Genomic DNA, 70,685 nt, shown 5'->3' with positions numbered 1-70,685 from the left:
TGTGCATCGGCGTTCTGATTTGTAAGGGAGAGGGAGAAGGTACATGAGAGCCACCTGGTTTTTAAAAGAATGTCCTTAAAATACCTGGGCCTGAGCACGTGGTGTGTGGTTATGCCGTCTTAGTGCCTTTGCTCTGCAAATATCTAACCCTTTTCCTGAGACACTTAAAGTAGTTTGCTTCTATTGGCAAATCGGATCTTAAAAATTACATTGAAAGTTATTAAAAAAAAAAAAGAATAACAATAATAAAAATGAATCCAAGTTGTGCATCGGCGTTACAAGGTGACAGAGGACCGTTTTCACTTACTTTCTCCCTGGCCAGGCTGCCCTTTCCATCAGTCTCACACGCAGGGCGCGCGGGCGACCGGCTCAGGCAGTTTTACGAGGCGGCTGACCCGGGTTTCTCTAATTACTGTAACCTCATCCCCAGCCCCGAGCCTGGTGCTCAGCCTTGGAACTGGGTCCTTCCCAGGGCGGGAGAAGGATGGGTTACACTTCCAGCGCCAGGCAGACAGCGGGGAGGGACGGAGGCTTATCCGGGGAGAAAACCAGAGTTTGCTGGTAGGGGCTGAAAAAAAACCAGAAAAGAACAGAATAAGGCGGTGGGAAACTTTGGGTGAGGAGATCGCAGTCAACAGAGGAGCTTTATGGTCCCGTTGAATCCTTCATCTTCCACTGCGTAGGTCTTGTGTCACCTTAGCCCCCAGGGCCAGCTCTGAGCTTGCCCCTTCTTCTGGAGATTTTTGTGCTGTTGAGAGAAAGAAACTCAGCCCCAAGTCCTTCTCTCACCAGCACAAGAGTCAGGAGGTGCCCAACGTGGTGCTGGAGCAAGTCCTTGTGTCCAGCCCTGCTCCAGCAGCTGGGAAGCTGCAAGAAGATACCTGCAACCCTGGATTTTCTCCAACACCGGAGCTTTCCTGAGCAGCCCACCCTTTGCTGCCTCACTTAAACACCCACGTATTTTGACCCACTCCAGGTAGCCCCCAGGTCCCAGCAAGGAAGGCCCTGGACCTGCTGTGTGATGGCTCCTCAGTGGTCTTTTAACAGCAGGATGGACTTTCATGATCAATCCTGGAAATTTCCAGACAGTTTTAATGGCAGGGATGAGCTCTTTCCGCAGGATGGTGGGAAAAGCACAAATTCCAGTAAAAGCTAAAGGGGGGATGAGTTCACAACTCCTTCCTCAAAATGCAGCGTGTTTCTAAACTAATTAATTAATGCATTATCCATCATTTCTTGTTGATTATGGCAGGTCAAGTTGGGAGCTTCCGGATCTCCTGGAGGGTAAAATCCAGGCCATCAGTGACTCAGATGGAGTGAACTATCCCTGGTACGGAAACACGACGGAAACCTGCACCATCGTGGGTCCCACAAAGAAGGAGTCCAAGTTCAACATCAGCATGAATGACAACTTTTACCCGAGCGTGACGTGGGCCGTGCCCGTCAGCGAGAGCAACGTGGCCAAACTCACAAGCATTCACCGGGATCAAAGCTTCACCACCTGGCTGGTTGCAACCAACACGGCCACCAACGAAATGGTGACCTTGCAGACTATCAAATGGCGCATGAGGCTGGGCATCGAGGTGAACCCCAGCAGACCCTTGGGGCAGCGTGCCAAGCTGCAGGAGCCCTCTGCTCAAGAGCAGCCCCAGGTCCTTAGCAAGAATGAGCCAATACCACCCAGTGCCCTTGTCAAACCCAATGCCAATGATGCTCAGGTACTCATGTGGAGGCCAAAGGATGGACCACCCCTTGTGGTGATACCCCCAAAACATCGATAATAGAAACCTGGCGTCCCGGCACCAAAAGGGAGAAAAAAAAACAAACAACACCAAGCCGAAGCAAAACAATCACTTAGGTATTAGGATACACACGTATAATCTGAGCAAAATCAAAATGCACTTTTAATTCATTCAACAAATGCAACCATTCTACCTTCTCCCATTGGGACGGATTTCACTGTGCTAAAGCTAAAGAGGAGACCTTGGATTGGGGTCTGTCTCATCACTGGATTCCTAAGGGAAGAAACTAACACTGATGTCTACCCGTAGAGCTTTTTTTTTTTTTCTTCCCTACTTTAGTTACTCTTTGAACTTCAGTCTCATTAGCTTGTCCAGACTGCCCAGAACAATAAGAACATTTTATTTGGGATTTAAAGAGTCTTTTTTTTTTTTTTCCCCTCTTTTTGGTCAAGAACAAAACAATTTCCTGGAGCAAAAAGTTGACTATTTAAGATATGGATTTATTATTTTTTTTAAGCTGTAAGGTTCTGAGTTGCAAATCCAAGTCATGCGGCCTTATGTAGACTTTGCTTTGCATTGCCAAACTTTTGCCTTAAAGCTATGTTTAAAAAAAAAAAAGAAAAAAACCACCACCAGGCAGAATGTCCTTTCTACAGATTTTTTTGGGGGGAGAAAGTTTTGGAATAAGGAATAGATTGCCCACGTGTCACGGGCTGATGGATGAAAAGGGCATGAAATTGGAAGAAGCGTGATAAAAAAAAGAAAGTCTTCCCAGTTGTGAAACCTGGAAGGAGGCGGCGTGGAAATGCTCTTGGTTTCAAAGCAATGCAAATAACAAACCTGCTGTAGGATGTCTCTCGAGTGGGAGCCACTGGGCCATCTCCCTGCTTCGCCGGAGGGGCAGCAAACGAGCTCGCACGGCTCCCACCTGGTGATCCCAGTCTCCCGTTAGCATCCTAATACAGGATCATCTCACAGCTGGAATCGTGGCCCTGGGAGTCAACAGAAATCAAGGGGGGGAGTACATCCCACTGGGTTTGTCTCTAGGACAGGCAGGTGTGTGCCCAGCTAGCCCACCCTCTCACCTTCTGGTGGCCTAAGGGCCAGGGGCTGCTGTTGGGTGAAGCTCTGTTGCCCCGTTTTCCCATGAAATCCACATGACGGTGCTGTAAGAGGAGCAGGATATAAAAAGGATCCTTCTGAAGTCATTGGAGATGCATGGGTGTAAGCAGATCTTTATCTACCAAGTCTACCCAGCAATATCCATAATTCAGGAACAGCCACATCTAAACATAACAGGCACCCATTCCTAGCGAACACTAGAAGCGAAAGCTATGAAAAACTCTTCTTCCCATTATAACACATCACGTTGGGGCTGGTAGATAATTTTCTTCCAAATGACCTCATGATGCACGTGACTGTCAGGAACCAGGAACCTGTCTGGTTATGGCAGAAACATCTACACCGTGCACGAGAAGGTGCAAGAAGGGCAACACCCGGGTCTTGCGTGTAGATCCTGCAGTAAGTTAAGGTGCATTTGGGGCAGGAGGTGGAACCTCTCAGTTTCAAAAAGGACCAGATGGCTTCAGAGATAACCAGATGCACTTCTGCAGAGGAAGCTGTTTGAATGGGAGGGGCACGGCTTGCAGGCAGAGGAAGTTCTGCAGTAGAGGTGGCATCTGGAGGACGGGACAGGACGGGGAGCAGAGGATCTTGCTCCTGTGCACGGCCTAAGGCAGATCACTTCCCCTTCCCTCGACAGCTCCTTCCCCTAGATAACATTTCTTCTTCCTCTTACTGAAAATTTGCCTCAAGAGCTAGGACTGAAGAGGGCTCAGCATGCCAGATTCCAGCCTGGCCCTGCTGAACAGGTCTCACCACCACACACACGCTGCTCAAAAGGCTCTCCCCTTGGGAGAGGCAACGATTTGCTGCTATTGCCACCTTCATCTTCCACCTGGACTTTACCAGCAAGAAATTCTCCTTCCTCACTTCTCCAAAGCCACACCACCTACTTCGGCAACAGGTTCAATGTCACCACCTGCCTGGGGAAAGCATGCCCAGAAGATACACCCTCCCCACCCCGACAGTCTCAAACCAGCAAACAAGGATCCTGGGTCCCTGCACCAACCCCCCATCCCGGGGGAGCCTGCCCTCCTCCACGCACCGCTCTCCAGAGGTGCTTGGCCACAGAGCTGCTCTCTCCATCAGGCAGATCTTTGAGGTCCAGCACGACAAGAAGCTTGCAGACAAACGGACTGGATCAAACCCAAATCCACAAGCCAAAGGTTGCCTAAATCTAGGCTTTGGGACTACAAAGGATGAAGCTTGGGAGACTTTGACTTGCACAGTCACTCTCTGTATTAAACTCCATTTTCTTACACGGATTCAAATCCTGACTCTAGCTCTACTGGCACAGCCCTTTGGGACTCCTCTGTGTTTTCTCCTAGGCAATACATGCAGAAGAGGACAAGATGTGAGCAGTGGGTGGATGGCTGATGAGGCTTTGCAGGCATCTCGGCTGCCTCTCAGGTGCACTGCTGGGCAGTCCCACGGGTGGGAGCAGAAGGGGTATTTTAGTCTGGTACTCACTTTGTCTCCAGGTGCTGAGTACTTACAGTTCTCACTGATGTCAGCGTGGGTCGGAGGAGTCAGACCCAGTTGTCTTAATTAGCTGCACGAAGGAATTCCAAGGAAAGATTTCTTCTCAGTCACCAAAAACCACATTCAGGGAACACCTACGTCCTTTTCCACTTCGCTTTGTGTTGGACTTAGTCTCCCAGTGCATTAAGTAAATCTGGTCCCTCCCTACTCCCTCTACCTGGCGGACTGGATGCATCCATGCAATTTGACAGTAACCTCCTGGCTAATTCGTCCTGTTGCACTGAACAGACCCAGCTGAGCAGAGAATACGGAATTCAAACTTCATGTTGGGGTCGGCTTTGCATGGATTTCTCCCTTCCCAAAGAATGCCTTTATCCCGTGCCTGGGTTGAAACGTGCCCCTCCACCTCCATTCGCATCACCAGACACGGCGTGGAAAAGTGATGCTGCCTCTTTTGAGATTCCATGCGTTGTGATTAAAAATGGTGGGTTTTTTTCCCCCCAATGCTGCTTCATTAGAAAACTGACGGGGACAGACTGAATATAAAAGGAACGGTGGTTGGAGGTTACAGGTGCTACAGACTTCACTAGTGGTACGGCTGGTTAATAGCTGTATGGTTAGAATGGGGATTGACAGGTCCCAATTGGGACTTAAACATGTGGGGTCTGGGGGCATCCTGCACCAAGTAAGGTGGGGAATAAGCAGAGGCAAATAAAGCTCCTTCTCTGGCAGCTTGTGCCAGAACGGGGAACACACAGAGGACATGCTGGGAAGGTGATGGGGCACCACCACGGGATAGTGATGCACGTGAGCTTGTCTCTGCCTCACCTCTCTCATCAGCTCTTTATGGCCCCAGGTGGCCAGGGGAGCTGAGAGCGTAGCCTGGCCATCCCTGTCAAAAGCCCACAGTGGTCCAGGGTGGGAAGCAGCAGGGCCAGCCCTGGCCAAGACCCTCTCCTGCACCCTCACCCCCAACCCGGAGCAGCTGTGGGGCAGGGACCAGCAAACACCATCGAGCTCAGCCAACTCAGGCCCTTGGGTTCTCCTTTCCTACCCTCCAAGAGTGTGGGGAGAGAGGGATGGCCCCTCGGAGAGTCAATAAAGATCCTGAGCAGCGTTGGGGAGGGGTAGACCTGTTGAGCCGGCGTGGTGGAGAGCAAGGCTGGGTCCAGCAGCGGGGGGGGTACGGGGAGGGCTCCCCAGCCCCAGCACCCCTGTCCTCCCCTGCCCCGGCTCCTGGCGCAGCAATAAGAATCGTCCTTGGTCTTGCAGAGATACTGTGAAAACAAAACTAAGATGTACTGAAGTCTGGACACTTAACAGAGATGTAAAAAAAAACAAAACAAAACCCTGCTTTTATAACAGAGAAATAAAAGTGAAGTTTTCAAATTTGCCTGGGGTCAGTCCTTTGGGTGGTGGCTGTTTTTAGATGAGGGGCTCCACCATTTCTGCCCTGAAGTTTCAGGGTGGTGATAAACACCCCATTTACTTTTCTCTCCCTTTCAGCTCTTCTGCTCCATCAGGCAGAGCACGGGGGTTTCTGGTTAAAAATACCTGTCGACATCCTGCATTTGTCATTGCCAGGCTGCTGTAGGAGACACCACAGAATCACAAAATCTTTATGGTTGGAAAGGACCTCTGAGATCACCGAGTCCAACCACACACACACACAAAAGAACCCCACAAACTCAGGCACTAGAGCACACCCTGAAGTGCCACCTCTACACCTTCCTTAAACACCTCCAGGGATGGTGACTCCACCACCTCCCTGGGCAGGCTGTTCCAGTGCCTGACCACCCTCTCAGGAAAGTAATTCTTCCAAATATCTAATCTAAACTCCCCTGCCCCAACTTCAGACCATTTCCTCTGCTCCTGTCATTGTTCCCTTGGGAGAAGAGGCCAACACCCACCTCTCAACACCCTCCTTTCAGGTAGCTGTAGAGGGCAACGAGGTCTTCCCTTCAGCCTCCTCTTCTCCAAACAAAACATGCCCAGGGGGCTTTCCCAGCACTTGGGCACCCCAACAAGGAGCATCTCACACCGATGTCCCCCCTTCGCTACATCTCCCTGGGTCCTGCCCAGAGTGAACAAGAACCTGTCACAAGCCCCTTATAGGTTGTAGCCAACCTTCAATGCCCGAGAGCCTTTGGTGGCAGGGAGCCCGGGCACCACCAAGGTGTGTGCCCACATGAAACCCCAACAGCCACAGTTTGGGAAGCTCCAGCAGAACGTAGCAGCGACACAAACCCACACGTTGCAGGGGAAAGGGAGGAATGAAACGAACGGGAGGTCATGGCTCGAGGAGAGGAATGTGCCCGGATGGAGGCCGAGCAGAGGAGAGGACAGGTTGTGAGCGGGATTCCTTTCCACAGTGGAAACTCTCCAGCCTCATCTGTTGATAGCACGTTAAATTTAGATGTCCTAGTTTTGGAGGGAGGGAGGGAGGGAAGGAGGGGTGGAGAGGGGACACCAGCCAACTCACAGCTGTTTTGGGTGCCACCCTGAAAAAGCCAGAAGCACCCGGTCACTTATTGTCTGCAGAAACCCTGGAAAAGCCCTGAGAAGGCTGAGGAGGAGGGTAGGAGGACGTTGGCTGCTGAGCCAGCAGAGCCCAGCCATGGGGGAGCCCAGTTCTGGGGCTTTGGGTAACACCAGCACCCACCCTTCATCGCAGAGCATCTGTGAACGCTGAGGCCACAAACCAAACTTCATGTTTCTAGAGGTTCTGTGGCTTGGCTTCGTGATTTTCTGACCTCGGTTTGAAGCTGAGTGAGGCAACGGTTCCTTCATTTGAAGAAACACCCCCCAGGCCTCCACGGTCCTTGCTCGAAACCTTTTTGCAGGGACTTCCCTCTGCTGATGCAAATCAGGTTTTGTTTCCCCATTTCTTCTATCTCACACCTTGGTTAAGCTTGCTCAGCTGCAAACACTCATTTTATTCCTTCATGTTTTCAAGTTTTAAAGCAAAATATTTTTAGCAAGGCACAGGAGAGCCTTGAAGCATCTATTAAAAAAATATAAAACCACTGTTGATGCGTTGCACGCAAGTAATTATAACAGAGCTCCTCAAACGAGCTGCATCTCTAGTTCCAAGGCTGCCTTGAGTAACACCCTTGTAAATTGGTCCCCACAAACCTGTTGGGCACAGAGTCCTGGCAAAAAGCCTGAACATGGGACAGCAGCACTGGGGGGGGTCAGGTCTGACCCCACCACAATTCGTAACTTTGGGGTTGTCCCTCATCTTCCCCTCAAAATAAAGGAAGAGCTTATGCCACCTCTGATGCAGAAGCCATTTGGACATCGCTCAAGTCAGGGCATTTGAAGTGCTGAAGCTCCTGGCACCTGCAGAGAGGTTCTCAAGGAGCCCTGACCCTGAGTGAGGGGGTGACAGGGGGGTGACAGCCCCATCAGCACTGGGGTGGGATGCAGTGACCAGGCAGGATGGCAGCCCGAGGCCAGAGCATCCCCCAGGGCTGTGAGGGCCCAGGAATGGTGCCAGAGCACTGCATTTTTATCTCATGTTGGGGGAAGGGTAGGAGAGCAGATAGTGGCCCTGGCAGCACAAAGCGTGCCCGTGGCCGATAAGGGCACGTATGGAGAAGTCCTGGCTCCGCAGCTGGAGCCAGAGAGACGTTTGCAGAGGAGGAGCTTTGTGACCTACTGAAAGCTGCAGGAAAAATGAGGTGGGGACAGGGTGAGACAGGGAACGTGCTGTGGCCCCGTGTCCTGGGCAAAGGGATGGGAGGGGAGGTGGTGCCACTGCCCGCCTTTGCTTCTCCACTGCCCTGCTCCAGGCTCCCAGGAGCTAGAGCATGGTCTGAGATGTTCAGCAGCACTTTTCCAACCTCCACCACCTCTCACAGGGATCCTACTCACCCCTGAGACTCACCACACACACAGATGCACAGTGGTTGAGGATAAACCTGTCCTGAGCAGGATGGTCACATCAGAAACACATCTGGTTTCTCCCATGGGCTATCACCAGGGTTTTGCTCAGCTCCATCCCGGCACTGCTCAGGCAGGGAAGTGGCCATGAGGGATGAGGAGAGCCAAGGGATAACCCAGGAGCACGGGATGAACTTCAGCCCTGCCATCCCTCCTCAGTTCAACAGCAGAGGGATGGATGCCACCAGCATCTGTCCTCCAGTGGCCTCTCCCACCACACTGCTGCAACACAGAAGGGGCAAAGAAATGATATTCTTCTCTCCCAGGAGACAGATCCAGATCAAGGGGTATGGCCAAGACCACTGGTACCCTGCGAGACACCCGTATTCTGGAACACTGAGTACTATACAGCAAAAACCCTCTAAACCAGGAGATTTAATAATTTTTCTTTCCTTTTGTGCTTGTGATGAAGCTACATTTTACCTGTTTTCCAGAAAAAGGCACTCTTCTTTGTTGCTCTTTAGCCTGTGAAGAAGCAGCAATCCCTGGTCTGGTCTCTCCACGGGTTTGGGGAGACCCTCTCATGCCTCAGGCTCCCCCCCTGCCCACCAAGTCCATAACACCATCATCAGAGCTCAGCCACAGCAGAGCATCACCAGCACTCAGCTCTCCACTGCCTCGAGGCCACGGTGTAGTCTCAAGGGGAGGGGGGAAATTAAGAGATTTCTTTCATTAGGAATAATTAAGAACCCACCTCCGATAAAAGCCTTGGAAGATTTCTTCCCATAGTGAAATGGCAGGGGAAAAAAGTAATAATAAAAGGCACAACCACATCAGCACAGACAAAATGATCGGCTCCTTCGGAGTCATCGTGGAACAGTTGCTATTAGTTATTTGAGGATTAATCAGCGTGGACAACACACCTAATGAAACAAGGGCTCTGAGCCCAGGTAGTCCTTGGCTTCTTTACCTGCTCTGCCAAGGTGGGGGACCTTCAGTGTCAGTAGCTTTATCCTCTGGTGGACATGTGTCCCTAAAACACTGGACAGAGGCCACCAGACCACAGGCCACCTACCACAGGTGACAGACTCAAACTGCTTCTGGCAGCCACCGATGGAGCACCACACGCACTTGCCAAGTCCTTGAGTCATCTAATAAAAATGCAATTTTTTTTTTTTTCAAAGTCGACTTTGCTACATTTTATACATATTCCTGTAGGTTTGTGGTCACGATCAGCCTCTCCGCGCTGCTCGGCTTCTCCAGCAGCTACTATGGAAACCGGGAGCAGCACCCGCTTCTCAAGGGCAGAGGGTTCAGGGGGCTGGGGTGTTTCAGCCACGATTTTGGAAGCACAGCGAGAAAAACATGTGTTCAACCAGGATCTGGATTAATCCTAACGGCCCTTCGCTTGCAGAAAGTAGAGGAATTAAGCAGGTACCAAGCAGCACAGCAGGGACAACCCCCAACTGCTCCCATCATTCTGAAAAAGCAACTTGAAATGGCTCCGCGTGCCAACATCGCATTCTTACCAAGCCAACCTCCTCCATAGCAAGAGGTTTAGGAGCTATCTGGGGGAGCACAGCTGATAGGGCCTCGCTGGGAGGTGTCGCATGCCACAGCCAGGGGAGATTAATGCAAAGAATTTAAGGTCAATGGTTTGGGCCAGCTGCTATTTATAAAGAGGAAGGAAAGCAGAACAGCAGTATCACCTCCAGGCATTAAGAAGCGGTGTATAGTCAAGGAGAATCCAGTGGGAGGGCACACTTCAACCCACCTTCGGCTTTTTCTGCCATCTCCAAACAAGCAAATTTCAGGAACTTTCCTCTGCTGTGCTCCCAGGATGACTGGAGCTTGTCCTCTTCTATCAGAGGGAATGGGGGGTTACAAACAACCCCCAAAACAACCCCCCAACAGCAGCTCTGTCTCCCAACACGACACGTGATGTCCCAGGGTTCATAAATGCAGACCGTATGTAAAAGCCTTGGAGCCTAAAGCCCTGCAAAGCCTCTCCATATCTCACTATAAACCCTCCTTGTGCATGATGTTCCCCATGTTTCAGTGGTCTTCCTTCTTAAAGGGAGCCCACCTTATGTCATTGCCAGGGCAGAGAGAGGAAGGACACTTTCCACAACTAGGACAGGAGTTAGGACAAACACTAACTTTTTAGGCTGACTTGAAAAAAACAGCTTCCTCAGGAACTGCTGATAGATCTAAGTATTTAGTTTATAAACACTGGACATGAAAATAAACAGTTATCGACTATTTACAATTCCAAAAAGTGACCACATGCCCACCAAACCAGAAAATGACACTTGTCGTCGTATTGTGTCAAAAAACCCCAAAAAACCCAAATAACACCCCCCCACATTAGAATGTTTCTGCTGAAAATAGAAAAAGCAGAAGTATCCCAAGATGTCCTAACAGGCCCAACAAGATCGAACCATCCAATCTGTGTGTATTTAACCGATACATAAGCTGTTATTTCAACTGCATTTTTCACGGAGCAACACCAACCCGTTACATCATTTAGAGGTTTCATGGAGGTCAGATGCATCAAATAGAAAAAGTGTTTGTCCAGAACGCCTTCAGGGCATTCTTTAAAACATTTGCTCAGTATGTTCCAAGTATAAACATATGAGAATTTCACAAACGTTATTGACTAAAGCTAAAGAGCTACAGGGAAAAAATACAATCTCATCCGCGTTAGAAAAAATGCAGCTGACAGTGGGATTCACCAGCCAAAGCCATAAGCTGCAAAATCACTAATGCCTCTGGATGGAGGTCACACTTCTAATTCAAGGGCCAGAAGTTCTTCCCTATAACCTGAGTTCCATTTTCTGAGTTCTGTAAAATTTACAGAAAGGTAAAAATAGGAGAGCTTTTACTTCCCACCCCTTTGCTGAATGTTACTGCCATGGGAACGTGTTCTGCACGCTGCCAGTTGCTTCTCGGATCATTTCCTATTCCTTCACTCAGCCTCTGGCTCACACATGACTCAGTTTTAGCACTACAGTGAAATAAGCATGTGCCCCATCCTCTACTTTAAATTATCAGGGCAAACTCCAGCCCGTTCTTAAGGGCCCTGGATAATCACTCATTCTCTTCAATGAAAAACGTGCTGGTTTGTGTCAGGAACTAACTTGGGCTTTTCCCTTGCCCAGGCAAGGGATGAACAACAGAAAGCCAAATCTGCTGGTAACCACAGCATCCTTCAATTTCTTCTAGATCCAGGGGATAAACCTTTCCAACACAAATAATATCAAGACAGATAAAATATTTTAATATAGAGCGAGAACAAGTGTTGCATAAAAATAAGCAAATTCTTTTTCTTATAAAAAAAAAAAGTCTGAGAACTCATATTTAAAAGAAAAGCTGTTTGGATATTGGTCATGGAGGTGACTCATGAACACAGTTCTACAGGAGAGCGCAGGATGTTCTTAGCTTCTCCAGCCACTAAATCCAGAGGAAGATCTGTGGAGCAAGAAAAACAACCAGCACAGCAATGAGTGGTAGAGTCTCCCTCAGGCAGTATTAATTCAGCAGATCTCTCAAACAAGCTTCCAGTCTCCTTAATATCAGAAGCTCATTATGAGAACACACCAGTATTTCCAGCATCTTCTACCTGAGACTGCATCAACACATACTAACTACATATAATTATGCTTATTCTATGGCCCACCATCTGGGGATACACACGTTCTCTCTGTTTGAAAAATAGAGTAAAAAAAATTTGCTAGATGTAACCCAGCAAGCCAGAGCGGGTGGCAGAGGTAACCTCAGCTCTTAGTCTTGCTCTTTAACTGTAAATCAGCACCTCAGCTCAGGCAGGAAGGTACCGATTTATTTCACTCCTTGTTGCAACCCGGGAAATGGAGTAGATATTAGATTCACACACACAGCTTGAGCACACACATCATGTGCCTGAGAGATGGGAAAGAGCACGATCTAACTGAAAATTCTCTCTTACATGAAAGATTAAGCTCACTGGAAAGCACACATTCAGGGCCCGGACTTTAAGCTCTATTATAGAGAGCTCTATAGCAGTGCCATTAAAAAGGAAATCGGAACTAGTATGTTACTGCTCCTGTAAACCAGTCAGCTCTTCTATTCGCATTCTATCTGGATTTTTAATAACAAGTTAGACACAAAATGGTACTTACGTGTTAGATGATCCAAAACCAAACCCTGAAAGAAATACAAGGTTAGAAAAACAATTGTTAGAAGGTAAAATGAGTGCCTAAAATTTCTAGTAAACATCCCCTCCCACACACAGATTGAAAAACATTTCTTTCCTGCCTTAGGCCAGGGAAAGAGCGATGGGCAAACAATGACAGTCAAATCTCCATCTAGAAGAAAAGTGACTTGCCTGGGTTCTTAAGAGGGCTTTGCTTTCACTGTTAATCAGTGGGTCCATTCGTTAGTAGCGACTGCAGACAATGTGCCTGGTTTATCCACCTCTCTGCGAAAACAGAGGGCTGCTCTCTGCAGGTGGGGTTTGTGCTTAAAGCAAGCCAGTGGTGACAGAGAGAACACCAATGACTGTATCCTCTCACAGGTGCTCTCTCAGCCCTGTGTAAATCACTGCAGCTTCACAGATAAGGATCTGGCTATTGGTGTTCTAGCTCAATTTTGCTGTGCATATTCTTTTGACACTAAGTACCTACACACTCAAGTATATTGGACTGAAGAGAGAGTCATTATTTCTCAATATTACCCTTTGAGAAGGAAGAACAACTCCACAAAAAGGGGTGAAAAGCAATAATCTGATGAGGTGTGCAGAAGAAGAGGGATTTATTGGCAAATCACACCACAAATCAGTAATGGAATTATGTGATAAAGTCTGAGAGGACGCTACACCCCACCCCGCACCTCAATTCTCCAGGTCATGGTGCCTTCCCTATAACAGGACCAGGCAGATTTTTGACAGGGAGCTGAAAAGTCACACCCAAGTTCCAGGGAAAACTGGAGACATGAGGTCTGTTAGGATTATAATAACTTCTCCTACCTCCTCCACCTGTCCCAAAAGCTGAGAATCCACTGCTTTGTGTGCCAAAACCGGTACCCTGTTGTGACAGTGATCCAAACGTCGGGGTGTTTTGATTTGCTAGCGTGCCAAAGGATGCTGTATTGTTACTGGTACCACCAAACCTGCAGTTTAAACAAAAAAATTTGTGTTTGCAAAAATCTGACTTACACTGGAAGTTCATCCCCAAACCCGCAGTAACAACAGTGCACTCCTTAAGCAAGGATACATCGAATGAGAGAAACCACCCAATAGGAAAAATTATAAATGTTCATTCTGGAAACTGATTTTCTGGTTTGGGAAAGACAATTGCACATACACACGTGTGTTCAGCTCCCATTCTTAATGTAAACCAGGCAGAAAGGCAAGTATTTTCATCCTTACACAGGGTACATTTTCAAGTGCTTGGAAATACCAACTCCAGTCATCAAATGGAATAGATTAATTCACCCCTCTGTGTAATTTTTGCCCTTTAAGCTCAAAATTTCAGCATTGTTTGGTTTCACAAACAGGGCATCAAACACAGAATTGGTATGAGCTGCTCATGGCCAGAACACAACGCAGAGCCCAGACACAGAACCCAGACTCCCAACTTTCAGCTGGTACCTTACTCACATGAACAGCTGGCAGATTTCTATCTTTTCTCTCCCCAGCCCATTTTGAACCACACACAGTTCCAGTGCTTTCCTAAAGATCTACACGGACCTGGCACTTCTCCCCACCACCTTTGGATTACTTCCTTAATTGCTTTTGGGGACTGAAATATGAAATACTTTTATATATGGAAATTAGTCTCTTTTCTCCACCCACTCTGTCCAACCAGGCATTGTAGAGCTATCAGTGTGACACACTAATGAGCCCATGATATGCATTATGGTTCTCTGCCCTTCCTCCCCCCTCACTTCTCCCAATTCTGATCCTAAGAGAAGCTTACTTTTTGAGTGCACCAAGTGTTTCTCTAACAAACTGGGCAAAAATGCAGACACAAAATTTTCAAATGACAAGCTCTGCAAGCGCACAACGGTACTGGTACCAACCCAGTGCCAGCCCTTCCCTGAACTGGCCAAGTGAAACAGCGTGGCAGCTCTGCAAGGCTGTGTCTCACACCAGCTCCTGCCTTTTCCAACTTCAAATATGAACTGACAGCACGTTAACCCGCCTCTCCATCCATCCAGATCTAGCAGACTTTAAAAAATAACACCAAACAAAACACCACATCAAAACGTATTGCTCCAGATAAAAGACAACCCTTGTAGCAGTGTGACAAACAATTCACATGTAAAGGACATCAAATCTCCTGTCCCAGACACCACCAATCATGCACACTGCTTCCACGTGTGCCTTTGGCCCTAAAACCATCCCCTCTGCCTCGGCTCTTGACCCATGCTCTTTGCAGACAACTTCAGCTCAGAACCACAAACATGATTTTCTCAACAAGGGCTGAAAAGGTTTTGTAGTTCTTTTCTTAAAAGCAGCAAGATGGGGTGATAGATTTGAGAAGAAGGGGTTTTTACAGGGCTCCATCTCCTTGGGACTCTGCTACTAAACACACAAATCGTGTCTGCCTGGTGAGAGGAAGGGGAGGTGAAAATAGAGACAAGGAAGCTTGTGGTTCCAACTGCTGCTTTCAGTTGTAACTAGAAGTACACGCCTGTTGAAAACCACTAAGCGTAGTAGGAACAGCTTAAACTATGGACACATTTGTTTTTTTTTTAAATACATAAAAGACATGAGATGCAGTCATTACCTGATAACAATTTAATCAAACCTACCTTGCCCAGATTTTCAGGTCTTTTGTAAAGCTCCTTTACAAACCAGAATTGAGAGGCACTTGAGGGTAGTTTATGAAAGCAAAACATTATTTGCTCACAAACAGCCTGAATTGCAGACTTGGGAGAAGTATAGTGGTTTCTATTTTTGATACTTAAAGCATTTATCAAATGGTGCAGATTTTTCAGAATTGAAGCAGCAATGAATCACATGCATTTAAGTTAGCAAAGTGTTCTCAGGAACCCGGAGTTAACACCGCACAACGTCCTGGCAAGTAACTTATCTTGAATTCAGATTTTTCAAGTTTTACTTCAGAGAAAGGCAGAAAGGAAGTCCTGCACAGGAGCTACCTTATACTGCAAAACTAAACTATTGCTCAAAATTTTGTGGTGAGATTTGGAGCTTTGTAAAGCCGCCTGGGAATTTTGCGGACTCTTTTCAAGTTTTTAAAAATCAAAACCAAATTCCTCAGGCAACTGAAAACATCAGACTGAGTCTGCACCTTTCTAATAAGAGAAGAAATTCTGAAAACTTCCCACAAGTTAAACCACTGAATTATCTTTCTTGAGTCTGCAGGCTGCTTGTGGAAGAACCTCTTGTTCACTGCTCATTCTGAATCCCATTTTATCTTTAAGCTTCCAACATTGTCCCTGAGCGCATCCAGCTTCAGTACAAAATCCAGTAGCACAATGGCTGAAAGCTGGAACTGAACAAAATATCAGTTGAGTTGAAACTAAATCGTCCCTACAAGCGCATCCTTCTTTGTGGGGATTTAATTAAGCTGCCTCTATTTTTACCCTTTCCAAAGGGCCTCACCAATTTGCTGCACCAGAGGTCAGGACACAGCAGAACCACCTCGTTGAAGCCCGGGGGTGCCCTGGCAGATTTAAACCACTGAATTATCTTTCTTGAGTCTGCAGGCTGCTTGTGGAAGAACCTCTTGTTCACTGCTCATTCTGAATCCCATTTTATCTTTAAGCTTCCAACATTGTCCCTGAGCGCATCCAGCTTCAGTACAAAATCCAGTAGCACAATGGCTGAAAGCTGGAACTGAACAAAATATCAGTTGAGTTGAAACTAAATCGTCCCTACAAGCGCATCCTTCTTTGTGGGGATTTAATTAAGCTGCCTCTATTTTTACCCTTTCCAAAGGGCCTCACCAATTTGCTGCACCAGAGGTCAGGACACAGCAGAACCACCTCGTTGAAGCCCGGGGGTGCCCTGGCAGATGGGTATCTCCCAAACCTCATGGGGAATTACCAAACTACATTTCTGGACGCTCTAATGTGCTTTAAGAAAAGACAGTTCCTCCTGAAACTAAAGACAAACACTTGCGAAATATGTAAACGCTAAGATTGGGAAGAGATCCAGTTTCCTCTTCTCACTGGAAGTTTTTATTTTTTTTAATTGGGTTTATTTGGTCTGAATATAATTGTAGGGCGTGAAGGAGAGCTGCTTGCTGGTAGCGCAATGTTGAAGAAGTGCATTTGCTGCCTATTGCAGAAGCCCCTTTGCAGGGTTTGAAATTCTGCATTTGCTGAACAAAACAAGAAATAAAGTGCTGACTGCTCTGGTGCCAAGGACAGGCTTAAGGGGTAAAGAAACGGGGAAAAACAATCAGTGTGGGATAAACACAAATCACTCTGCGAGCGCAGGCTGCTACAAGTGCTTCCTCCCACCCCCACAGGTGAGAAAACAGCCTGAATTCTCATCAGGATCTCTAGCCCAAATCTCAGAAGTGGATAAGGTGGCTAGACAGAATCACAGGTAATGATATTTATTATTGCCTTCGCCAGGCATGCTTTGTAGGCCTAGATTTGAAGTCATTAAGTGTGCACACAGAAAATACTCCTGCATTCCCTTAGACACTCGGCAAGATGACTCACATTCCCCCTCCCTCCTCCCATCTCTAAAGCAAAAGATTCAACATGCTAGTTTCAGCATTAAAATGAGATCACACACATTATTTCCTTTGGGGTTAAAGCCTTTGCTTTATGCCTATTTTAATTTTTTTTTTTTTTTTTAAAGAAACAACCAAACCAAGGGCACTCTGAGCTTAGCAACCACAGAACGAACACGTTCGTTACGTTAACGCAGAGGTCACTAAGCGTAATAGTTTTTTGTCATGCAAGAGTATTGCCTTCCCAAGCCCTGGCCCCTGGTCAGCTTACCCAAATCCTCCAGCGCTGGCTGCTGCTGTACCCTCGCCGAACACTTTGCCTCCCGTTGAGCCCAGAGGGCTTGAAAAGGTTGGGGCTGAACCGAATGCTGGCACCCCTCCGAACCCAGGGGATCCCCCGAAAGTAGGAGGGCTGCCAAACACTGGAGCAGCACCGAAGCCACCTGAGCAAAACAGAGGCAAAAAAAAAAAAAAAAGGACAAGCACATCACGTAAACAATAATGCAGAAAGAGAAAATAAAAACTAGATTTCCAAGGAGGTCATCTCCATAATGACCCCCGCAAAAACCTGGGGCAGCCCCGAAACCCCCGAAAAAAAAAAAAGGCAAAAAAAAAAAAAAAAAGGACAAGCACATCACGTAAACAATAATGCAGAAAGAGAAAATAAAAACTAGATTTCCAAGGAGGTCATCTCCATAATGACCCCGCTCGTCTTACCACATGGACACAGTATTATTTATAAAACTAACTGCTGCAGAGCTTCCAAACTGCAGGGCATTTTGCTGCAAAAGACACAGGTAGGAAAAGTGCCTGAACGCATGCAAAAATCTGCAACTAAATTAAGAGACTATCCAGAAGAAAACCACACTCTGGGTTCTCTTGAGCATTTGAGAGCAAGATCAACTCAATCCCCAGAGCTGAACTCAATCCCCAGAGCTGTACAGAAAGGTGGTAACACATCGTACGTGTTTGCACACCCTGATGGAATCTCTACTTGATTTATATAAAAAACACCAGTATCTTAACTGTGAGATAGCAAGCGTGCACAATAACCAAGTTAGAGTGAAAATACACAAAACAGGTGCTAGACAGATGCTTTCATTATTATTTTAAAAAGATATATCTATCATTCATCATAACACTAGTGCTCCTTAGCTTAGCTTATGTAGTCAGTTTTAAAGTAAAGCTCTTCTCATCCCCATTTAACCAAAGGAACTGCATATAACAATGCAGAATGGAAAGTCTCCTGTAAAGGCCAGCTTTGCTGTGGTTTAGTTGCAGTATTTTAACCTGATTTCTAATCCCAAGTTCTGGAAGGACATACAGGTGTCCCATGGACAGAACTTCACACAGGGAAGGGACTGAACTGGAAGAGCTCCTCAGTGCAAACAGACAAGTCTCCCCCATTAAACTCAGAGAGTAGATTGCAAGCTTGGGGTTTAGGTGCTCCAGTGATGCAAGAAGATTCAGGAGGGAGGGTATTATCTAATCCTGGTTTAAGTGGTGGAAGCTAAAATGCAACGATGAAATTCCAGGTCAGCGGAACTGCATGATTCCCACAGGGAATCAAGAACCAAACTCTGCTCTTGGCAATTTCTGTTTAGCTGCCTTCTGCACCTCTGAATGGACTTCTACCCAGATTATTGTATTCTATGTTCATCTGCTGATATTGCCCTGTCTAATTGACACCATGGAACGTGAAGGACACCTGCTCTTTTGTTTGACTCTGGCTGAGGACTGAGATACTGCCACACATTTTAATACCCTGGGTGAAATTCCAGTCCATGTCAAGGTAATGGATACTGTTTGGCTGTAAACACAAAAGGTCTGGAAAAAATAAATCCTAGGCTTGAATTATTTAAACACAGATCAGATGTCTTGTTACCTCTATCTCTAGGAAGTTAGGAGTATTTATCACAGGGGCTGAAGCTTTGCTTGGCATACACTCTCTTTTGCAATGCACATTAACAAACAGTGGAGAAAGGAAAGTGAAACATACGAGTAGTGAAACCAGGTCAAAGAGGGTTTCCATCAAGTAAACCCTCCCACTGCAGTTGGGAGAGGAAGACATCATTCATTTCAATACTTAAGGAAGGATCTGAGGGGCTCTGTGTGAGTGGATGTGCCTTCTGCAGAAGCCTCTTGAAAATCCTATCTCAAGAAGAATTTTCAAACCAAAACAATCAAAAGCAAGGAAAGAGTCAATGAGTGAATGAAAGGGTTACAAAACCCAGAGTGAACTTTGGAAGACAATATTCCAAGGAACCAAGTAAAGTAGGAAAAATCTACTCAGTGCCATATTCTGTACATAAGATCAGAATTAACTCACATAGAAATCTGCCCTTAAGCTGCAGTGAGAGCTTCTGGAATGAAAATGTGGTTTACTGGATGCTTTTCTTTTTCTTTCTGAAAAAGAAATTGTAAATCTCTGCCTTGAATCCACCAGTTCCATTCATGAAGCCATTAGTTATTTTTCATTTATTGTTCAGAGACCATTCCTGTACACATACTGAGCCCAGGCTGTAGAACACTCTACTAAATATCTCACAGATAAGCGTGGGTGTTCAAAGGGGGTCAAAAAAGTACCTGCTTTGGTTGGGCTGGAGAATCCAAAGCCTTGAGATGCCACACTTCCACCACCAGAGCTGAAAGTGCCTGTAGGCTTCTGCTCTCCAAAAGATGAGCTGCCAAATCCAAAGGTCTTTGCTCCGCTGTTTCCAAACAAGCTAGAAGTATCTGGGGAGATGAAGAATAGTCATGAAGCTCATAATGGACAATATTCCATGTTACACTTCATTAACTAGATCAGGAGAAAGGAAACACTTTTTTACTTCCCCAAGTCCCAAGCACAAAATGAACACATTGAAAACAGCACCTGCGGAGAGAAGCCAAGTTCTCCCCTATTCCTACAGGCCTTCATAGTTCCACCAAGATCCATGCTGGATCTGATGGACCACTAACAACCCTTTATTGCTGCAATCTAACAAATCACAGTGATGGATGATTTGTTTAGCCGCATCCTGTGCCACAGTCACTAACAGACAATCCCTCAAGTGAGAAACCACAGCAGCTAGAATCAGTCTCTTCACAACACAAATATCAATCCACCACAAATTAAAGATTCTCAGCTATTTTGGCAATGGCCAGTATTTCTTAACATGACTATCTGATGAGACCTCAAAGTAGGAACCAAACTTTTCCAGCCTTACTGAGAAAGGACTCAAGATATCACCTTTCACAAGGCTACTCAGATTTTTAGCATCTAGTGGCAGGACACAGAATAACCAAAGCTTTGCTCTGGTGAACCAACTATTTTATTTCATCACAAAACCCAGCACTGCAATGAAGGAGGACTAAATTAGCAAGGTTAGAGATTTGACCTCAACCATTAATCCCGATGGATCATTACAGATGCAATAAAATAAATGGATTTGCTCTCCCAACACTTGAAATGCTACTTCTAGCCACTTTCAGCTAATCTTACAGCTTTCCTTTGTCCCTCTACTTTTACGTCGTAGCCACTGCTTCCCCTCCTTTGTGCCTTCTACCTGCTGGACTCCACCCTCCTGCTTTCCCTTTCTGCCAAACCCAAGTCACTAGTGATGAAATGACAAAGCTGGGCAGTCATTAAATAAAAGCCACAGTTAAGAAATCATTACAAATAGCTTCTGTGACATAGAAATGTATGTAACAAGTGCAGATCTGGAATAGCTGCACACAAAAGGGACAAGAGAGCCTGCTAGTAATGGCTACACCAGACAATGGCATACACACATCTCAGCTCAACTCTTACAAGTATTACCAAGAACTGTTGGCCCAGAAAACTCAAGACTAATGTGTTTTTAACTTGACTTTGGCATTAAAAAAAATATTTACACTAATAGACAATGAGTGATTGTTGCCTTTACAGTTAATCCTTTCCAGCTTCTAGAAAAAATTTCTAATAGTCCCTTAAAGTCCCTGGTGCACAGGAACCCGTGGGTAGCTTTAATGTATTCTTCACTACTTTTCATGCCTCTGTTGGGTTGGTTGGCTGGGCAAGAAGCAACATGTGGGAGGGCTGGTGTGACACCTCATGTGCAGATTGATTTAGCTAAAACACATAGCCTTTTTTAGGACAAAGCTGAGGAAACTGCTATCCATCACATACTTGTTAACTTGATTTCTCTTGAGGATGGGATTCTGGATTTTTACAGTGTTAGAGCAGATGAGAAATAACGAAAGCTTGCTGACTTCCAACCGAGCTGGAAGCACAAATTCAGTGACAAGAATTTGGATTATTCAATTGTAAAGATGCATCGGGCCAAGAACTCCCTACAGAATATAGATATTCTTCACACTTCTGGCATCTTGCTTATTTGTTTAAGTGGCTTCCCTACTTGTTTTCCATAAACCTAAAAGAAAAATTCTGGATTACACATTAGGCATACTCTGTCTCTGTTACCCTCTCGAAGCCTTTTACGTTAACACAGAATTTACTCAAAGACAACTAAATGGCAGAAAAGCAGATAGGATCACAAGGGCAGATGGAAATCACAGCACGTTCTGTATTCTTGTTTTGTTCACTTACTCTGGGAAGCTGCAGATCCAAATCCTCCACTGGAGGAACTGAAGGGATTCTTATTGGCCGCATCCTGACTTGGCTTCCCTCCCAAACCACTGAAGAAGCCTCCACTTCTCCCACCACTTCCAGCTCCAAACAAGCCTCCACTGGAAGAAGATGGCTGCTAGAACACAAAAAGGACAAAAAAAAAAAAAGGAGGTAAGCAGAGTCAAAGCAGCACATGCCCCAGGGCCGATTCTCCTCTCTGGCCTGTTCCTCTGGATGTACAAAGGGGCTGATGAACCAGCAAGAAATTACCTTCCAAAACATAATGTAATGAAATACTATTTAAGTCTGTCTTAAACCTTGCCTATGCTACAGAATAATGCCTTTGAAACTTGTCCTACACCCTACACTGTCCACTTCCCACTTAGCATGGAATAAAGGCAGGTGACTTACCACATCTCTATCTTATCACGCACATGATAAAATGTTGGTCTCTCCATACCCCTTGGAAAACATTCACATCATGCTGCTTTGGTGCCCACTACACTAGCAAATATCTTCAGTACAGACTGGGAGACTTTCTACTGAACATACCAAATTCTATCTTTTTTTCTTTTTTTTTTTTAATTTTTTTAATCTATCAGAAATAGGTAGGGAGCCCTGAACAAATCCCACTACACATAACAGTCCCTTTTTCCTAGAAAAGCAATAAATACTTGCCTGGCCAAAGACAGTGCTTCCAGTATTAGCTGCTTGCCCAAACACAGAACCCGTGTTACTAGAACCAAAACCTGTCCAGAAAAGAAAGAAAAGGAAAATAAACAACCAAAAGTATTATTAGGGTATAAAACAATTAAGGGAGGTGATACCAGTCCAGAACAGGGAAAGGACACGTTCTCCCATGCCAAAACAGGGATACAAATGACACTAGCAAATATCTTCAGTACAGACTGGGAAACTTTCTACTGAACATACCAAATACTATCTTTTTTTCTTTTTTTTTTTAATTTTTTTAATCTATCAGAAATAGGTAGGGAGCCCTGAACAAATCCCACTACACATAACAGTCCCTTTTTCCTAGAAAAGCAATAAATACTTGCCTGGCCAAAGACAGTGCTTCCAGTATTAGCTGCTTGCCCAAACACAGAACCCGTGTTACTAGAACCAAAACCTGTCCAGAAAAGAAAGAAAAGGAAAATAAACAACCAAAAGTATTATTAGGGTATAAAACAATTAAGGGAGGTGATACCAGTCCAGAACAGGGAAAGGACACGTTCTCCCATGCCAAAACAGGGATACAAATGATGTTACCAAGTATGACTAGGATGGACAAATTTAAAGTATATGCCAGCACACAAATAATAAATTCCATTGACAGTTTATTTGAAAGTCATTCTCCTTTTCTCCTTGGCCAACTAAAAAACAAACAGAAAATAAAAGGCCTTTTCACCTGTGGGATTGTTGCTAACAATATAAGAGAATTGGATTTCTGCTAACATCGCTATAATAACGCTGCAAGTCATGAACAAGCACTGTAGCATTCTGATTTCCCTTGTGTAGGGAGGATCTGAGCTTTGTTACCTAAAGATTCCCGTTATAGATAATGAAATGTTTTGATTAAAAAAAGAACTCCCCATTCTATTTCCCAGTTCGCTTAAATGTGCATTTTGTAATAAAACTTGCATTTCTATAATTAGGAACACCTTTCTCAAGCAGAGTTCACTTCCCCCAATTTAACTATTCTCTGTTCCTGTAGTTAAAATGAGCAAGCAGTTTGCCTACAGTGCCATCATTTTTAATTAAATGAGCCTAATTAGTTTTTCTTCCTTGGAAATACATGTTCTCTATTATTACTGTGTACTTCTCACTTTTTCCTGGGAGCCCTCTGAAGATTGTACAGACAAAGCTTTGGGAAAAAAAAACCAACAACAGTGTATTGTAGCAATGTGGAGAACAAAAGGAGACTGACAAAGAGAGGTTTGGTCTGTGAAAACACTCAATTTAACCGTGCAGACAGGTAGCTGATGGCCATGTTACCGCTGCATTTAATTTTGAGATGTTTCCAAATGCAAAAGCGGATTTAACAGATTAGTTCCTTGCTAACCCATCACTTTGAGGGCTTCATGTTTTTCTGCCATCCCAGATGATACACCTGGCTATACACCCACTGCTGCACGGCCTCAGTGCAGCCCACGGAGGGAAGTGCTGCAGCTGCATTCACTGCCTTGATTAAGGTCTCAGAGCTGCCTTGCCACTTCGGCATAACAATTTACAACAACATCCTAATTTAAGATCTTCTACACCATGCTGAATCCAACCCACTTGTTGTGCAACAGGCAGGACGGTACATAATTCAAAATTAAATCGAGGCAGACTTGTAAGTATACAACGAATGCAAGATTGGATTGAAAAGGTTACGCTCAGAGCTCTACTGAATAGCGAAGCAGAGAAAAAGCTTCTTTGGTCTCCAACACTAGCTCCTCCCTCACACACATTGCAGCTCCTGTTCTTATTAATTGGAAAAACAAACCAAAAACCATCAAGTGCCATAGGAGGGGGAAAAAAAAAGGCATTAAAAGACATCCTACTTTCCCCAGTGATATCCTGCTCTCTGTACTTCAGCCAGACAGCACCACTGGGGAATGGCATCTCCCTGCAGTTTGCTCTTACCTGAAGCTTGGCAGAAGCTGAACCCAGCAGAGGACGTCGTCGTGGTCACGGCAGCAGCGCTCCCAAAGACAGATGCCGTTTGCCCAAAGCCAGTGCTCTGCCCAAACACCGGAGGGCTGGTTTGTCCAAACAACCCACCCCCAGTGCTGGCAGATGGCTGTCCGAAGGAAAAGGAGCTGGCACTGTTGGTGCTGGCCGAGGCTCCAAAAACGTTGCCGCTGCTGGAGGCCGCTGTGGAAGCTGTTGGCTGGCCAAAGGCTGGCATTGTCCCAAACGCAGACTGGCTAAAGGTAAAGCCACCTGAAGAACTGCTGGCTGGTTGCCCAAAGGTTGGTGCTTGTCCAAAGGTTGGTTGACCAAAGCCCCCAGTGGTGGTGGTGCCGAAAGCCGAAGTACCAAAACCCGAGCTGGCAGCAGCCTGCGTGGTAGCGGTGGCAGTGGACAAGGTACTGGTGGTGAGTTGCCCAAAGGGAGAGGATGCTGTGGTACCTGCTGGTAGTTGTCCAAAAACGGGTGGCGTGGAAGGAGTGGCAGTTGTGTCACCAGCAGGCTGGCTAAATGCTGAGCCAGAAGAGCTGGAACTCGGAGGCTGAGCGAACACTGAGGAGCCTGCAGAAGTGGGGGCAAACACAGAGGCACCACCAGCTGGACTCTGAACACTGGTAGTAACATCAGAGGTAGCAGCCAACACACTGGTGGCTTCTGCAGGAGAGGCAATGTTCGCTGCAGAGGTTGTTGCTGAGACATTCTGATCTGGTGGGGTGGATGCAGAGACAGCAGGAGGCACTGGTGCCTTCACATCACTTGTGGAAGCAGGAGCAGCAATGGCATCAGGGGCAGGTGCTGCCGATGTGGCAACTGGGCCTGCAGAGGTGGTGTCTCCAGCTGTGGCCTGGGGTAAAGTGGGTTCTTTAACAGACTCTGGAAGCTGTACCTGTGTCTGTGGTGACTGCGTCATTGGAGGTGAAGACCCAGCTGCTACAGCTTCATTTTCAGATGGCTTTTCTGACACAGGTGGTAATTTGGCATCCCCTGCAACCTTGCTAGAAGTTGCAGCAGGGACAGCAGTTTGTGAGGAACTCAAGAAATTTCCAAATGAGAGGGACGGTGAAGCAGAGAGAGTAGAAGGGGTAGAGGTGGACGTGCTCATACTGTTTGCTTGCTGAACGCCAAATGAAAAAGTAGTGGGTTTGTTGCCACTAGAGCCTCCAAGATTAAATACCCCAGAAGACCCTGTGCTGGTTATCTGGACGTTGCCAAAGAGACTGCCTGTGGCACTAGTGCTGATGGATGGGGGTGCCATACTAGTTGACGTGGCTGACGTAGAAGCAGCTTCTCCAGCTTTTCCTAGCGACAGGGGAGCACCAAAATTAAACCCAGCAGGTATTGTAGATACTTTGGTTGACTGTGCTCCTGCAACACTGGTCGATGGTGCTTTAGTGGTGGTCTTGGCATTATCATCTGCTTGACCAACCCGTAGTCCTGAGAAGCTCCCAAGAGTTTCCCCAGCTAGGTTGCTCTGAAACAAGTGATCTGGTTTAGATGGAGGGATATCCAGCTTGCCAGAGGTTGTGGAGGGTGCAGAAGAAGTTGTTGCAGCAGGTTTGTTCGACTGCACGCCATCTGCTGAGGAGCTATTTCCTACTAAGGTTCCTGGAGCACTTGCTGGCTTGAGGGACCCAAAAGTAAAGTTGCTTTCAGGGACTACTGCAAATTTGGAACCCCCAGCAAGCGAAAATGACTCAGTCTGGGTGGACTCTTTAGCAGGGGCTGTCAGTGAGAGACAGAAGTTACAAATTAAGTTATGGTATGCAAAGCTCATTTATCATTCTTACAATATTAGCATGCTTTAGCGCTTCACAGTTAGACAGGGCTCTTGCCTCAAACCTATAAAGCCTCTGACCATCAGGTAACTGTCACTTCCATGTGCATTCAGGAGACAACAGTGACATCTGAAGCCTTTATGGAAAAGGTTGCAGTGACAAACACTTTCATGTCACAGCCTCCACTTCACCATCCGTCTCTTTGAGAACAGACAATTTCAGCCTTTGGCTCCTATCTCTTTTTCAACATTTTGATAAGAACATAAAAGACCTGGTTACTACAAGCCATTTGCTCTTAACACCATTTTCATCCCTTCTTACTTGGTTCAGCTGAACAATTCCTGACATTCGCTACAGAACTCTTTAAACCAACGGCTCAGAATAGAGTTTGGGTCATAAAAATACTTTCTGGCACTTGGAAAGTCTTCTACAGAATCAAATCTTTCTTCACAAATTCAACTATTTATAGACCACCAACCATTTTCTATGCAGCCTGTTTTCAGCTTTGAAAAACTAGAGAAAAGCTCTCAAATGTAATTGCCAAAGCAGCTCCACTTAGAAGATATACTGCTGTCTAACTGTGAAACTCCTGAAGTTCTAAAACCAGTCCAGTCTCACTTATTTGATGCAATGTCATTTCATTTCTGAGCACCAAGCGCACATAAATTCTGACTTGGAAGACAATGAATTGGTATTTGGACTATGGGTTGATTTGGACAAAGTACAGCAAATCTGCATGGAGATCAAATAACAAAGAGCAAAAGCTTCTTAGCACAGCTGGTATTATCCTTGTGTTTCACCCTGTTAAGTATATTAAGTATATTTAAGTATATTAGTAATTGACACTGAATAATGTAGCATTTGTTTCCTCCTGAGGCACTGAAATTCCTTCTTTTTTCCTCCCATCACCAGCTAACGCAGGCAAAGATGTTCCTACCACTCCACGGAGCAGCACGAGGTACCTGTGCTCACACAACACTGTCCTTTACAAATCTCTCTCCTGCACCTCCCACTCCTCCTTTAATCAGTGTTATTTACCTAAGCTTTTACATTAACTGAATCTTCAAGTTTTATGCCAAGTTAATTCTCTCTGCTTAAAATCAATAGAGTACTAGTAGCATTGTTGTGGCTGCAATGGTCCAAGGACATCAGCAAACCAAGATTTGTCAGAAGAGGTGGTATCTTGTTGGAGCAACCAGTAACATCAGAAGCAAGTTTTTCATCATACAATCTCTTTTGCAAGACTAAAATTAGAAGCAGAATACTTCAAGAACATTATAAAGCAGGTTTATCAGTCCCCCTTTTCCAGACTGGGCAAATATCATTCCACCTATGAAACAGAAAGGCAGCCTATATATTGTCAACTCAATTCTAGAAGCAGCACAAAGCCATCCCAAGCAGTCCCCTCCCATTACTAAATGCTCATTCCACTTAATGACAGTTTTCTGTGTCAGATCACCTCAGCAACTTTAAATCTACAGATGAAATGCAGAGGAAATGACTACAGATGTTACTCTTTTCATAAACCAGTACTCTCCTAGATGTTCTTTGGCAACAATATTTTGCTTACTCTTAATTGAATGGCAGGTGGCCTAGATTTCTGTATGTTGCAGGGCATAATCCAGCATACATATATAATGTTACTGCAGCTACTAGGATTTTAATAATAGAACTGCAACATAAAGCAAGAACCACATGAATTAGGAACAGTAAGCATTCTCTTAGCAGGGAAGAGATGTTTGCACACTTTACCAAACCAACCTTGTGAGGAAGCAAGGCTGGACAGTGTCGGTGAGGAAGCAGCTGATGTGACAGCACCAAAATTAAATCCAGACCTGGGAGGAAAGAGAAGAAAGAACAACACTTAGCTCAAAGCGTTGAAACTTCCAACCCCATGATTAACACAACTTTGAGACTCAGATTTCCAGTACAGACTGGCACAAAGTCAGGCCCAGGAACAGCTTCTCCAACAACCAAACAAGCAGAGAGAAGCACATGTACAGACTGGGCTCCGTTTGTTTTCCCCCTGACAAGGCTTCTAGAGGGTTAAAAAGAGTCAGAGTTGAAGTTCTTTTGAGCACCCCTCATCCTCCCCCATATTCTTCCCTTTCTGCAGTATACTTCTATCCCATTCTGCTCTGTAGCTGAACACCCCACACCAAATCCTGATAGCTTTTGGGAAATTAGCAAGAGCAGAAGCCACAGCGGTGATTAGAGTTTATTTAAAAGAGTTAAAAGGTAAGAGACAGTGTGTGTACAAAAGGGAATAACTGGATACTACCACACATCAAAAAGGAGATTGCTCATAGCAAGACAGAAATTAAAAGTTTCCATGACTATTTCACACTAAAAATATTTTGTCTTGCAAAAATACTGATATCTTTCATCATGAGCACTGGGGTCCTCCAGAAACCTTCACTCCCTGAGGCTTTTCAAGCTTCCTTTGATTCTCAAAGACCAGCGGCTGATGCAGAAGTCAGGCTGTGCAAATAAGACATCACTGACAACGGCACTGTATTTAGCATATGGTTTACAGACTGAGGCACTGCAGCCTGGGACAAAGGCTGGGTTTGTTTGCTTTTTGAATCTGAACTTCCATCTCTCAAAAGGCCTATTTTAGTGCTTTGAAGAGCACAAGGCTTTTGGGTAACATCTACTTGACAAACTTGCAGAGAAATGGTTAAGAATGAAAGAAACCATCCATTTGAAAGTATGTGTGTTCTAAAATACTTAATATTACCCACTTCTTAAAGAGAAGTCACTCGAGTATTAGATAAACATACAGAGTTTCAAATAATCATTTCTAAGAAGGTGTACCTCTCCCCCAAACATAAGATACAATCAAAGAAATATTTGTCATCTATAAAAAAAACAAACCAACAACACTCTGTAAGACAGATTTCAGAGTAACTGTATGTTCATAACATGCGCCCTGCTTTGTGTTATTGTTACGCAACAGAGATCACCAGATGGCATGGGGACTCTAGTCACCTTCATAAACAGGCTGCTTTTCAAGCCAAAACATGGCATTTTTCCCATTGTACTAAAATAAATAAGTAATTCTGGAAGTTTGACCATCAGTACGAATTTCAAGTCCTAATCAGGAATTCCAGCACTTCTGTCTCTGAAACTCCTGCCAGCACTTGAAACTCGTATATGTATGCTCAAGTTAGAAGACCCAACATCATTCCCTTTGGAATCCACCTTCAGAGGTGGTGAGCGTTAATATAACCAAGTTCAGGTTGTTGTTCTTCTCTGTGAGCAGAAGCTTTCAGTGCTCAACCTCCTCTGCGGCTCTTGTAAAGCCAAAGCTCATTCTCATGTCTCTCCACAACTTGCTAGGGATGATTTTCCTGCTACTGCTCTTTGTTCACTACATAAAGAACAAAGGTTTAAACTAGCTATGGTCTGCCTCTGTTTCCTATTCCTTAACCCCAACACAGAAGATACAGCATAAATATTCTTCTCTGACTCTATGAGAAGTGGTGACATGCCCTCCAAGACAGTCAGTGAACCCAGTGCATCAGACCATGAGTGGGTGCTTTAAGCACAGTCATATTGCTCTAATCTCAAATCATCACCTGATGATGAGAAATATCAGTACACACAGTGTATGATTTGTTCAACAGTCCACTGTACATAACCATGAAAAGAAAGCCAGTCATTATTTACTCTTGGTTAGTTACAGACTGAAAAAGTCTCAAAGCAACACAATGTTGTGTCAAATTCACACAGAGCTTCAGCCCTCACTCAGGTTGGCTTCCACAAACAAGGTCTTCCAAGAGCTCTGGTACAACCCCTGCCCTCCCAATCTAACATTTGCAAATGCCATTTGACAGTATTACGCAGCTTGTAACAGTTGATACTCGTATTTAACAACAACTACAAAGAAATCTTAACGTTCATACAGACCCCACAGTAGAAAAGGAGAACGCTTTGTTAAGCTGGGCACTTGTTGTTTGTACTGATGTCACGGCAGAAGAAGTCACAGCTGTAACCGTTTTCACTGTCCCTTGGCCTGTAAGTTACAAGAACAAGCATAAAAAAAAAAAGAAAAGAGCACCTTGTCATCCAACTATCAGAAGAGGAAGGAATACTTCACACACGCACAGTCTGCAATCTTATCCATTGGAAACAAAGCCTCTTTGCCACTGATACCAGGCCTGATATTTGTACACAGAAAACATTCCTGCTACTGCTATAACGTCAAAGAACACATGAATTATTTCAAAGACTTAAGGCAATAACATACAGCAGATCAGAGCAAAGATAGGTGTCACCATCTTGACAATTAAAATTAAATTTTAGACAGTTTAAAATGAATTGTCTGACAATGTAAAAACTAAAGAATAAAATCAAGAAAGCCTTGGTAAATCCTCTCCTCAATATATCAAAACACATTTCAAATAAAAAGAAAGTGCTATCAAATTCAGGAGCTGACATTTTCAATAAACCAAAGTTTAAGAAGAAGCATTTGCCAAGTCAAATATGATTCCTGGCTATTTTTACTGCTTCTTACCCCTGGCTAAGAGGCAACCTACATCCACGGATTAAAGGCAGAAGACCAACAGAGATGGATTTCAGACATTTATGCAAGAGGCTTATAAAACCATGTCCAATGCAAGCATTATTATCTAATACACATTAAAAATCAATTCCTTCTTTCCCTAAGAGTTTACTCTTACCCCATTTGCACTGAATGATGTAAATTGAGCATTCCTTTCCTTAGAAGCTTCTAAACCGTGTGCAACAAACCACAGCATCTGAACTGGCTTTGAAATTAGTCATAGAGCCCAGTGCTCAGGCCCAGTACCCAAATTAGCTCATTTCAGGGTAGTTCAGGTACTGCTACGGTGCTGCAGTCTATAGTAGAGAATCTCACGTTTAAAAAGCAAACCAAAGATGTCTGCTCTCGATTTGCTGTCAGACCACAGCAGTCTTTGGTAGATGCGCTTCCGACATTTCTTGTTAAGGGTTATACATTCCAAATCAACTCTGAATGAGGAATTGTACCACTGAATTCTAGATGCAGGCAGAGACAAAACATAGGGCTGGATACAAAATCACCATCTTGCTCCTCTGTACTTTGGTTTTCCAAATTCTCTCCCTCAAGCAGAGCAGCCTCTTGGTGAAGGGAGGTCTTTTTTCCTCATTTTCTGCATTGCACCCCCTGATGTGGCAAGAGACATCTAGGCCTAATTTCCATCTCAACTAAAGATAACTTGCCTGAGATTTTGTTGCCAGACGACGTTGGACCAGACGTAGAGGCCATAGGACATGGTGCACACACAGAGGAAGGTGGAGTCTGTCCCTTAAGCGAGCTCGTTAGCGGTGTCTAAAAACACAATACCACTTCAGGTCAGTGCAGTCTGTCCATTTGTAAACATCCTTCTATCCCTGGCCTAGTATGATGAAAGTCTCACAACCCAGAGGAAGGTGGTCAAAAGCACTTAGAAGTGCCCCTCAGTGTTGGGCCCATCCATCCTTCTATCCCTGGCCTAGTATGATGAAAGTCTCACAACCCAGAGGAAGGTGGTCGAAGCACTTAGAAGTGCCCCTCAGTGTTAGGCCCATTATGTCTTGCCACTTAAATACAGGGTCAATACTCAACTTTTTCAACAAGTCTCTTGCAGGGGCTGCCAAGCCTCCATGGGCAACAGCTCCATGATTCCAGGGGACAAAGACTGTTGTGTGGACATAAAACCTAGCAGCTTATTGACCAGTAACAAATGTTTTCAGTAGAATAATAAGATAGGCAAACTACTCTCTCCTTTGACTGCCTAGCACTTTTTTGGGCGGTGAAATTTAGGTAAATCTACCCAATATGGTTTCCTTTGTTAGCTGCAACCTTTATAGCTGCAAAGCTGTGGCCATTAGAAAGCTGCAAGAAAGAAAATGCAAGACATAACAAAGATATGCCTGGCATCACACTGTCGAGGTCACAGATAAATAGATGGTTTGCCAAGAACCCAGGGCAAGCTCTGAAACGAGCTTTTTCAGATGACCTGTTCACCAACAATTAAACCCCCAAACTGAGCTGAGCATGCCCAGGCACAGTATTCCACAGGGAAAGGGTTTTATATCAAGATACCTGTTTAGCTTGATTGGTAGCAACAGTTGCCAAAACCTGGTGGACTGCCTGGGCTGCAGAGTGAGGTACAGATGATCTTAAAAAGAAAAATTAAAACGTTAAATGAATGAGTAGCATAAAAGAGGACCTCCTCGCCTCTCAAAAAGCACAGCTTCCAGAAGTCTGGAACAACCACCGCTATTAAAGATTCCACACACAACTCCAAATGAACAAATCTGATTAGGGAATAAACCTCTTAAATGAATCAGCCACATTTAACAAAGGAAGTCTGCAAATGCGTTTAAAGCTCTAGACTTAAACGATCAAGTCTTCTTCATACACTCTTGTCTCTGAAGAGAGCCAGGCCTTTCTATTTTACAGGGAGTTGATGAAAAATCAGCAGGTAAGGGGATTACAATTTTATGCCTAGTGGATAACAAATTTAAGAAGCTTCCTTTACAGTGTGGAGCCCAGACAAGTACATGCAACTCTCAGAAATGCTGAGCAAGGAGACAAAGCTGGGGTGGGGGGCAAGAACTTCGTGTATAAACATTAATGAAGTCATGGCAAGAACTGTGATAAAACTAACCTATATTCTACATTATAGGTTTGGGAATATTGACCATGAAAAAAATTGTACAGAGCCCACAGACAACTGCTGCAGAACGGTGACTGGGGTGAAGCTTCCTACCTGCACCCTGTGGGCTACTAACACACCAAATCATTGTAACTTGGGAACAGCCATCTAGTTTTAGCATCTCAAATCTGTGGCTCACCAGGTTCAACAGCTTAAATGGCCAATGCTGGAAGCTTTCAGAAGCTTAAAATCAACACTGATTGCATCCTCTTGGTGGCAAAAGCCACCTTTCTCTTAGCCTAGCAGGCTCTTTCCAGCTTGATCAGGCCAGGTGGTCCCTAAGGCAATAAGCAATCAATATATTCTAGAAAAGCTGAGGCTGGAAATCCCAGACAGTAAATGAACCCAGGTATCAAAAGTTGCGTGTCTCCTAAAGCATGAGGACTCCCAAACTGCTTTTGCTATTTGGTCTGTGTGGACATAAAACCTAGCAGCTTATTGACCAGTAACAAATGTTTTCAGTAGAATAATAAGATAGGCAAACTACTCTCTCCTTTGACTGCCTAGCACTTTTTTGGGCGGTGAAATTTAGGTAAATCTACCCAATATGGTTTCCTTTGTTAGCCGCAACCTTTATAGCTGCAAAGCTGTGGCCATTAGAAAGCTGCAAGAAAGAAAATGCAAGACATAACAAAGATATGCCTGGCATCACACTGTCGAGGTCACAGATAAATAGATGGTTTGCGAAGAACCCAGGGCAAGCTCTGAAAAGAGCTTTTTCAGATGACCTGTTCACCAACAATTAAACCCCCAAACTGAGCTGAGCATGCCCAGGCACAGTATTCCACAGGGAAAGGGTTTTATATCAAGATACCTGTTTAGCTTGATTGGTAGCAACAGTTGCCAAAACCTGGTGGACTGCCTGGGCTGCAGAGTGAGGTACAGATGATCTTAAAAAGAAAAATTAAAACGTTAAATGAATGACTAGCATAAAAGAGGACCTCCTCGCCTCTCAAAAAGCACAGCTTCCAGAAGTCTGGAACAACCACCGCTATTAAAGATTCCACACACAACTCCAAATGAACAAATCTGATTAGGGAATAAACCTCTTAAATGAATCAGCCACATTTAACAAAGGAAGTCTGCAAATGCGTTTAAAGCTCTAGACTTAAACGATCAAGTCTTCTTCATACACTCTTGTCTCTGAAGAGAGCCAGGCCTTTCTATTTTACAGGGAGTTGATGAAAAATCAGCAGGTAAGGGGATTACAATTTTATGCCTAGTGGATAACAAATTTAAGAAGCTTCCTTTACAGTGTGGAGCCCAGACAAGTACATGCAACTCTCAGAAATGCTGAGCAAGGAGACAAAGCTGGGGTGGGGGGCAAGAACTTCGTGTATAAACATTAATGAAGTCATGGCAAGAACTGTGATAAAACTAACCTATATTCTACATTATAGGTTTGGGAATATTGACCATGAAAAAAATTGTACAGAGCCCACAGACAACTGCTGCAGAACGGTGACTGGGGTGAAGCTTCCTACCTGCACCCTGTGGGCTACTAACACACCAAATCATTGTAACTTGGGAACAGCCATCTAGTTTTAGCATCTCAAATCTGTGGCTCACCAGGTTCAACAGCTTAAATGGCCAATGCTGGAAGCTTTCAGAAGCTTAAAATCAACACTGATTGCATCCTCTTGGTGGCAAAAGCCACCTTTCTCTTCGCCTAGCAGGCTCTTTCCAGCTTGATCAGGCCAGGTGGTCCCTAAGGCAATAAGCAATCAATATATTCTAGAAAAGCTGAGGCTGGAAATCCCAGACAGTAAATGAACCCAGGTATCAAAAGTTGCGTGTCTCCTAAAGCATGAGGACTCCCAAACTGCTTTTGCTATTTGGTCAGCTGCAGGCAAACACACAGAAATTTCCTATTATATTCCAAAGGAAGGGGACACATGCATGAAACAGTAATTTTGCATAGCCATTTGGTCCTGGATGGGGTTTTGTGCCTTCAACACCTTTGCATTACTAGTAAGGCCTTCCTTCCAGCAACGCGCCCTCTCTCTCTACATTGCAAGGCTTCTGGGCTGAGGGCAGAGGAAAGAAGTAAAACTTCAAATTAACACTAGAAAGAGCCCATGTTGGGAAGGTGCAGCTGTAAAATTCAAGTTCATGCAAACCCTGAACATAGAAGAAAACAACAGAAAGTCTGTGAAATTCATGACAGGGTAGGACCTTTTCACCAACAAATTCTTAAGATCACTTGACCCTCAGCTTCTCTGACAAGGCTATTAAAATGCTGGGTTTGATTTCAGTTGTGGAGAGAAGGGTTTTTTTTGCACTGAAAACTACGTATGAGTAACTGGAGTGGGACCACCAACACACCCAGCCACAGGCCATTGAACAACAGATAACAACTGAAAAATCATTACTGTTTAACAACCCGAGGAGTGTGCTGTGGCGGCAAAAGAGCCAGGATATCTGAAGGAGCAAAAACTGATGAATTAACTTTGCTGGGTGAACGCTTTTTATTTTAGTGCTGAATCTGACTGGCAGGCACAGGTTCATTTGGGTAGAATTTTCAGAGAGTACATTTTTATGAGGTCAGCTATAAAATAAGACTGCAAAAAGCCTTCAAGATATCACTCTGCCTGGTGCTCTATAAATTAGAGAGATCAATCAATACTGCCAGTCTGAAACTACTTGAAAGTAAGACAGGTCTTTAACTACAGTTCAAGTGAAAACCAATCTCAGATATGTATCACTTGCTCATGTCCTTGTCTACGTACAGCCAGTACCTTTTATATTTTTCACCACAGTTTTGATGGAACAAAGGGTGGAGAACTCTTTCTGGTCATAACACTGCTTTTAGCAAAATTTCTCAAGCAGAGCTGTTTGCAAATTTTACTTTCAAAAGATGTAGCACTGCCTTTCCCCCTCTCAGTTTATCATTTTCAGGAGAAAAATCAAACACTAAAAAGCTCCCAAGCAGTTTCCCAATTAAAATGCAGAACCATGATGTAAATTTCAAGGTCAGCAGCTGACTATCACCACTGTAAGACGCTGTTGCCTTTTTGAAAAGCTGCATCAAAGGAATTCTACCTTTTTTCTTTGACAGTGAGGAATATACACATGTATGAAAAACAGAAGCGATGTAAGAATGGAAATTGCTCCAGGAGCTGCAGGTATAGCCCACAGTTATATGGGTAAAACATTTGCAACTCCATGTGGACTGCTGATCAGAGGTACGTGGGCGAGTTTATCCTGCTTTATGCAGTAAGCTCAACTTTGCTCAGACTTGTCAGTAGTGACCTTGCCTCCCCAGCCCAGAAACAGCAACATTATCTTGGTCTTAAGCAATGGTAGGAACATGAAGCAGAGACAAGGCAGTTTCAAGGTCATTACAATGACACTGAAAAGGACTAGTTCTGTGGCTGGTGACAGAACCTGGTGATAAGACAAAGATCTCTGGAATGAGCTGAGCTGGCTGTTGTCTGTAGGAGGCAGAAAAGTAGAAAAGCCAAACTTTACAGCTAACTTATGAGAAATCTTAATAAACTCAAGGTTAAATACCAGAACACAACATTCATAATTTACTCATGAGGAAGACAGCCTTGCAGCTCTGTATTATTCCAAAGTGATCGGCCCCTACTGCCACCCAACCTCTCAGTCAAAATTCTGATGTCAAAGAATTTGAGACAAGTTTCCAGAAAAGCCAAAGCACAGTTCTACCTCCCTCAGGGGATGGATCTGGGAACAGACAGAACAAGCATAACTCCAGAGAAGGTTTTCTCTGTAATGGATGACGAAGCAGAAGGAACAGCATCTGGAGAGTTTAAGGCCACAGACCACACTCAGCAACAGAGGTGTACACTTCCCTCACAGAAAGAGGCAGAACAGAGGTAGTGACTGGAGAGATACCAGATCCAAAGTACATACTAGCAGTAAAACCACTGGATCCCAAAAGGAGTGGATGCACTAAAATGCATTTCACAGACTAATGGAGAACGAGGTTAACACAGGTCTTGTCGTTTGTTCAGGACAAGCCATTAGTAAATCCTTGAATGACCTGGAAAGAAAATATTTCTTCCTTTCATGCCACAAACCCAATACTTTTCTTTACATGAATCCACTTTAGGTCTTACACAGTCAAGCCAGCATTTTACCATGTAAAATACTACTACTGCTCCCCATTGGCAGAAGAGCTCTATTGCAAGTGCTACCAAAGGCTCCCAGAAAGAAGGGGAGCCCCCACTCACCCTATGACTGCGGAGACAGCTGGAGTCAAGGCACCAGTTTTGAGTTCTCGCACGTTCACCACCTGAGGAACGTTCTTCAGAGTTGATTCAGTCAAGGAGGTGCTTACAGCTTTAAGGAAGGAAAAAAAAAAAGGGGGAGGGGAGGAGAAAAAAACAAAAGAGGTAAAGATGATATAAGGAAAAAAAAAAAGGGGGGGGGAGAGAAAAAAACAAAAGAGGTAAAGATGATCTCCATATTAAACATTTCATTCAATATGGTGCCTATATGTAACTCCCAAAGAAATCCATCCAAGTTTCTAGAAGGTATATGGTGCAACTGGCCCAAAATGTTTGGTACCCCAGCATTCAATAAGGACACCAAACAAGGGGACACCTTTCTATAAAGTTGGTACATTTTTTTGTTGTTTGCTGACCAAATCTAATTACTTTTACCAATCTTTCATTACCTACATGGTAACATCTTAGGTTAACAGACCTTCGTAGTTACATCCCAGCCTCTACCAGAATTCATGTCACTAGTCCACTTTCTGCACTTATGCTCTCCTTGGGCAAATAAAAGAAAATAATTCAATTCCTCTACCAGGAGCTGAACTGTGTCTTTTCTGCACTGACACTGCAAGTACTAAGGACGCACTGAGAAATGTCTAAGACCAAACAAGAAAAGCTTAAATTGGGAAACCTTTCTCCTGTCAACTCAAAACCTTCCCTACAAGCAGATCCAATAGCAGATCCTTAGCTCAATAGTTCACCTTTAACTTTTCAATATTAAAATTCTTCAGATCTTTTAATTGCATAGCTAGTAATGAAGAGTTATTAGTACAGGCCAGTGACAGCCTTTCTCTGCTCTCCAACAGTTTCTTGCACACAGATCAATGGCCATGTCAGGATCTCCTAAGAGGTATCGACATTTCTGCCACTACACAGATGAGAAGGGGACAAAGAAACCCGAGGTGGGAGTTTCTCAGGCATTTTGTACTAGGAGCTTACAGGAAAAAGGAAGACAAAGGAACACTGGATAGCTCAGAGGTGCAACAAATACAGATCTGTGTCTCATTTTGTTTGATGATCTTCTCCTTTGAGAGCACTAAATTCCTGTGAAAGTCACATTCAGCTGCTCAGAGGTCACTTGGGCAATTAGCCATCCTTTTACCTGGGGACTGGTTAGCCATCTGCCTCCGCAGAGCTGCAGCAGCAGCTGCTTGTGGTGCTGGAACAGTGACAGAAGGAGCCGGGGCCCCATGTTTCACAGTCTTTGTTGCAAGCATTGTACTGTCAGCACCTTGTGGTATGATTCTGCTTGAAGATGAAGGCACTAAAAAAACAAAAGAAAAAAAAATATTACAGATTGCTGTATCTCTACAAATCAGGGGGACTTGAAAGCCTTTGCTGAACTAGTTCCTCTAAGTACACAGCTTCCTTCTGACCAGACTGACACACAGGCCTTTTAAACAATCAACACAATCTGTCCCTGGCAGTTTCTGTATATGCCGATGAATTTAGCAAGCAAGTCTCAATAGCTGTCATTTGAATGCATTAGATGACTTTCAGTTTGCTGTTACAGACACTTCTGCTGACACCTTCGTTTTCTCTCCAGCTAGAGAGATTAAAAAAAAACCTCTCTCACACGGAGAGAGGAAAACCGAGTGTATGCAAATATAGTTCTTCCTCTGACTCACCAGGCTCAGAACTCCTAACCTTGGCCAGACCAACCAAATGCAGTAATACTTCAGTTTCCTGGTCTTTGGGCATTATTTTAAGAAATAATGGCATACACTTAAGGCAAATTAAAGGGAAACAGTACTACTATCTGAAAGAAGCAGGCTCTCAGAAAAACACATTCAATGAGATATTTTAGCACTTTCAGCTCAAGTTCATGAGGTCACTCTGCTAATAACCTCTGGAAACTTGGCAGTGTAAATCTGCACACTGCAATCTCATTTCTCCAGGATCTGAAGCACTGACAATGGATACAGTGGTTAAAGATACTGACAAGAACACATGCAAAAGAGGAAAGATGTTGCAAAAACAACTCACGTGAAGAACCCACGGTGAGGGGCTGTTTCCCAAAGGATGGAGACTGACCCATCAACCCAGGCTGGATGGAGGGAGTACGGACCACAGGAGCGTGACGAGGGATTTGGACTGGAGCAGCCTCTTCTTCCTGGTCCACTGCCTGTGAATCGTCATTTTCCAGCGACTGGGATACGGAGGATGTTGAACTGACTTCATCCAAATCTTCATAGTATCTTGTGGACAAGAAGGCAGATCGGGACAAACTTGCTGCAATAGCAGAAACAAAATCTCATGTGTGTTTTAAGTTGAGAGAACCATCCAGCCTAACAGCCAAGAGAGAGACAACAAATCTTAGGATGCTCTTCTACTGCCTTGTTTTAATCCTGCATTGATGGGATTTGACTTCTTAACTGCCAGGAAAGGCAGGCTTCAACAAGATGGTATCTGAAGGACGTTGTTACTGAGAGCAGATGGGGGAACAGGAAATCAGAAGTAGGGGCTGAGGATTGAGAAGCCAAAAACTAACTTCAGCACCAATTCCCACAGCAGGTAAGTCACTCTCCTGGAAAACGTTTCAGGCTTCTACAGTAACTAAGGTTTACCTGGAGCTATAGACCTAATTGGTGGAGTTTTCCTCTTGGCTAGAAAATTCCTCAACTGTGCCTGTTTCACAGGGGATAATTTAGCTGGGAAACAAAAAAGAGAGTTATTAGTCCACAATCAAACTGCAAGTCAAAAAAAGTAATTCACATTTATGATGTGAATGCCGGGAAGAAAGAATAAATTACCAGGTACTTTGGGCAGAGGTTTGGCATGTGATTCCAAGGTAGTTTTCATCAAGGCATTGCGCAGGCTTTCAAGGTCACTGTCAAAACTAGGACAAGGCAGAGCAGTGAAAACCCACGATCAGCAGAAAGAAATCAAGCAAATCAGGAACAAAAGGGTGCCAAAGGAGCTACCAGTACCATTGGCATATCTGGAAGAACAATTGGCTTCTCTAGATACTGTGCTATTTAAACACATACATCTTTAACTAATTTGGAAACTCTAAGACCCATTCACTTCTTCCCCTGAATTCAGACAGACAACCAGCAGGACTTCAGTCTGGAGGCTCTATTATCCTCTTTACTATAAAAAAATGTAACTTTTAGGGTAAATTTCTGATAAGCATTGAACAATGTGTCACCGAATATAACCAAGGAGCTTCTATATTACCTAGGCATATTTTAGTATCATTTTTAGGACATCCTGTCCTCCCATACCACATCTACAAAACATCATTCTTTGGAGGATGCACACTTGCACATTGCTGAGGGCAAGTCAGGAGGAGTGTTAACACCACTTAGGTGTTTCACGTACCTTTGAGCACTGCTGAGAGAAGACGTATCACTGGGAACACTCCACTGAGATGTCTGATTATACAGTCGGAGCTGCTGCAGGCTGTTCACGAGCTGGTTCAGTCTCTTCCTCTGCTGATTGATTATTTCCCGGTTATTAGCCAGGGTGTTAAACAAAGTCTCTCGCTCAGGAACTATCAGACGCCTTAAGACAGCGGATCAAGAGACAGGGATAAGAACCATTCTAGGTATCTGGCCACAAGCAGACATGCACACACAAATACTTCAACTCCATGAGGTCAAACACAGTTTGGTTTGAACACCAAAGCAGTTCAGATCATCTCAAATGCATATTTCTCCTTTGAATACAGTGCAAGTTCATTCATTTAGCTCATTTACTTCAAGATGTTTTATTTATTAGGAAGGTTTCGTTAGCTACCACCAATGAATGCGTTTCTACAAAGCTTATTTCATATTTTTTCTATAAGCACTAGTTACAGTGCCCACAGAGATGCAACAAGCTTGTAATGCATATGAAGCCATATAGTTCGAATCTGTAGCTCCCATTAGGTGTCTTAGTCAAGCTTTATTACTAGATTCCCTTGGAAAAGATCATACTGCTAAATGGAAAAAGGCTTTTGTCTGCTGATTAGAGATTAATACCCAATTCATTAACATGTTCCTCACAGTTGTTCTGTGTTCCAATTTCAGTTACTCACTTCTGCTTTCTCTTCTGTTCCAGGTGCCGATCCCACTCCAAATCCAGGACATCATTCACATCCTGAACAGCAAACTTCACGTACTGGTGCAAGCGTCGAATTTCCTACCACACAAAATGAAGTCAGCTTTTAATTCACTTCAGAAAGCTCACTCCCCGTTGAAGAAGCTGAAGACCCTTTGGGCTCATTCAATCCAAGCCATGTGGCACTTCCCCATATTTCTGCCTGGAAAGTTTTATCAGCACAACAGAACCCAACATAGCGAAAAATCTACTTATCAACCAGTGGGGTACCCACAGGGCTTGGCTTAAGACATTCTATCCCAGCTCTCAAGCAGAAATAATACTTTCCATAATGTTTGCAAAACATTGCCAGGTCTTTGCTGAAAGGGTTTTACAAACATCAGGCATTATACAAAACAAACCTTATTTCAAATCTCATTTCCAGAATATGAGTCATTTGCTCCCATTTTACAACGTTGAAACTGCTAACAATTATAGGTGATCAAAGCTTTGCAGGCCATTCACGCGGCTCTAGGATACCAGCGTTGTTCACAGACTATGATTCATGAGAGAAACTGCTAACAATTATAGGTGATCAAAGCTGTGCAGGCCATTCACGCGGCTCTGGGATACCAGCGTTCACAGACTATGATTCATGAGAACATTCACAAATGCTCACAACTCCCACACTAAGGCAAGGAATTAACTTCATTTTTGTAGGTAGGAAAGGAAAAAAAAAAAGCACAGAGAGAGCGCGAAGTGATTTATCCATGACCACACAGTTGCACAACTGGCACAACTAAGCCAGAGACCTCTGGCTACAAGCCCTGCTCCCTAAACAAAACCAGCATTTGGTCTCATTATTGTCATCCCTCCAGCCTGTCATGGCACGAACAAGTCCTGAACTCCAATCTCATAAAGTGGAAATGGAAACTGCAGTTGGTTTCAGCTCATCTCAACAAAACACTCACTTAAATACAACGATGAAGCACAACAGAGAAGGAAAAATTCCACTGCAACTGGTTTCAAGATACAGTATGAAATTCTGTGACATACCCAACCTGAAACCAAATCTAGTCCTGCTGTGGGGTTAGCACCACACACTGCCAAGCACAGGTTTCCTCTCTCCAGCAGCTATAAGCATTATACAGCAGCAACTCTCTGGACAGCAAATCGATAATGCTGGACACCAGCAAAGCCTCAGGATCAGGATATTTAAATCTTCATTGAAAACTAATACAAAGTTGACTAAGTGAGCTTTTCTCACCCTGGAGAATGGGGATGACAAAGACTGAACAAAATTTAAGAGTCAGACTAGAGCTGTCTGTCTTGTAAACTTTTAGAAAGTTGCCCTGAAAGCTCTCTCCTTACATTCCAATCCACTTCCACTTCTCTCCCGTTGTTATTCTTTCCTTATGATCCTCTCTCTAGGTCAGTGAAACAAGCATTTCAAGATTATCATCTTTCTGAAGTCACAAACATAAGCTTGAAACATCACAGAGACGCAGCGGGCATCAAAGCAGGCATACAATTAAGACTGTGAATCAATCTACAGAATCCAGGTGAAGATTAAGAGATCAGACCTAAAAGAAATTACTTCATGTCAGCTGATTTCTCACAACTGTCTGTGTGCAGTCTCTTGATACCTACTGTAACAAAGATGACATTTAGTTATGTCTTCAGCCTGCTGGTCAAACTTCTTGAGGGGAACTTATCAGTGTATAAAGAGACCAAGTACCATTTGTAGGGCACATTCACTCTATTTTCCTTAGGGTTAAATAGTCCTCTCATCACCAGAGTTGTAGCAGAAAGGGCACTTCACCCCTAATTTCTTTCACGTCTTTGAAAGCCTCTTTATGTACTGCCAGTTATTTTCCTTTGTGCCCCAGCTTTTAGAATATCATTTAGTTTTATGCTCTGCCATCCATGAAATTAACCACACAATTCTGTAAGTCATAATAAATCATCAAATTGTTCCATAAGGCACTTGCTGAAGATAAAAATAATTCCAAGAACTCTTCTACAAAGTGTTGAGAAAAAAAGAAAAAAAATCTTTTAAGTGAAATCCCTGAACAAACACTACAGGCTGAGAAGGAACAGGATGTCAAGAGTCACATTCTAAGCTTAGAATAGACTTGGATCTCAGGTGAACTACTTCCCTTCAGCAGGGGTTTTGAATCATCACTGCAAATGGCAACACCGCAGAGGAGCTTTAGGAGAGGATTTTCAGCATGTCTTGCAAACTCATGGAAAACAAAGCTCATCACACTCTACTAGACTATATTGAAACAGCAAATACGTAGGGCAGAACAAAATTGCTGGGCACTTGCACATGCAAGCCCCAGTTTTGTTTTATTTTATTTAAAACTCTAGATTTGAAGTTGGCTGACATGCTTCATACCTGAAGCTGTGCTTCACTCTTGGGATCCAAAGGTTTCTTATAGAGCAAATGCAAATACCCCGAGCTATGATTCCGTTCATTCTGTTCTCTTGCCTCTTCTACCCCTGCAAATCCCTCCAGCAAGGTTGTCTTCAGAATACTAATATCTCCGTGAAGTGACTGCAAAAAGAAATAGAACAGATGGGAAAAGGTTCAAAGTAATATCTTTTCATTGCCATCTCGAGCACAGGGGCTTCTGCAAGTGTCTGCCTGACAGCACAAATGCAAAACATCACCCCCACGTTAAAGCAGCACAGTCAGATGTTCCATCTACATCAGTTCAGCTTTAGCAGCTTAAGTAGGAACATCAGGCAAGGAAAAGTCATTGCTGAGGAGCTAAACAGTCTGAAGATACTCTGCTCACCTCCGTTGTCTCTTTAATTTCCAAGAGGAAGGTGTGAAGATCATCTGACTCAGTTCGCAACATCTTCATTTCTTCTGGAGTACCTACTTGGAAACAGGCTTTGGAAGTCCTGGCCTTCAGTTCCTCCAACTCCTTTTGAAAATGTGCAATCTACAAAGTCAAGCAGAAGAAAGTGCAGTCACTGAAACATAGCAGGGTCTGGAACAAATGTCAAAGCTCTTGGATTATGTTTCTGCTACACCATAAACAGCTGTCAATTTGCAGCCAAAGCAGGAAATTCTTCTTGAACATTAACAGGAAAGAATACTCAATTTTTCCAGCACAGCGACTGAAATTAAAAATGACTAAACAGGATAGACAAACAGCAGTTACGAACCAGGCTGATTACCTTGGGGAAAAACTCCCTTCTGATTCCTGAACTACTGACACACCCCATCAGAACATAGGTGAATTGAAAATGAGTGTCTGTGTACCTACACAGTTGTCTTACAGCTTCTAAAATGAAGAAAACTGCTTGAAAAAATCTCACCTCCTCTCTGATTCCTGCTATGACAGGGTCTGAATCCTTCCACTGGTGGGCCTGTTTCTCTAAAGCTGGAGCACTGGGGAGTGCTGACTTTCCCTGAAAAACAAATCCAAAAAACAACATTAAGGATATATCCTTAGCATCAAGGATCTTAGAATATCAAAAAAGGCCTGCTGTTAGAAACTCCATTAAGTCACCAGGGAGACAATTGTCATAAGGATAAATACAAGTTCCACAGTAAACTAAGACCAGTATGTGCATGTTTGAAGTAGGATGGTGAACTACGTGGAGATATGTGGCTAAAGCTTTATGAAAGCAAAGAAAATCTGTGTGCTGTTCTGTATTACTACTTGGACTTTAATATCCAGCAAACTTGGTGTCTCTCTTTGTAATACAGAGTCAAGGCATCTCTTGATTGCTTATTAGCTGGGAAAGCTGTGAAACCTCATTTCCCTAACAACAGGAAGAATTAGTTTCTACAACTCTGATGGTGACAACATACATCTAAACACAGCTCTCTAAAGACATGCAAAGAACATAGTTTTAGTCCCACAGATTTGCTACTAATTAATGTCAAAAGCTAGCTAATTCTTTGACCCAAGAACAGTCATTCAATCCAATGTATTCTAAGCAATTCATGGGCCATGTAAAACATTCAGCCTTTAAAGAATCCACTCAAGTTCCCCTTACCTGAGCAGAGCTTGGCTTTGCTGCAGATGGGGAGATTTTGGCTGTCTTCTGTAGTAAAGAAGCTGAAGGCATACTTTGAGCAGGACGTGCCACTGGAATTTAAAAAGAGGAACATTAATTAATGAACTTATACAAAGCTGTCTCTCCTAAAGGTAACAACCATCACTCTCCAATATGTGGCTCTCTTACTCCAGAAAGGCTTCAAGACCCCCAGACACATAATTGCTCAAGAGATAGAATATTACTCTGCTAACAAATGAATGCTATCTAATTTAAAGTTTTTTAACTCTATTCGCTCCAGACGCAAGATAAGGCACTAATTTGTGTGACTGCCCAGAAACATTCATAATTAGAGCTGTATTACAGAGCACTGAAAATGCCAGAGCTTCTGGATCAGCTTAAGAAGCTGAATATATTCGTTTCACATACGGTTCTCTGGGGAACAAAGTGTGCAAATAGGATTGAAACTGAGAAGTTTTTCCAAGTCCATCACATCATTACGGTGTGCAAATCAGAAGGTCGGCTGCATCAGTAAAAACAGCAGGAAAAAGAAGAGGAAAAAGAAGCCAAATGAAGCTCACTATGTTCTAGAACTCTTAGAACATTGTCTATAATGCATTATTCCCAACAATACGCATCAGATTCCTACCTGCGGCAGGCACAGGGGTCGAAGCCTTCAGTGGTGTGGGAGGAGAGGCTGGGAGGGGCATGGACTGGCTCAGAGGACCTCCAGAAGCAGTTTTTGAAGTGGTTGAGAACGAAAACATAGTGGAAGTGCTTTGACCACTGCTGCTAGTGGGGGAAGAAGTGTCTACAGCAGAGAACCTGTAACAGAAAGCAGAACATCTTTCAGCTTCGAACTGGTCCTGGCTGTTTCCCTCCATCAACAGCGAAGCACTAAGTTCTGATGAATTAGCATCCTCTGGGATCAGCAACAACTCAAGCTCCAGACACAAAATTACAAGTGTAGCTTCTGGAGATAGCAGGAAGGAGCCATTCAGGATCATTTCTGAACCTTTACTGTGGAACCACAAAGACTGCCACCATAGAGCCACCCAGTGAGCAAAACCAAACGTCAGCAAAAGTACTACTCTGCTTCAAAACGCACCTCACCATTTTGCACCAAAACACCAACTACAGCAAATCTGAGCTGCCTTTCAGTATCAGCCTCACAGCAAGGCTTAAACAGAAACTCTATGAGAAAATATGAATTTCTATTCATCTGCAAACTTGGCTCCTCAAGGCAGCCAATTTAAATATTGAGCCAATTCACAAGCGTATCATTTGCTTTATACACAAAATATAAAATTTAAAAAGCTGCAAAAGCTACTCTCAGATCCTGGTGTAGTAAAGATTTTTCTAATTAAGAAATAATAATTTGAACCATCAGAAATTTCTTATGATGCATTTACATGAAAATTGCTCTCCATAGAAAGCAGCTCCAATTAACATCGCTCTGTGTTTTAAACCACTCTTTCTAAAAATGGAGAGGAAGTCTCAGGAGCCAGAGGGAAGAGTGGGTCTATGAAATCTGAGAACACTCATCACCCAAATCCATTTTCCGTAGTTCCTAATTAATAGTAGTTTTCTTTCAGTTGGCACAAACAAGTTTTTAAGATTTCAGATCCTGTGTTCAACAAAGAAACTTGTGCTATCACCACCACGCTCACCAGTCACAGACATAAAGGATTTAAAATCCCAGTAGTCCCCCAAGAGCCTTTAACCATGATTTCCATTAAACCGAGGCATGGAATTACCATTTAGTGCCTATGAAGCAAAGGTATGAAAAAACTAGGTCTCTGGCAATTTGGCAAATTATCAGTCTAATTTTTGGCATCGTCCCTTGACTAATATTTTGCGCATGAATGTGATTTGTAGCATGGGAAACACTGAGGGTTTTCATGGCCAAGATGGCTATGTCTTGGATAAAAAGAGGCTTCCTCAGTGCTTTTTTGGGAGCATGGGAAAACGCTGTCAGTGCAAAAAGCCAGAAACCATCTTCAGAACTACCATACACTGCCCATGCCAGGAGCATTTTAACAAGTATCCAGCCACTGCATTAACTACTGTATCTATTTACTTCTCATTGAGGTTCACTTTGACTGAAGAAGCTGCAGAGGCAAAAGATGACTTCTGTGCAACAGGCGTTGTGGAGAGCGGTGGCCCAGGTGAGCTCTCTGCAGCTGGTTTAAAGTTCATGGATGCAAATGAAAATGAGGTGGTAGTAGCTGTAGTGGTGCCTACAGAAGGAGCAGGAGTCACCGATGCCTTAGAAGAAGCAGAGGAGAAAGAGAACGTTGCTGCTGCAGTCAGACTGGGAGCCAGGGACTGCTTGGAGGCATCAGTGGTGAAGGGGTAAGGTGGTGGATCACTGCCCGTGGAGCCAGGCATCTTCACAGCTGAAGGCATGAAGGAAAAAGCAGCTGCTCCACTCCCTGCAGGAGGCTGACTTGAGGCAGGCGCAGCAGCAGCAGCAACACCTGGTCCCGTGTCAGGCTTTGAAGAAGTTGGAGGAGTGGTTGGAGTTGTGGCAGAACTTCCTGCAGAAAGACAAAATGGGGAAGGAAGAGACTCATTTGGCTGCATTGACTTGCAGAAGGTACTGCAAGGCCAAATGCTATTTGATGGGCACCATCTCACCCACTGGACAGACAGTTCGGTGAGGAAGAGAGATGGCAGAGCCAGGCTTCCAGTCCCCAAACCCAGTAAGTGATACAGAAGCTGCACAAAGTCCAAGCCATGATCAATACTACTAGGCTAGATTAATGTTGCCTGGAATTCCCTGGGAAAAGGCTTCACCTTTCTCCATTGATTTTCATGAGGTTCCTGCCACCTCAAATAAAACAGGCTGCCAGCAAACAAGTCAGCTGGTGCTGCAGAGGGGCAGGCTGCCAAACAGAAGCATTCTGTTTGGGAAAGGAGAAGCAAATTTGGGGCCAGGGAAGAAAATGGTGGGTTTCTAAATATTATTGATGCATGAAGAGAAGCAAAAAGATCATTTTACCTGCCTACCCCAGGAAAAGAAACTGCCTACTTCACACCTCATATAGCAACACATCTGTATCTCAGATAAAACTAGTACTCTTCACCCGCTAACAGCCTTTCCACATTGCTGCAGAAAGCTATTGTTTAAATAAGCTTTTGCTGCAGCCAAACACCTTAGTTCATGTCATGGCCTCGTGTGGCAAAACATATGGAGGAAAATCATCACCTCTCTGCAGCAGTTCCAGTCATACACCCCAAATCTGGGCAAAGGGCCTTCTAAAATTGCTTTGGCCCCGTTCCCCAAAGTGTGATTGCACAGTAGAGTCCAAGTGCAGTTTGCAAAGTGCTTGAGATCCTGCATAACAAACAGGACTAGATAATTTCACACTGATGCATACAAGACAGAGAACAGTCCTGGGAGCAAACACTCAAGAACTGCTTCCTATTATCATTATAAAGAAAAAAAATAATATTATTTTCTGTGGCCACATACATGTGTGAATACCAAACTCGCAGATGAAGATGAAAAAGATCCACAAACACATACAGATTCACAGATTCGACAGAGTTGGAAGAGACCTCTAGAGATCATCTAGTCCAACTCCCCTGCTAAGCAGGATTGCATGTTTTTCCTGAATCCACTGGAGTACTTACCTGCTGATTTTGGGACTCTCTCCCCTCCTAACGGCAACGGCTCTGGGGTGACGATAAGTGATCTGACCCCTGGGTTTTGGTTGATCATGTAGAACGGGCAGAGCACACCATCCGTAGAGAGCAAGATCAGAACTGGAGCTGGAGCAAGGGTCTTCTCATCACCTGTCAGAGACCACATACATCAGTCCTGCAGCCAACGCCTCCTGCTCTGTTCCTGCTGGCACTGGCACCTTCATGGGACTTGCTGAGCACAATATTTCTTACATTTTCCCCCCTTCTTGCTTTCATTGGCATCTATGTTCCCTTGCTTATCCATGAATGCCCAATTCTCTTTTTCCTTCTTTATTGCTTCCTACATTTTCCCCCCTTCTTGCTTTCATTGGCAAGTATGTTCCCTTGTTTATCCATGAATGCCCAATTCTCTTTTTTCCTCCTTTACTGGTTCCCCTGATTTTGGGACTCTCTCCCCTCCTAACGGCAACGGCTCTGGGGTGACGATAAGTGATCTGACCCCCGGGTTTTGGTTGATCATGTAGAACGGGCAGAGCACACCATCCGTAGAGAGCAAGATCAGAACTGGAGCTGGAGCAAGGGTCTTCTCATCACCTGTCAGAGACCACATACATCAGTCCTGCAGCCAACGCCTCCTGCTCTGTTCCTGCTGGCACTGGCACCTTCATGGGACTTGCTGAGCACAATATTTCTTACATTTTCCCCCCTTCTTGCTTTCATTGGCATCTATGTTCCCTTGCTTATCCATGAATGCCCAATTCTCTTTTTCCTTCTTTATTGCTTCCTATTTCTGACTTCATGTTTCATAAATTCATAGATGAAGGGTTATTTTGACAATCAAATGTCAACTCCTGAATGACAAAGCCCAACTTTCACCCGTGAATTCCTCTGCCAGGCTTTTTCATATTTTGAAGCAGTCCTTATTCTTTACCTATAAACTGCTCCCTCCTTCAATCCTCTGCCTTTCAGCAATCCCCACATTCCACTGGGTCCTGTCACATCATTAACATTCATACACATACAGTACGAAAGAGAGTGGCTAGATAGGAAGCTTTTTAACTTTAAAGAAAGCCAACATCAAACAAACATCCTGATGATCTGAACTTCTGATATAAAATACTTGAGTTTTGTGCAATTGCAGCTTTGGGCCTAGAGTCTGCTTCAGTTCAAATATTCTCAGCAGAGTTAAAGGCCTCAAACCACTCCCTATATTTCTAAAAAAAAAAAATAAATTCTATAATGGTTTAACCGTGCTTAATTAAATTTTAAAAAATCTGGAACAAATCTAGGATGTGGGAAAAATCTGCTATAATCATGGTGCTTTGTTTCTCAGGCAGTGCAGTTGATGGTCATGTTTGGTTCCTCAGGAAAAGCACGTTAGTAAGGGCAGCTTCCACATGGGAACAAGCTCCAGGACAAATGCAGTTTTTCTGCCACCCAAATTTGCTGTGAACTGCAAAGCAAATTAATGTGCAGCCAAAACCAAGCTGATTGCCTTCTGTGTGAACACAATGTGTTAGCGAAAAGCTTCTCCAAAAATTTTTCTAAAAACTCTAAGGCAGCACAACCTGGTCTTAAAAAAAAAGCAGTCCTGACAGCTTCCTTAATCCAATAACTGTACAGATTAAGAGAGAAAATGCTTCAAATTCAATTTTACATTCAAGTACGAAGTTTGACCTCAATTCCCTTCTGTAGGTTTTTATTCAGGTAAAGTTCTCAGTTAATCGGCACCCTCCTGTGCTCTTCAGTAACCCTGGACTGCAGTACCTTCCACTCTGCCTGAAGGCATCTCTATTTCAATCTGTCTCTGGGTTTCAAGGGAGAGTTTTCAGAATTCACTAAGGTACAACACAATAGCTCAGATGTATCTTCAGCTTCTTCCTCTGACAAGGTGCTTTGAACAGCCTTCAGGCAGCGCAGAAAGTACAGCAATAATGTAACTGGCTGGATGTAGAGCACAGCAGGGTTCAGTCAGTACAGACCCTGTGCTTTAATGCAGAATTAAAACCTACGCATTCACCTCAATGATCTTTGCTTTTTCCGGCTTTGAAACTAACCCACTTTTCCTTTAGATCAGTGCAAATGTACTTCATACACAACAGTTCTGCAAAACGACATAAGCTACAAGAATAAAGAGAACCTCACAGGCAGCCTGAAATCCCCGGTGTTAGAACAGGACTCCTTTAAACTCACTGCTATCCTGGCTCTGTGAAACACAGACATAACTCAGGTGCTTTGTTTGCTGTGTCTGTGTAGTATCCCTGGCTGCTGAAAGCTTTGAGGAAGAACTGTATTTAACACTTTCCCATTTGAATCCTTATACAGAAGTAAGCCCATGCGTGCTGTGGGCTTGGTATAACAAGGCAGGACAGATTCCCTGTGTCAGTGTCCCTTTCAGAATGATCTAGAACCCTGAGAACCAGGCTGCCCCTCCAAAACTATCCCATACATTGCTATTATTGGACTATTCCACAAGACAGACTAACAAAACTTACTGATAGGGATGGGCATGTTACTGGTGTAGTCCACAGCAACGCCAACAGGCAGAGTGTCATCGCTTTTATCTGTCACAGGAAGTTCTGCCCTGCTGGAATCCTCCAAAACCCACAATTCCCAGTTCTGCAAAAAGTAAGATCATTATTTTTACTACTGCTTTGCTGTGATCGGTCTCCTTCAGAACTCTAGCCTACTACAGTTGAAAGATAAGACTACAAAAAAGCTAGAGAGCATCCTCTTAAATTTAACAGATTAACAAATACCAGAAGTATCAGGGTTCTTCACAGGTTTGTGTGTGAATTCTCACACATCACTGCATGTCAAAGTTAAGGACAGATAGTTTTAATGTTTAACTTCAACTGATAACCTCATTTATTATAGTGAGCTTGACCAAATTTTGAGACAGCCAAGTGAATCGTGAAAAATGTGGCACTTGGTTCACAACATACGGTGTTTCTGGTTATCCTTTCTCTTTTGTGTCACTCGGATCTCTTGTTCATCTAAGAATTATGTTTATCTTAAGATTCTGCATAACTCAGATGTAAAAAGAGAGGGGTTTGGTTTTATTTTGGGATGTTTTTTTAAAATATACCATCTCGTTGTACTCCAGGCCTTATATTGGTCATGCTTGTTTATATTTTCGAGAAAGAGACACATATGCACAAATGCAACAGGAACAAAAACATTACCTGATCCCCTTGCCTGGCAAGAATGCTGACTTCTGTGGAAGCTGCTGAAGCTGCCAGAACTAGATCCCTGTAAACATGGACACAAACAGGTTAAAACCAACATGACAATTCACAGCAAGGTCCCCAGCTCCACAATTCATTATCATTTATACAAACTGGTAACTAGGAATACAGTTATAACAATATCAAACTGACTTTTCCACTTAAGAGGAGAGAAACACGACTTGCCACATCACTGCAGAACCTTTTCTGATTTAAAACTAGTCACCAGGGGCTGAAACGCTTTGCCAACCAGTGATCTGACAGCCGCTGTATCATCAGAAGTAATGATGGTCCAAGTTAGGTACTTAGAAAGTCAGGAGCAGCTTCTTCACACAGATACACAATTAAGTGAGACAAAAGGCCATGCCTTACCACACCTATGACTTAGAATCTCAAGGGAAATTGTTATGACAGATTTTAAACAGTAAATTTAAAATAAACAGTAAAATTTAAAATGTCTCACCAGACAGATGAGTACGTTGGCATGGAGATATATCATGCAGGAGAAATCAGCTGTACTTATGCAAAGCATTTTCAAAATGACAATTTCATTTGTCTCACATTCAGGTATTTTTTAGTTTACAAAAAGGAGGAACACAACACACAGAGAGCATTGATCACTCAGACATGAATAACAAGAGAAAGACTTTGCCATGATTCCTGCCACTTACCATTCCTCAACATAGTTGAGGAAGTAATGATGCTGTCTCTCCGTGCAGCTCCCATAGCAAGGCTCTATGAAGTTCACAAACTTCTCTGGTCGCTTCTCTTCCTTTTTCTGTAAGGCCAACATTGCTAATTTACCTCCCAATGCAGAAATCTGACTACATCAGGGTACAGCAACAATTGCCACATACTTCAAGAGAGAAGAGGCAACACGAGACTACTCAAAAAATAAAGAACAAAGCAAACAAACCAAAACCCTCCTCCAAAAGATAAAGGGACAAGAAAGAGGGTACCAGGGAGTTTAGATATTGCAATCCCCCTAGCAATAAATAACCTGATACAAAAAAGAGCTGCCATTAGGCCTAAAAGCCTCCCTAACATAAACAAAGAAAAATATATCAGGACTCTACATCAAGTAAGGTTTTCTTTCCAAGTGTTCACTTCAGAGGCTGATGGTCTTCACACCATACTTTGATCTTGGCAGAGAACAGGTTACTCATCAGTTTTCAAGCTGATACAGCTTCCTCCGCTCAGTCTTCCCCAACCCCAAAACTATGATTTTCAGTAGTACCAAACTCGAATTTCACATGATGTCTAAGTGAATAAGAAAAGCAACTTGCCATTGTAATAAACTAGTCAAAAATAAGCAACAAACACTTCTGTCATCGTGACTTGCTGGCACTTACAGGCAATATGGCTATGACCACTTCTGGAGGTGTTTCCAGCGTCCCATCAGCTGCTGCATATACAATAGTAAAGACATATGTGCCAATCCACAGCACATCCAAAACTGAAAGAGAAGGGAACAAATACCTCAGCCAGAAACACTTCAGAATGATACTTCCTTGTATCTTGATTTTAACGTGCACAAGCAAATAAGGAACCACTAACTTCTAAACTACCAAGATAAAGAATTTCAATTATCTGAAATAGTATCTGTCTGCAGAACAGCAGCGTTATTAGGGGGAAAAGTATTTGATCCTGGAATTTTCAAACACAAACCAAATGATTTGGTGTGATTTGCATGATGATACCACAGGCAAAACAACGCCAGTGTTTCCAAACATGGATGACGCTCTGGCATATCCAAATGTAAGTTTAGAAAAGCAGAAGCGCTTCTTCTTTGACATTTCATTGAAGAGCCAAAATGATGAGATGAAACTCACGCAGAATACCAGAATGATGTTTATACCCAGAAATCTTCATGCTGAAGGGACACTACTTGTAACAGTACTGTCTATCGCATTGGTGAGCAAAAAATAGATTTTAAAATTCATATTTAAAATATTCTAGAAATAGACAAGGACTCCAGCTGACTATTAATTTTTCTACACAACCCAGAGGTAAAGTATGCAACTATTTTTTTCCAAATAATTAAAAATCACACTGTAGTTATGTAACCAGTGTAGTATAGAGCTGCTATAACTAAAAACAACATGAGAAGGAATGAGGAAAGACATTTTACAAGAGCAAACAAGTTAAAAAGAAATAGAAAGATGTACCTTTAACCGGATTGTCAGTCTCATAATAAAAGGGAGGACAAGGGATTACTTTCTTCTCCTGCAGACTCTGCAAATAAAACTACTCTTAAATACAAAGAAAAAGACACCAAACAAAGCCAACTGCAAGCTTTACAGAAAGCCCGGAGAAGTGGTTTAAGCAACTCACCCACCCTTTAATATTCATCATGTACCACTCTGAAATCATATTTAAGTAGCAGGTGCAAACCCTAAACTAAACCCAGCATTGGTCTAAGACACTTTAGTATTACTGAAGCACTTGGCACCACTTGACCAAATTCTGTAGTTTGTGATGCAGAGATAATAAAGCATAATGCAAACCAGCAAACAGACACAAGGCCTTACTAGCAACAATACTTACGGGCAGATACTGCACCACGGTGCCATTTTGCCTCCCTACTGCCAGTTGCTTTCCCTTCGGGCTCCAACATACTAAGCAAAAAAGAGAATTTCATTAGTGCTATGGAACTGGAGAATTACAAGGCCCCACAAAAGCAGGACTAATAAATTTAAAACCCCATTTTTCCCCTGCAAAGAAACATGAATCTCAACTAAACAAACAGGGAGTCATCCAGTCACAGACAAAGCAAGATTGAAGATAAAAACCAACAGAAGATAAAAACCAACAAGTCACAGACAAAGCAAGATTGAAGATAAAAACCAACAGATGATGACTCTTATCGCAACTCACCCACCCTTTAATATTCATCATGTACCACTCTGAAATCATATTTAAGTAGCAGGTGCAAACCCTAAACTAAACCCAGCATTGGTCTAAGACACTTTAGTATTACTGAAGCACTTGGCACCACTTGACCAAATTCTGTAGGTTGTGATGCAGAGATAATAAAGCATAATGCAAACCAGCAAACAGACACAAGGCCTTACTAGCAACAATACTTACGGGCAGATACTGCACCACGGTGCCATTTTGCCTCCCTACTGCCAGTTGCTTTCCCTTCGGGCTCCAACATACTAAGCAAAAAAGAGAATTTCATTAGTGCTATGGAACTGGAGAATTACAAGGCCCCACAAAAGCAGGACTAATAAATTTAAAACCCCATTTTTCCCCTGCAAAGAAACATGAATCTCAACTAAACAAACAGGGAGTCATCCAGTCACAGACAAAGCAAGATTGAAGATAAAAACCAACAGAAGATAAAAACCAACAGACATAGAATCGTCTAGGTTGGAAGAGACCCTTGGGATCATCGAGTCCAACCATCTACCCTACTCTACAAAGTCCTCCCCTACACCATGTCCCTATGACTCTTATTGTGAGGCTGCTACTCACCAGATGTGACAGCGACAGAGGAAGGCAGTGTGGCATACACTTTCACAGAGTCTGTGACCTGCAGGACAGAGATGCTGCCATCGGAGAGGCAGATGGCCACCATGGTGGGACTAGTGGGGTTCCACTTCAGGTCATTGACCGTTGCTGCGCTGCCCGAGTCCTTGGCCAGTTTGTGATAAGCAAATGCACGTTTCTGCTGTTTTGCCTTTTAGGAAAGACAAATACATCAGACAGTTGAAGCTGAGCACAAACCCAAGTTCTCCCAAAGTCATAACCCAAAGCTGTTTTGACCTTCCTATAAATGACTGATAAAAATAAGCAGATTTTGAGTTTACTGAACAAATCCTTGCAAGACACCTCCCACAGAGAGACACACAATCCCACCCAAGGTATGCCTCTCCTCCAGCTGTAACTTGAAAAAGAAATTTAAAAGAACACTTTGCATATGCTTTACCTGATTTAAAAGTGTGCGGACGTCATAAAAGCCAATGAAGGAACCGATCTCACTGGACATCATACAGACGGACAGTGTGAGATTATCACAGCTCAGAGCCAGGTGTTGCACAGGAAACTTCATGGGGACTGAAGTACTCTGAACATTCTCCACTTAAAACACAAAAGGAAATGAAGGGGACAAATTTAAATAGTGAGAACTGTTCTTTTAAAACAATACCGTTAGAACGAGTTCATGCAAAAATCACTAGTCCTATGAACAGCAGCTGTCAAAGCTGACACAGAAAAAGTGAGTGACTGCAAACTCCTTCATCTCTATCAACACAGTCTCAAGAGTTGCCAGATTCCTAAGAAAATTTCACTTTCAGTCCTCAGTAACCTAGAGGAAAAATAAGTGGTCAGATTTTTGGTTTTATTTATGCATGCACATGAATACCTCAGGTACAGTTTGTAAGGACAATGGGAGAAGGAAAACCATTTTGCACTTTGATGGTGGAATAGTGACTGCCTTCTCTCTTGCAGGACAGTCACTTAGAGTGGGTAACTCAGTGCAAGAACCCTGTTCCTCCGCTCACACACGTCCCTGACACAAGCACAGGTCCACAGCTCAAAGACTGGCTACCAAGACAGTGTGTAGCTGCAAGGAGAGGAGTAGGAAAAATCACCCTCACTGTATGGCAGTGGACACAGGTGACAAAACCGGAATGATGCTTGAAAAGAAGCTAGCACAGAGCATCCTGGTGACTTGTTCCCAACTCCATTTCAGCTAAAGGTACAGCAAATATTGTCCCTGCCTTCTCACATAAGAAAACGTGGTAATTTCAAATGCTCAAAAGAGCATAACAAGGACTCTGTCAGAAGCCAAGACCTCCATGTCATAAAAACCCATATAAAGCTGTCTCTGCAAAGACCACGAGACACAAGTGTGCCTTACCGATTTTATTGGGATCTTCTCCCGGCTGGTTTTGCATGAGAAGATTTCTGGTGTGGAAGATCTGCAGGCTGGTTCCTCCACCAGCAAAGACGAGCCCGTATTTGTTAGAGACCGCAAGGAGATTGGAGCGCTCTTTGGGAAGATCCTCTGGAGCATCAAAGATGCGGACCTTCTTCAGTGCTCTGAACTGAAAGTCCTGTTGTAAGAGAGTTGGGAAGTAGCTGTACATACACTGGCAAAGAGGAATAGTTTACTTCTGTTTCTCTAAGATGGTAAGTTGAAAAGCCTTTCCACAAGAGCTGCAAAACACCTGCCAAGGCAGAGTCCACACCCACCCTGTCACTGGCCATCCCATCACATTTTCTGTCTCATCTCAGAAAGACTGAGATCAAACCACATTTTTTCCATCGGCTGAGTCTCTCCTCTGCCCAGTGCCCATGGTTATAAAACCTGTAGGAGCTGAATGTGTCCAGAACATCTGACCTTCTCAGAAACATGCCAAATTAGTCAACAGATACAGAAAAAGAAAGAAAGAAAAGGGAATAAGGCAGAGATACAACATGATTGAACAAAACTTGTAGCCACAAAGCTGCAAAGCATACATCTGCTTAGATGCATCTTTCTTTGCTGTTGTAATTTATGACAAACAGAACAGATATGGTTATTCCTGCCACCCAGCCCCAGTAATTACTATATATAATCAGACGGGGTTTTTGGCCTTTGTTTCTCTCATAATTTACATCGTCCTTTTGTAAAGGGAGGAAGAGAAAAACAGTGTGAGAGATAAAAACTGCAAAAAACACAAACTGAATTAAGAAACAGCAGTTGCACTGTTGCCATGCAAAACCTGAGGTTCCCCTTAGGAATGAGTCTCTCTTCCCAAGGTGCAAATTACTGAACAGAACACTGGATCTAATGCCAGAAACTCAAACGAGGCACCTCAGTTTTATTTCCAAATAATTGCCAAAGCACTGAGTAAGTACATTCCTGCAACCTGAGGAGGCTGCAGGAACTCAGAAACTTCTGCAAAACAAACAGCCCAACTCCCTTGGTCTTGACAGTGCCTTCACAGAAAAGCAGCTGCACAAAGACCCAGATGGGCTTCAGGAATCTGTCCCTCCACGTCCCTGCTTATACAGCCTCACAATAACACTCAGGGAGACACAGCAATGGGCTAGGCTGGCACCACACAGCGAGACTACAGTTTACACCATCCAACAGGAGACAACCACACATGTTGTTCCCAAAAGCAGGAGGCTCCCAGCACAAGGCATACTGACAGGAGCCCCAAAAATAAGGTTCCTCCAACTCTCACATTCTGCCGCTCTTCCCCCAGGCGTTACCAACACTGCTGTCCATCGCAGGCCATCCCAGCCTCTCCCTCTTCCACTCCACAGGCTTGTACCAGACTGCTGAAAAGCCTACAGGTGCTTCAGAAGCCCTACAAGGATGCCTCAAAAGGCCCCTGCCATGACCCGAGGCCACACCACCACCCCACACCTACCTGTCAGCCCCACAGACCCAGGCCAAGTTCCCCCCATAGCCTACCACCCCCCACAGCCCAGGCTAAGCCCTCCCCAAGCCCCATTCCCCTCACGGCCCGAGTCGAGCCCCCACCACGGCCTGCCGCCCTCCTCAAGGCCCAAACCAACACCCCCGGCCCGTGCTAAACAGCCTGTCAACTCCCCCACCGCCCGAGGCCGCCACCCACCACCGCGGGCTGGCCCCTCACAGTCCGCCCGCTCTCCCCTCGCCCCTCACCTTCATCTCCCGCTCCGGGATCACGTACATATCGTCCCCCATGGTGGCGCCGGCAGCCCCGAGGCCCGCGGTCCCCGCCGCCCTGCGCACAGCCGGGAAACCCCCGCGCGCCCGCCAGTGCGCTCACTTCCGCTTCCGGCGGGGGCCGCTCTAGCCCCAGCTCTCGGTGCTCCGCGGCGGCCTGAGTCCTCCAGCGGGCAAGGCGGAGGGCCCGGGGCTGAGGGATAAACGGCGAGGCTGCATCCCACGGCGAGGCTGAGCCACCGGCTGTGTTTAATAAAGCCTTTGTTTTTTTTTCCTGACCCGGCTGTGTTTAATAAACCCTGATGTTTTTTTTCCTGGCCCGGCTGCGGTGGGTGCTGCAGGCCTCACTCTCTCCAGCCTGGTGGGGCTCTCCCCGGAGACCCTGAGGGGACAGACCCCGCTGGGGGTGAGCCGTGGCTGCCGGCAAGCAAGTTCTCCCAGCTGTGGGATGGTGGGGGCTGGCGGGCCCCGCTCCAACCCTGTCCATCAGCCCCTGGTAAGGCCCTTCGGTGCTGTCTCCACAGAGACCCAGAGATCCAGTGTCACTGCAGCTCCAAGGAAACCCCAGCCCCTCAGCACTCGGTCTGGTGCTCAGGGCCACCAGTTACTTGTGGCTGAGCTGAAACAAGGATGTTCTGTGAGCAGGGACAGCCTTACTGTACTCCAGGGCCGTGCAAAAGCAGCGTGTGGTTTCTCAGTCCCAGCAGGACCTGGGTTTCATAGAATCATAGGATTGCCTGGGTTGGAAGGGCCCTTTAAGATCATCTAGTCCAATCATCAGCCTAACTCTGATGAAAAACCGTCATTAAACCATGTCACTGAGCACTATGTCAAAACGTCTTCTGAATACCTCCAGGGATGGTGCCTCAACCACTTCCCTGGGCAGCCCATTCCAAGGCTTAATAACTCTTTCAGTGTAAAAATTTTTCCTAATATCCAATCTGAACCTCCCTTGGTGCAACTTGAGGCCATCTCCTCTTGTCCTATTGCCTGTTACCTGGGAAAAGAGACTGACCCCTGCCCTTCTGCAACTCCTTTCAACTATCTCCTTTCAGGTAGCTGTAGAGAGCAATAATGTCTCCCCTCAGCGTCCTTTTCTCTAGGCTGAGCAATCCCAGTCCCCTCAGCCTCTCCTCCTCTTCCCCTGTTCCCTCCTGCCTCAAATTCAGGGGTTCAGCCCCCCCTGAGAGTGCCAGCACAGAAGGTGCATCACTTTGGGGCAAGGACACATTGAGAAAGGCTGTTTCCATCTCTAGCAGGTTGCGCTTGTCTTTTCCAGGACCAGAAGGACAAGGATTTCCACAGATTCAAAAGCAGTGATGGCTCTGGGCAGCCACCTGAACTATGGAAACCACATCCAAGTTTCCCTCATGTAATACGCTCCCTTTATTTTCTAACTGAACAACAGCTTTAACACACACAGCCCAGAAAAGCAGGTGCATTCCCAGAGGCTACCAGGCAGCAGAAGGCAGACACAGGGTTCTGATCTAAGGGCAATTCTGTCCTTTTGAGGAACACACAGAAAAAGCATACCCAGTCATTCCCCGAGGAAGCCTAGTCTCCATTTTGATATACCAGACAGAACCTCAGGCAATTGCTTCAAGAGCAAAGAGGTTAAAAAAAAAAAAAAAAAACCCAACCAACCTTTTTTAAGAGAAGCATTACAAGTGCCTGCTCTTGATAAACAAGTTATTCCTTAAAACAAGCACCACCACCTGCTTTCTTTCTTTAAGTCAGGAAAAAAAAGACAGCTTTCAGGAGTTGGCCTCTGCATTTCATAACATAAACTCCATGGCACTCGGTCAGTTGCTACAGATAAAGATCAGATCAAGGCAGTCCAAAGCTATCTCCAGGATCTAGTTAAGGGTTTATATTAACAGACTTGGGGACCAGCTCACTTAATCTACAACCAAGCATACACCGGCAACTGTGTAGCTTCAGAAGATTTATTTTTCAGTCCTTAAAGTAGACTAGTACTGCTTTTGCTTATAATTTTTCCTCTCCATTACAGTTTTGGTTTTCACGCAAACAGTAGTCAGAATGTTGTTGTTGGTTTTTTTTTTTATTTAAAAGTGCAGCCTTTGGCAGGAACAATCAGCCTAGTAGAGTTAATCATCTGTATTTCCTTTAAAAAAATTATTTATTAAACCGTGATTTAAAAAAAAGTTAAAAGCTGCCAAGAACATTTAAGAAAAGAGTAGGGAAAGGGCAAAGAGCAAACATCTGGATTCCAGAAATTGTGCATAGAGCAAGAATCCCTGCAGTAACCAGAGTGCGGATAGCACAGTCCCAGCAACATCTGGATCCCAGCTCGTACTCCACACTTAGAGCCGTTCTTATTTTGCAGACTTGAGGGCTCATCCATCAGGGAAACACACTCGATGGCCCAGGGGACCATGCTGAAACACATACAGGGAGGTCTGCACAAATCAGAGGGAGAGAGCAGCAGCGTGAGGACAGATGCTCATCTGCAACTGGTCTGGCAGGGCTCACAGTTTAGTCACCCAGCTTCCTTTCACCTGAAGGTTGAATTTCCCCTAGACCTTCCTGGGGGGCTGCACAGGCAAAACAGCAGGCTCATTCCTGCACTCAATGGGCAGGAGAGACAACCACCTCTTCGGAGGTTGGCCTCCTGATGGGCTCTAAGTAGAGATTTCTCAGGAAGGGGACCCCTAAGGCAGCTTTAAACATCCTCACTTGCAGTGGCTGGTGTTGGACCCACTGAGATCTGGCTGCAGATGAACCCACAGAGCAGGCAGAAGCTGCCCCTGTGATCAGCCATGCCCACCTCCAAGCTTAAATGCCCTGCAGGCAGACCTCTGGTGGCCAAGCACACCTCTGGTGGCCACTCACTTTCCCACATTCACCTAGCAGGTGACTAGGCCACAGAGGTGGGAGCCTGACTCATGTTTTGGTGAGGTCAGGAGGGGAAGAACTAGTCCAAAATCAGGAAGCGTAGGACGGAGCAGAGAAGGCACTTATTTCCAGCAAGGCCCTGTAGGAACCTGTTGTGACAAGCACAGCTCTGAATCCACATGCTGGGAGGAAAGTAGCTCCTCGTCTGAGAGATGCAGGAAGGGCAGAGGAAAGAGTAAAAATCACAGGATTTTTTTTTTTTTTTTGGTCTCACATTACACTTGGTGCTACAGCTCCTGTCTAACAAATCAAGTTGGCTAAGGGATGCAGCAGAAAGACACGAGCTGGGCGTCTCCAGCTTCCCTTGCTGTTCCTCTAAGGCAGGTTAGTTGAAAACTAGGACTGTCCACAGTAAAGAGTAACAAAGCACAGGTAACCTCTGTTACAGACCAGCAAAGCAAACAGTGCCAGCGTTTCAGCCCGTCCTCTTCAAGGGAGGCTGGCTATGTCTCTCTCTGGAGGTGGACCAGAAGGTTTTGGGTTGCTTTCATTGGCTTTTCCTTCAAACATCATGACCCTGCAAAATACAACAGACAATAGCAGTGAGAAGAGCAGGTTGCATCTTTACCCATCGCTGGGGGGAGAGGGGGAATTATCAGCTGAAAAAATAGCATCTGCTTTCTATGCAAAGGGCACCCGACAGTTAATGGAGGGAAAGCCAAGAGATGGCAGTGCTGCCAGCCTGGCAGCAGCTCTGCTTTTCCAGCAGCTTCCAGGAGTGGGTTCCCAAAGTGGTTTTCCTCTCAGAGCCCAGAGGATTAGCACGTTTTATTTAGACAGCCACTTCCGAAATCCCCTGGGCACACACTGCATGCCAAGTGCTCCTGATGCACAAAAGCAAGTACCTTCCCTGGCCCACCTTGTAATAACCACAGAGCAGAACAGTCAAAAGCCAACATCGAGCAAGTGACAGCAACTACAGCCGGGGAAGAGGGCAGAGACAGGGAGCAAAGCACTGGCTAGAGGAATCCTAAGCATTCTGCAACCACCAGCACTGTCTTCCTCCCCGAGGACTGCAGCTACGCGGGGAATGCCAGCTGCCACGCTGGATCAAAGGACTGCACCGCTCTTGGGACGAGTTTTACATTTCTGCTCCTGCTCCAAAGAGTCCAACAGACAATGGGGCGTCTGTTAGCAAGAGAAGGGACCCATCTGTGAAAGCTGCTGCAGTTGGGAGGAAGGATGGAAGATACGGGACAGGCTGCAGGCTCAGCTTGCTTCCACAGAGAAAGAAAGGAGGAGCAGGGATGACGGAAGTCTGCGTGTGCCTGGAAGAGGAGCATCCCAACAGGCAGACAGAGGGCACCCAGTGGGGAGAGGTGAGACTCATCACCAGCAAGCACATACCAGCTTAGAGAGACCACGTGAGAGGTGGGAGCAAGATCTTTCCCCCAACCTGCCCTGGAAGCTGGCTGTGCCTCTAAAGCTGCCTTCAGAAAGGGGTAAAGGGAGATGGAGAGGAGCCGCTCCTATTCATGGTGGTTACAGACACAAAAGCAAGGCCAGCCTCTGTGGCTGTGAAAGGAAAAGCCAGGCTTCAATGGGGTGGAGATTGAGCCAAGCAAGTGTTTGGAAGCCATTTGTTACAGCAGGACTTTCAGAGCCCTGTCGAGAGGGCAGAGGGGGCCGTGGGAGGCTAGTGCTGGCAGCCTGTACTGCAAAAAACCTCTCCCAGCACAAGCCAGCTGTTTCAAGCATGTGTCCCGTCTCCATCTACTGCCCGTCTCTCCGACATCAGGCAGCAAGGGAGCATCCTGCAGGAAACAGGAGCCAGCCAACTGGTGTTGGCAGGACCATCATTTACTGCTCAAGCCCTGCCACCGTTCACAGAGGGAGCCTGTGTCCCCAAAGCCAGCAGGAGCCACAGGGAAGAGCCGGGAAGAAGCCCCACAGTGCTGAGTGCCTGCACACCCTCAGGGAGAGGGGGAGAATCGCTCTGCTCGGAGCACGTGGGAGGAAGCCTGTGCTAACACACAGCAGGCAGCTCCGCTGGCAGCACTCTCCACTGCTCAGCCCAGACAAACTTATACACCCTCTCGTGTCTCTCTGCAAACTCCCCCTTCACGAAGATCCTCGTCTCCCCTCCACAAACACCAAACATCCACAGCTCCACCTCCAGCAGGCAGAACAGCTTCTGCCCCCGGCTCCCCCAACACACCACCAGCTCAGGTCCTGCATCTCCCCAGCTCCCACCCAGGGACACTCACAGTTTAAGCACAGCAGAGCGTTTCCCAAGCATGACGTTGACAAAGTCCTGGTACGAGATGGTCTCGCTAACCCCTCCCGTCACCTCAGAGATCATCTTCTTCAGTTCTAGGTGGGTCTTCGGGGCCCCCATCTTCTCCATCATCCTTTTGACGGACATCAAATCTGCAAAAGCAAGGCAATTGGTGCTGTCGAGAGGTTGGCTGAGAACAGACCAACCCCAAGGACACAGGCATGAGTTCCCATCACCTGCAGACCCTGAGACCAACAGCCCTAAGCTGTTGCTGGAAGCCAAGAGAAGCCTTCCAGTACAACCTGCTGCTGTGCTGCCCAGCACAGAGCATCATTTGTGCAGCTGAAGATAAAAGCACCAGACACACAGAAGAGGGACAACTCTCCAAGCACTCCAGAGACACGTGGGGACACTGCTCTCTAGTTCAGAGCGTGGTGCCAAGAATCACAAAGACTGGGAGGAGGGAAGCAACACCGGGGTTAAGGCTGGAGACAAACAGTCTGTGGGGAGCGGGCGCCCCTGCCCATCACCACAGGCCATTTCCTTCCATTGCTCCGCTGCCTGCTGAGACCTGCGGCCCCTTCCCTCCCGGAAAAGGCAGAGCAGCCCTGAGTCAGGCCCCCTCCAGCTCCCCACAGGCTTTACTTCGGCTGGAGGACTGGTGGAGGAGGGGAGAGAGGCAGCAGCCTCCTGGAAAGGCGCAGCATGAGAGTGATTCCACTTCAGGGCCTGGAGAAGGCTGGATCTTTACGTAACCAGCGCTTTCTGGGCCCAAACCAGGGCTGCTCAGCTGAGCCAGACTCACACCCAAGTCCCCTGCTTCCCTCCCCTCTCTTCCCAGCAAAGCAAAGCACTTCTCTGCACTAGAAGTGCTCATGGTTTTATACAGCTTCTGCTTCAAGCCAGGAAAAACCCAGGATTGTCCAAAGCCCTGGAGCTTCCCAGCTCTGGAAATGCTGAGGATTGAGAAAGCAGCCTCAGTGGAGAAACAGGGAGAAGGGGGGAAGAAAAAAAAACAAACAGCATTTAGAGCAGAAAGAAGTGGAGGAACTAAGCAAAGACTGAGGAGGAAAACAGGGCTGAGAAGAGCTCAGATCTTAAAGCAGGTGAGGAGAGACCGAGAAAGCTGAGAGGCAGGAGCTGGAGAGCCAAGGAAGCTCCTGGCTGGGGATGAAGAGCCAGGCAAGGCTGGAGGCAGGAGCAGCCCATGGGTTTTCCTCCCCAGCAGCAGCGCAGAGGGAAGCAGCAGATAGAGCATCAGACACTGCCTCAGCAGGTGGTTGCTCTTCCAGCCCCACACCAGCATCCCTGAGTCACTCACCAATCTCGCCTTGGTTGTTCAGGTCAAACTCCATGTACTTCTCTGGAAGAGACACAGAAGCAAGTTAGCAGGATGCTAGAGCAGGGGGTGTGGGGGGCTTTGGAGTGCTGCCTGCTTAGAGCAATGAAATAAGAGTGGGTTATCCCCTGATGCTGTAACTATTGCTATAGTGCTGAACACAAACAGTTCAGAGAGGGAGACCATCTCAAAACCTGTTTTTAGCACCCTTATCTCGATTCCAGGGCTCTAGAGTTAAGTGCTCTTTAATTGTGCCTGCTTTTCACTTAAGCTGAAGGAAAACACTGGCATGAGAACAAGGTATCAGCTAGCTGTGAGTAGCGTTAAAAGGTTTCCAGCCAAAAAAACAAAGCTCTGGAACAGCCTCCCAGAAGGAGTAGCAAGGAAAACAAACCCCTGAGTGCTCCCAAGATGAAGCTTGATCGGATTAGGAGGGGGATTAAATGACGTAGTTGACTCCAGTAGCAAGGGAACAGGCTCTGTGGTCCTCCCAACGCCGTGCTGCGCTCCCAGAGCAGCACCTGCCAGCAGAGATGCTCAAGGACCACATCAAGAGGGCAAAGCCAAGAACATGCCCAGGAGCAGTTACGCTGGAGCAGGTTGTTTGCCCTTCCAGCCTGCTGCCAAACATTGCTCAATCGGGCAACTCCAGCATCTTCAGAGAAAGGCAAGAGCCTGTGCAAGAAGGTCTGGTTTGCTTTGCAAGATAAAAGCTCACATGCTGTAACAGAGAGAACACTGATTTGAGTTAGAAAAATCAGGATTTCAGTCCAGTGCTGCTTCTGACCTTTGGAATGGCATACCTGTGTGCTTCCTACTCCCCACCCCCGCCTTGCTAGCTCTTCCCCATTTAGACCTTAAGCTCTTCAGGCAAGGATTTGTCTGTCTTACAGCCAATACAGCTCCTAGCACCGCAGGGGGGCCCCCATCATCTCAAGTTCTGCTAAATGAGAAAAGCAAGATGCCTGCTGCCACCATCCATCCACGCTGAGCTGGAGAAATCTCCACTTGCCCTGCAGTTACCGCTCACTCCCCAGAACAGCCTCGGAGGACTCAAAATAAGTGAGAGCTCCCAGGCTGCTCCTTTCCCCCCCAAGGGAAAAGACCTTTTGCCTCTGCTGCCAGGACACCAGCAAGCAGATGAGCGTGAACAGAGGAGCGGCAGGCTAATTTAAAGAGCCAAAGGGAAGAGGGGATATTTCACACATCGGAGCCCTCCCAGGACCTGTGCTTCTGCAGGAAGGTGCTGGGTTAGCTGGACTGGTGGGCAGCTCCAGGCAGGAGGCAGAGGAATGGCTTGGCATGCCTTCACCTGGGTCTCACCTGGTGGATTATAACCATCATGAGCTGACCAAGACAGACCTACAGGAGCAGCAGGTACAAGCTGAGGCCATTCATGCTTCAGGCAGGAATAAATGTCTCCCTTCAAGCAACCAATCCTAGATGAATTTGGGGCTGTCACACACGTGCTTAGGGGCCAAAGTGATGCTTCACGTGGAACTGGCTCTCCCCACACTCTGCCCCACTGTAAGGACTTTGTGCAAATGAACCACCACCCCCTTGGGCAGGGGTCAGGCACCTCAGCATGTGCTTGGGGACACACACCCTGCTCTGCCGTGTCCGTGCCCAGCACATGTTTTCTTTTCTTCTCAGCTGATGCTTAGCCCAACGCGCAGAGAACAGAGGCAGCTTTACATCACCGTGCTCTGAGCCCTCAGCTCGCACATTCATCTCTCCCTCCCATCCCAGCTGCAGGGATTTGGTGGGGCAAAACCCACCCATGGTCCCTCCCCCTCACAAACACATTTACACCAACACTGCACGGGGGCTCCCTGGGCTGGGCTGGGGAGGGCAGGGGGAAGGACAGCAGAGAAGAAACGCTCCCCCCCCTCATCATCATCACACAATGAACTGATTGTTGGAGGAGCCAGAGGAGGCGTTGGAGAGTGGGACAGGCCACGGAGGCAAACTCACGAGGCAGCAGGAGGAGATGCCAAAGGCTCTCGTTACAGGGAATTCTGCGCCTGTGACCTACAGTCGCAATGTTTGAAGAGCCCCGATTGTGATGGGAAAAATAATGCGGGGCTGCAGCCAAAAGCCAAAGCCACACAAAAGGCAACAGAAAAAAGGACGGGGAAGCACAGGAGGCTCCTCTGTGCCCAGCAGGGTAAGGGACCACAAAACCCCAGCCAGCTTCTTCCATGCTGGATTGGAGGCAAAGCCAAAATTCAAAAGGGACGTAGCAAACAATGCCTGAAATGGAAGCAAGGTCAGGCTTTATTTGGTTAGAGCCAGGCTGAGGCCAAACTTTGAGGGCACCATGACGTAGAAGGCATGTTTTCTCAACTGCCTTCAGCCACTGCTTGGAAAGAAAGTGGATGCACCCAGAACAACCCCGCCAAATCTTGTCCTGTAACCACTTCGGGGACAAGCTGCAGAGGACACCAGACTTTTTCTCTGTCCCTCATCCCAGCACATGGGCCAAACCTAAGCCCTAAGATCTGCTGACCCACTGGAGCTACGCTTTGGCCAGGGCTAGAGACACATTACTGCTGTTGCTTCTGGTACCAAGGGGAAGGACCAGATCAGACTGAAGAAACTTTCAGGGAGACAAAGTCCCCAAGTCCTTCAGGAAGCAGCTGAGACCTCAGCTCTGTGGGAAGTTGTCCTCCTCCTCACTGAAAAAAAAAGAGTTCAGCTACTGCATCGTCCATTGTAGCAGCTGGCTTGTCTAGGTATATCTAGACAGAAACTGTCCTCCCCTGCTGCTCCCCTGGGTTTTGCCCACGCAGCAGGTTTTGCAGTTAACAGCAGCCTCCAGGCAGAATGTCTGCAGGGTGACATGTCCCTGCCCTGCAAGTGGGGGAAGCACAAAGGCTCATGTGGGAAAATCACCTCTCTGAGGAGTTTCACCAAGTCCCACAAGCAACAGGGAGGCATCCATCCCAGCTCAGTCACTTGTGTTTGGCAGAGAATGTCAAGCTGGTAAGATCCAAGTGCTGAGGAAAAGAACCTGTTCAGAGCTAACAGTCGGGCTGAAAGGACAGGGGAGCCCTCAGGTCTCACCTTTGAACACTGCCAACTTTGTCTCCAGATCTTCTTCATCGCTGAACTTTGGGTCACAGAGTGATTCCTAAACCAAAAGAAGAAAAAAAAAAAAAGAAAAAAGTATCCCCAAGGTTAAAAATATCAAGGCAAACACCTAGAGGGCACGTACGAATGCAACATCAGCCAGAAGACCTATGCAGTTCCCAGAGAGCCACATCCCAGCAACAGCACCAGGAAACTCGAACATGGATTGAATCCCTCCACACCTTGTCATTAACATTCCAGTGCAAGGGGAATGCCTCTGGTGGCTCAGGTTTACAACCAACAGCTTGAGGGAGGAAACCAACAGCCTGAGGGAGGACTGGACCCCATGTGCCTTTGGAATAACTGCACGAAACCCCCATCTTCTTGCTCAGCCAAGGTTTCAGCTCCCCTCATCTCTGCTTAAGCGCACACAGCTTAAGCTGGGCCCCTATTCCCAGCAAGGGCTCCCATTCCTTGCAGAAAGCACTCTGATCTCAGAGATTTCAACCTCTTGGATAACTCTGAGGGGTGACAAATAGAACAGGGAAAGATTTCAGAACAACAGGCACCCAAGAAAGGATAGTGGGGGGAAAGAACAGGGTTCCCCACTCTCTCAAACTCTCTATCCATTTTCCCCCTGTCCTGCACAGGCTGGAAAGGAAATCCTAGGTCAGTTCTGGCCACTCGTCCCTAGCTCCACCTCAAAAACCTTCAGGTACCCAAGAGAACAGACCTCAGCTTGCCCGGCCAGCTCCACAGCTATGCCCTGCCAGCAACACCCCCCCCGCAGCTGCGAGCAGCAGGGTCTCTGCCCTCCCACTCCACCCAGCTCCAGCCAGCCCAGCACAGCTTAATAGCTTGGTCTGTGTTCAGCAACAACACCACATTCTTCGGCGTAGAAATCATTAACATCTGCACAGCTTGTGCGTGGCCTGTCCAGGATAAAAAACCCCTCCAGGGTTTAGAGTGGATAGAGGGCTGAGGTGTGTGTTCCTCACCACTGTTGTCCACGCTCACAAGGAAGCTCACAGGAGGAGGTCACCACGAGACTAAGATCTCTGGAACTGGTAGTACTGGGGCAGCACCATTTGTGATGGAGAGCACATCTCCCAAAGGAGCCCCACCTGCAGGCACATCAGGACTGCAGGAGGTCCACACAGCCATCACTAACCCAAATGCCCTCAGCCTCCCGAGCATCTTCTCATTTCTTCTGGAAGGAAGACAAACCAGCTATCCCCAGGTGTGATGAGCTGGGCCAGTCCAGCTGTGGGGCCAGCTCTGCCAGCACTGCAGCCCCCAGCCAATGCCTGATTTCTGCCTCCCCAGCCCCAGCTTTTCATGCCCAGTCACTGCCTGCCACCCTAACCCTCTGGCACGTCCTCTGGTCCCCTCCAGCCCATGTGCCTGCAGTGGCTCCCTCCTTCCTCACCAGGACAGGGGAGCCTGGACGTGCCCAAGGAGTCCAAACCTTCACTGCCAGCTAGCCACCCCTTGGGCGAGTGCTTTCTGGGCAGCTGAACTAAGGCTTTGTAGGAAGCCCACAAGGGCAGACGTGACTGTCATCCCCTCCTCCCGTCTCACAAACTCCAGATGGGACACCCAAGACCATACCCACTAAACCAGCGTGACCCAGACTTCCCTTATCACCATGGACACCAACTCAAATTGAGAACTGTGGTGAAAAGCAATGTTCCCAGTTCCTTCTTTCGCTTTCCTTTGCCAATTCAATTTCATTTATCTCAGCTATTTCTACCCAGGGGTATCACTTGCCAGCCCAACACAAAGGGCCCAATTCAGCTTTGAGACCTGGGCTCAGGCAGCAGCAGAAGTCACCAGAGAGCAGAGTAGTGTTACCTACTGCCATCACCACTGAGGACCTGCTGTAGAAGGAACTTGCCAAACATTACTGAGAACCAAAACAGGGCCGAGGCATCTCCCACCACCAGGTCACAGCTTCATTCCTGCGCTGCAGGAAGAGCAGGCAGCTTCCTCCGACCAGCAGGGCAGGGGATGTGAAAGCAGAGCACTGTATTTCTCCAGGAACAAGAAGCAGCACAGAAATGGTGAAGACCTGAAGACCAAAGGCTACATCCATACAGGGCAGCTGAGGGACACACATCCAGGGGTGCAGGGTGGGTGACGCTGCGCGCACACCCCCACCATCCAGTCCCCTTGCATTTCAACTGGAGGGGAGCTGGGCAACCCACCAGTGTCACAGCTCTGCTCCAGACTGGAGGAAGCAACAGGGGGGCACATTTCAAAGGCATTCCCACCCTCCACATTGTATGCAAGCCCGGCTGTGGCTGCGATAAGGCAAACACTCACAATAGCACACAGGAATTCAGTCCCCAGGGCCAGTGACTCAGACTCAGCCCCAGTGGCTGAAGTTCCTCTTAGAGCCCTTTGCTAAAGCTCCCATTTGAAGGGGCACGTTCTATTAATAAGAACTGCTTAATAAGCCCCAGCCTCTCCCCCGCTCCTGCCCTGAACAGCCTTTCTTGGGCAGAGAGACTTTTCTAAGCCAATAAATTCAGCCACGCACGTCCCAGCTACCTGCAAGGCAACGTGAGCAAAGCCAAATCCTTCCTTGCTCCCCAAAAAAGGCAGCTCCAGCCAGCAGGCCAAGCTCTCACCGGGCTGTTTAGGT

General features: G+C 45.6%; 3 protein-coding genes across 5 annotated transcripts in view; 1 reads left to right on the top strand and 2 right to left on the bottom strand.

Annotated features, from left to right (window-relative positions):
* FAM78A (family with sequence similarity 78 member A) overlaps positions 1–5,735 on the top strand; it is a 14,002-nt gene extending 8,267 nt beyond the window's left edge. Inside the window, exon 2 of the mRNA XM_014942930.1 lies at positions 1,253–5,735. Within this exon, the coding sequence (XP_014798416.1) occupies positions 1,253–1,781 (529 nt within the window). The 3' untranslated portion in view covers positions 1,782–5,735. The remainder of the gene's footprint in view (positions 1–1,252) is intronic.
* A 5,755-nt stretch (positions 5,736–11,490) lies between these two features.
* Positions 11,491–58,588, bottom strand: NUP214 (nucleoporin 214kDa). 3 transcript variants are annotated; one of them, XM_014943014.1, is made up of 36 exons: positions 58,470–58,588; positions 56,709–56,904; positions 55,776–55,927; positions 55,322–55,526; positions 54,932–55,002; positions 54,010–54,076; positions 53,194–53,297; positions 52,513–52,619; positions 51,800–51,866; positions 51,110–51,233; positions 49,051–49,208; positions 47,044–47,507; positions 45,613–45,788; positions 44,964–45,055; positions 44,277–44,369; positions 43,748–43,897; positions 43,345–43,503; positions 40,942–41,045; positions 40,245–40,427; positions 39,674–39,759; positions 39,488–39,571; positions 38,907–39,152; positions 38,023–38,184; positions 36,873–36,981; positions 33,488–33,563; positions 31,193–31,301; positions 29,879–29,984; positions 27,728–27,801; positions 24,144–25,913; positions 22,574–22,644; positions 21,495–21,651; positions 19,511–19,660; positions 17,196–17,367; positions 13,237–13,379; positions 12,392–12,416; positions 11,491–11,702 (listed from the first exon to the last, which is right to left on the bottom strand). In XM_014943014.1, exons 1-36 carry the CDS (start codon positions 58,509–58,511, stop codon positions 11,669–11,671), a joined length of 6,288 nt encoding a protein of 2,095 aa, XP_014798500.1. In that variant the 5' UTR covers positions 58,512–58,588; the 3' UTR covers positions 11,491–11,668. The 3 variants fall into 3 exon arrangements, with proteins under 3 accessions (XP_014798500.1, XP_014798501.1, XP_014798502.1); XM_014943015.1 differs by lacking the exon at positions 54,932–55,002 and adding an exon at positions 54,389–54,459; XM_014943016.1 differs by having other exon boundaries at positions 21,495–21,648; positions 58,470–58,511.
* A 1,948-nt stretch (positions 58,589–60,536) lies between these two features.
* AIF1L (allograft inflammatory factor 1-like) lies at positions 60,537–68,106 on the bottom strand. The gene is made up of 4 exons (XM_014943084.1): positions 68,033–68,106; positions 64,949–64,990; positions 63,617–63,779; positions 60,537–61,926 (listed from the first exon to the last, which is right to left on the bottom strand). Exons 2-4 carry the CDS (start codon positions 64,980–64,982, stop codon positions 61,839–61,841), a joined length of 285 nt encoding a protein of 94 aa, XP_014798570.1. The 5' UTR covers positions 64,983–64,990; positions 68,033–68,106; the 3' UTR covers positions 60,537–61,838.
* Between the last annotated feature and the right edge of the window lie 2,579 nt (positions 68,107–70,685).

The sequence above is a fragment of the Calidris pugnax genome, unplaced genomic scaffold (assembly GCF_001431845.1).
Source record: "Calidris pugnax isolate Ruff unplaced genomic scaffold, ASM143184v1 scaffold102, whole genome shotgun sequence".
Taxonomy (NCBI): domain Eukaryota; kingdom Metazoa; phylum Chordata; class Aves; order Charadriiformes; family Scolopacidae; genus Calidris; species Calidris pugnax.
The sequence above is the reverse complement of the archived record's forward strand: the minus strand, read 5'-3'. Positions and strand labels throughout refer to the sequence as shown.

Excerpts from the sequence above, each read along its gene's own strand:
- NUP214 (XM_014943014.1), bottom strand. The coding sequence starts at position 58,511 with ATGGGGGACGATATGTACGTGATCCCGGAGCGGGAGATGAAG. Across the intron at positions 55,527-55,775 it reads TCCGCACACTTTTAAATCAG|GCAAAACAGCAGAAACGTGC; the intron begins GTAAAGCATATG and ends CTTTCCTAAAAG. Across the intron at positions 41,046-43,344 it reads AGAGTGAAGCACAGCTTCAG|GAAATTCGACGCTTGCACCA; the intron begins GTATGAAGCATG and ends TTTGTGTGGTAG.
- AIF1L (XM_014943084.1), bottom strand. The coding sequence starts at position 64,982 with ATGGAGTTTGACCTGAACAACCAAGGCGAGATTG. Across the intron at positions 63,780-64,948 it reads GAACAACCAAGGCGAGATTG|ATTTGATGTCCGTCAAAAGG; the intron begins GTGAGTGACTCA and ends TTGCTTTTGCAG. Across the intron at positions 61,927-63,616 it reads CGCTCTGCTGTGCTTAAACT|GGTCATGATGTTTGAAGGAA; the intron begins GTGAGTGTCCCT and ends TGTATTTTGCAG.